This window comes from Herpailurus yagouaroundi, unplaced genomic scaffold (assembly GCF_014898765.1).
Source record: "Herpailurus yagouaroundi ecotype Mexico unplaced genomic scaffold, PumYag 205, whole genome shotgun sequence".
In the NCBI taxonomy this organism is placed as follows: domain Eukaryota; kingdom Metazoa; phylum Chordata; class Mammalia; order Carnivora; family Felidae; genus Herpailurus; species Herpailurus yagouaroundi.
In genome coordinates, this window is record NW_024412436.1 from 4,351,976 (window position 1) to 4,423,834 (window position 71,859).

The window sequence follows — 71,859 nt, forward strand, 5'->3', positions numbered from 1 at the left end:
TTAAGACTGGAGAGCAGAGCACAGCTTGTAGATGGGGGGGGGGGTGGTCCAATTTCAGCAGCTCAGGGGGTTGCTCAAGTGCAGAGATGGTGCCTACCTTTGCTTCCCGGGGCCCACAGCACTTCCATGAGCGACTTACTAATTCACAGAGCAGCCTTGCAAACTGGCACGACATGCACACACTCAAGGTCAAAAGACACTGGGCTGGGAACTTCAAAGAAACCAGGCATCTGGCCTTGCAGAAATCTAAATGACTCCGTCCCTTCATCCCTACTATTTTGGTGTTTTGAAATCACTCCGGGTACCCGTGGGGTCCTGGAAGGCTAGTTGGGGGAACGAATCAGGGGGTTTGCTGGGGGAGGGGAGCAGAGGGAGGTGAGGTCCTGAGAGACACCCTGCGGTCTCAGGTGACCGCCTCTAAGGGGCGTGAAGCCATTTGCCTTTATAATCTCCCCGCAGGGTGGGTCTTTCTCTGGGGAGTTCCTTTCATTTGTATGTTCCTTACATTTTCCTAGCATTCCACCTTAAAACGAGCTGGACGGACTCATGGCCCCGGGCTCTCCACGCTGAGGTTTTGCTTCAGCAATGACACAGTGCACTTGGAACCTGCTCTCCCACATCTGGAAGCCACATGTCGGCGGCAGCTGTATAAAACGGTCAGCCCCGCAGACCTAGGGTGACGTTTTTTGTCAGAACCCTGGGCGGCATGGACCTCGCTCGGCTGTGGGTGCTGCTGGCCCTGGTCACCGTGGCCTGGGGCCAGTATGGTGACTACGGGTACCCCTACCAACAGTACCATGACTACAGCGATGACGGGTGGGTCAACCTGAACCGGCAAGGCTTCAGCTACCAGTGTCCCCACGGGCAGGTGGTGGTGGCCGTGAGGAGCATCTTCAACAAGAAAGAAGGCTCGGACAGACAGTGGAACTATGCCTGCATGCCCACACCCCAGAACCTCGGGGAGCCCACGGAGTGCTGGTGGGAGGAAATCAACAGAGCTGGAATGGAGTGGTAAGGGCGGCCTGGGCTCTCGGGCGGGGGCTTGGTGGCACATCTGTCCCCCGGCATCGGCTTGACCACAGCCTCCAAGGACTAGGCCAGGAGTGCACTGTAGCTTTCTCTGGGGAGGGGGGGGCGGGGCGGGCCGCTGCCCAGCGGCGACATCAGACGACAGAGACCCAGGATGGGGAGTGCAGACGGGCTCCCCCCACGCCTCTGCTCCTTCCAGAGGCCGCCCTCCTCGTAATCTGGTCCAGGGACTGCTTTGGGTCTGCGAGAAGGTTCCCAGCCTGCAGACCAGAGGAGTACGGAAATTGGCAGTCTTTAAGACACTTTAGAGCCCACAACCAACGTCGCTGTGGTGTCCGGACGGCGTTTTCGTTTCGCAGCAATTTATTTTTAGTGTTTCACCAAAGGACTGGTGCACGGTTGTCGGGGGACAAGAAATGACTGGCCTCTCCCCACAGACCGTTTGAGAAACATGAACTGAGAGCAAGCGAATGGGGGGGGGGGGCAGAGAAATGTAGGCAAAGAGAAGCAAAATGAAAAACCTCTCCGTCACCCTGAGAAGATGTGCTCTCTCAACTATAAATACTGAGCCCCTTCTCTCTGCCCGAGCCGAAAGTGGGTTTCACCGCCGTAAAATAGTTTACGGAAAACTGTTGGGGGAGAAGGGCTGTTCTTTGCCTGACGGGGCTCCGCCACCGTCAATGGCATGGACACGGTCCAAGTCTGTGATTCGCTGTGGGGTGTGACCGTCCCAGCCCCAGTACTTGGTCAGGAGCCCATCCCAGTACTACTGACGGCTAGGCTGGTTATTCATTCAGCCTGGATTGGGGGCAGGAACCCTGTGGGGGTGGGGGGGTGGGAAGGGGGAGGGGAGCCCCGGGAGGTTGGGAGGGGAGGGCAGCCCTAGGGGAGGCAGGTCCAGGGAGGAGGATGCCCAGCTGGGAGGCTGCTATAAGGCAGGGCTCTATGAAGGTTCCAGCAGGCATGTGGCATAGAGGGGGTTGGGGTGGTCAAACTCCAGGGGATCGCTCGGTCAACAGACAGAACCATGATGAGAGGCCAAGAGGCAAAGACAGTGACCCGCGGAGGAGCCAGGCAAGAGAAGGGACCTCTGAGTGGTAAAAACAGCCACCGTTTACTGAGTGCTTCCGCTGGGCTGGCACCATGCTGAGTGCTTTGTATGGATTATCTCATCAGTGCTCAAAACAAATCTCTAAGTCATTTTATAGGCAGACAAACTGTGGTCTAGAGACCCAGGTGTTTCCTCAGCCGGAAAGTGCTAGAGCCAGGATTTGGATCTTAACTCCAAAGTGGATGTGCGTGGTCCCGGTGATGAGCTATTTGAGAGCCCGCTGCCCCCGCCCAGTGGGGACCATTGGCTCAGCTGGGGGGCCAGGGCTGGACTCAAGGCAGTTCTTCATCCTGGGAGGATGGAATCTGCAAAGGTCAGAGCACAAGCCCAGCCCTGGAGGACGGGGGACCAGCTCGGTACCCATGACTGACGAGGGGTTCCGCCAGCCTGTGGAAGGGATGGGGAGAGGGTCCCACAAGCAGCTGCAAGTGGGGCCCTTCATCCGGCCTTCCCCGTCTACCCCACTGCCTCCGGTGAGCAGACTTAATCAGCCCAAACTCCTTCTGGTAGGCGGCCAACTCAGAATGTAGCCTCACCTCAAAGACCGGAAGCAGGTGCCAGTGCCTGGCCTGGAGCTCAGGACCAACCCAGTTATACTTCCACCTGGTCCTTCCATCTGGGGGGCCGTGATATGGATGGGTCCCCTTTCTAATCCCCCCTTTTAGAGACAGAGTAAAACGGCACTCGGAGATGATTTCTTCACCCCAAAGGAAAAGCCCTGGGCTCTGAGTCAGAAGGCTTGGGTTTGGATCCGGGTTCTAAAGACCATGTGACCTTGGACCAGTGGTTCAACTCTCTAGGTTCCCACCTCATCTGGAAAATGAGTGGCCCCACTACATGATCCCAGAAGAATCCACATCTCCAGCACCCCACGCTCCGTTTGGCCCTGAAAACGCACTTGGATTTTTCTGGCATTCTGTTGATCCTTGTGTTTATCCCTGCTAGGCAGAGGAAGCAAATGATGTTTAGTTTTAAACTTGCCAGCTTGCTACTCTGCTAATCACAGAGTTAAAAATGCACAACCATGAAAAACAGCCCCTTTACGGTAAACCTCGGCTGCCCCAGGACCAACACCAATTACCCCAGAGGCATGTTTTTAGATGATTATTGCCTCGAGTTGAGACTTCATTGTCAGTGAAAACTCTGAAAGGAAGGGATTTGTTTGTAGGCTGAGGGGCAGTTACGTCTTCCCACGGGCTGCAAGCGTGTAATCTGCTCTGGGGAAAGAGTCGTTGATGGTTTTGCGCAATTTGGCCGCCTTTTTTTTATATATATATGTATATTAAATATAACTTATTGTCAGAATGGTTTCCATACAACACCCATTACTCATCCCGACAGATGCCCTCAATGCCCATCACCCACTTCCCCCCCTCCCCTGTCCCCCATCCACCCTCAGTGTGTTCTCAGCATTTAAGAGTCTCTTGTGGTTTGCCTCCCTCCCTCTCTGTAACTTTTTCCCCCCTTCTTCCCCTCCCCCATGGTCTTCCGTTAAGTTTCTCAGGATCCACCTATGAGTGAAAACATATGGTATCTGTCTTTCTCTGCCTGACTTACTTCACTTAGCGTAATACTTTCCAGTTCCATCCACGTTGCTACAAATGGCCAGATTTCATTCTTTCTCGTTGCCAAGTAGTATTCCATTGTATATAGAAACCACAGCAATTTCTTAACTCGACACGTCTCCAAAGGCAAGGGAATGAAAACCAAAAATGAACTGTTGGGACCTCACCAAGATAAAAAGCTTCCGCACTGCAAAGGAAACAGTCAATGAAACTAAAAGGCAACCGACGGAACGGGAGAAGATATTTGCAAATGACATATCGGATAAAGGGCTAGTATCCAAAAGCAATTTGGCCGCCTTGTATAACTGACTCAGCTTGCCGGTTTATTTTAAGAGGCAGGAGGAATCTCGAACTCAGGTATGACAACAATACATAAGATCTACTAAAGACGCTTGCTAAAAAATAATAATAATAATAAATAAGTAAAAAAAAATAAAGACGCTTGCTAATAAGAGCACAGATTTGAAAGGTGCTCCAACCATGGCTGAGCGGCTCGTAACACTGCTGTTTGCTGTGGTTTCTCTGTAGAAACCATAGTGCCAGATTCTGGTGTGTGGATCCTGGCTCCCCAACTAATGACCACCAGGAGGCTCTACGTAGGTCCCAAGCGTGGCATTTTGCTGTTTCAGGGCATGGCTGTGTTGTTCCCAGGGAATCTTCTCTAAATTGACACAGCACAAATTGTAGGACATGTCGGTCCTGGGCGGGACAAGATGAAGTTGGAATTTTCTAGTCAGGCTGAGCTGTTATGCGGTGGAAAGAGCTTTGGTCTTAGAGTCAGGAAACCCCTGATTCACAGCTCCTGTTTCTATCATCTGCCGGCCCTGTGGTCCTGCGCATTCATTCTAGAAAGAAAGAAAGGTGTAACACCCGCTTCGCAATAGGGGTGCAAGGAAAAAATCTGTAGAGGAACCCTACGTGTATACGGGAACTCCAAATCTAAATGTAAACAGATGCCCGGCACATCCTGGGTGGTCAGTAAAGGTTCAGAGATTCTGGAATCTGCTGAGGCTGGGTTTGAACAAGCCACCTTTGCGTGGAGCCTGCATTCAGAGGAACAGCATTGTGTTTATTGGCACCTGCTTTCTTCCTCCACTCCCCTCCCCTGGACTTCAAAGGACCTCAGGAAGACCTTTTGCAATGGCTGCTTCCATCAGAGCTGACAATTTCAACGTATTCAAGTTCAATTTCTTACTCAACGCGCCTCCAAAGGCAAGGAAATTCAAAGCAAAACGAACCGTTCGTGAACGACAAGCCACGTGATGGGGAAGAGGAGAAAGGATAACTCTCCCACAGAGCTGTGGGAGCACCCACGTCAGTCTGAACCTGGGACTGGTGGGCAGAAACTCAGTTTTTTCCATAATCTCAGTGTTCCAATTCTAATGGAGACCGGGGCTCTGGGTAGTGCGGGGCAAGCCCTCCTGATCTGTGGTTCTGAGCACTCAGGACACACAGCGCCCGCCTCCTCAGAGATCCTTCCTCAGCCCACCGTCTCTAAACTCACGTTTCTCACCCTCCACTCCCCATGTTTGCGGTGGTGCACCTGTCATTAGCCAATGTGTATTTGTATATTGCTCGTCTCCTTGAAAACAGGCTTTGCAAATGTAGGGACTTCATCTTATTCAATGCTGCGTAGAATATTCTCCAGCGCCGTGGATAAGGCTTGTGCAAAGCAGGCCCACAAAATACGTATGCAAGACTAAATCTGACTCATTAGTGGCTTGGGCAGTCCCTATTCCAGCCGGTGTTCCCACTGCCCTCACCAAAGAAGCCTGTGGATTTTCCCGCAGGGGACGCTGTTTGGTTTCCATTTTTGAGTCTCGGTACTCCACTGTCCGTAATATAGGGCCCAACTTTATTGTTCACGTCTCACTGTGACGAGGTGCCTTTGCAGCCCTGCAGGATGGTCTTTTGAGATTTCCCAAAGTTCTCTAAAACATACAAAAGGATGGCTGACACACTTACCTTAAGATAAATTCTTTTCTAGCTTCCACTCTCCCACCCCCCCAAATGTTAACATCCCCATAAGCTTCAAAAAAAAAAAAAAAAAAGGAAAATATAGTAGTGAGCTCTTTATCTCAAAAGCCACAGAGCCCCAGTGCCATATGGATTCCGGGCTGGATCTCAAAACAGCAGAAGGGCATTAGTGTGAAAACCGGCGAAATTCCAAGGGAAGTCCGGACGTTAGGGCTGTACTGATGTCACTTCCTTGGTGTTCATCAAGGCACCGGAGTTCTGAGAGATAAGGCCAAGGGAACGACTCCTCGGTAAATCTGCATCTATTTCAAACTAAAAAGATATTTGAAAACCACGATGCAGGCTAGTAGGGTATGTACCGGGAGTTTATGAGGAACCGGCAACAGAGTCAAAGAAGCTCGGAGCTGGGAGGGATCTGGAGAATAATCCACAGCAGTCTCCTTGCTTTGTAGAAGAGGAATAAAGGCCAAGAGAGCCAGAAATACATTCGGCATAGGAGCTATTACCCTTGGCCTAATTTATGTGACGCTTTGGAGTTTCTAAACATTCCCCATTTATTCGTTCCTTTGCTCATTCATTCACTACCAAATGCTCATCATCACAAACTTTGCCAGACTCCGGGAACCTGAAGACAAATGATATATAGTCTACGTACGCCCTTGGCTTCCTCATGGTCTATCTAATCTTACTTGTTCCTCACGGTAATACTGGGAGGCAGGCCTTACTATTTCCCGGTTTCGCAGATGAGAGACTGTAGCTCAGAGCGTTGGGAGACTTGCCGGCTCCGAGCTGATGAGTAGCAGAGGGGGGGGTGGCCCAAACCAGACAGTCTGATGCCACAGCGCTGACGGTGGATGTGAAAGGTCGGCATTGTTTTTGTGCTTGGATGGAGCCGTGGTGAGTGCTGGGCTGGCGATGATATCCCATCCACCGAAGAATGACTTCTGGAGGCAAGGAGGCAAGTGTGGGAGGAGGGTTATGGCAGATCCAGGATTCTTGCCAACTTTCCATCTAGGTCGCGCCTCTAAGTACGAGGAATCAATCGTCTGGGGGAAACCTTGAATTCTGCGAACTTGGCTCTTGGTTGGGCTGATCAGGATGGCAAAGCTTCCCTCCTCCGGTAGGGGGTTTGCTCCTGCCGGGGTACTTGTCAGACATAATTTTCCCAGTAAATAAGTCTGACCCACAGACTTAGGATAGCTTCTTCTGGGCGTCCGCGTGTGTGTTTCTTTGAAGCAGTGGAGAGGTAATTTTTGGAGTCAAACAGGACCATTCTTAAAACGCTGCCCCCCCCCAGCTGACGCAAATCATGTCCACGTTCCAAGACCCAGTTTCTACCTCTACAAAGACAACCCCCTAGAATTGTTGCGATAAGCACCTTCGATAATATTGTAGGCATTCCTGGCTGTGTGTCCTTGGGGGAATCACTTAACCTCTCCCAACCTGAGTATCCTTGTGTACCAAATGCGAGTGGTGGGGGGGGGGAGGGGGGAAGGGGGGGGCTGGTTATTCAAGCCATTTCACAGGATTGTTTGGATGATTGAAATAACGAACACAGAGACAGTGCTGAGCACAACGGCTGGCACACGGAAAGTCCCCGGCAAAGGTCGCTTCTTTTTACTCTTACGACTACTCTGTAGAAACCGAAACTCAGTTTCACACAGTGAATTGGACAGCTGGCGCTGAAATATAAATCGGGCTTACAGGGCTTACAAAGACCCCTGATGGGTACTTACCATTTTGTTTTAGGAACATGCAATTCGGTTCTGATCTATGAATATTTAAATGTACATTACGAGCGTCTTGAATATTTGTCACATTTTCAGTTAGACCTGGAGGTAGCGTTAGATCTCCTAGTCAACAAACATTGCGATAATTGATGTTCAAGGTCTCCCGGGGCTGAGCCTGCAGTCCCCACGTGACCTGAAATTATTCCCAGGCCATAGCTGATCTCAGGCCATAAATCCATCATAGAAGCTCATCTGCATCTTCTCAGAGGCCTTCGGGGTAGACTTGACTTCTTGTGTTTTTCCAAAACGGGGCAGGAGTTTGTATTGCGGGGAGAATCTGTCTTTCTCCCTCGGTCCTGGCCTGTGTCTTTTTATCCAGAAAAGCTGTTCAGCAGGCCATTCGTGCTTCCCCATCTGGAAACCTGGCAGACAGGCCGGCAGACATGAAACCGGGACAGAGAAGACGGCAGAACTCTTCCCCAGACGCGGACAGGCAGAGAACAGCCTGCAGACAGCTCGACATTATTTAAATAGGTAGTTCGCGTTCTCCACCATTGTGGCAGGAGGCCCAGTACTCAGCGGTGCAGCACTGACCTCCAAAAACTCTGCACTGTCACACTTTGCCCCTAAACTGAGTTCGCCTCTGCCCCTGGCCGCTTCCCTGTCCCAAGGTCCCCACCTGGTCTCTCATTTTTCTTCTCTGCCTTTAGTGTCAACCCCCTTCTTCTCCCCACTGTCTGAATTTCCACAGTGAGTGCTTCCCAGCACAGCCCTCTGGAAAGACCGAGGGTAGCACCCGGCACAGAGGAAGTTCTGATGAGGGTCTGTTGAAAGACTTAAGAAACATTCTAAAGCCCTGTGAACTCTGGTATAAATGCCTTAGAGGAACCCAAAGGATTATTCTGGGGAAAAGAGAATTAGTGGGAATCGAGGCTTCACTCCAAAACACCGAGTCTCTCTTGGGGGGACTTGAGCCCTCCTCAAGCCGGGTTGGGGGAGAAGTTTGGCGGAGTGAAGGAGGCCGGGTCACCGTGTCTCACACAGTCTCCCCAACACCGGCTTTTCCGGTTTCTGTCTTGGCCAAGACTTTGGCAGGCGTTCTCTCATTCGGTCCTCACGGTGACTTGGGTGAGGCTCCGCACGGCCTGGTAAGGACAGGACAGATGCAGACCTCAACAAAAGCTCTTTCCCTGCATGCTTCTTTGTTGGACGGCGGCAGATACAGGAGAACGTTTTCTGTCTCTGCTTTCGGGGCAACAGGCCCGAGACAAGCCATTTTCCAAAGGCCACCTCCCAGAGAAGATTCCTCCCTGAGGATCGTAAGGGGGGGGAACTAAGTAACTGCCTCCTAGTCTACCTTCTGGAAAGTTTCTCCCGTCAGGGGGAGCCGGGCCAACGATGATCCAGGTTGTGAGACAAAACCGAGCCTCCGGCCTTCACGGGGTTGGTGAGAAGGAAAGGCTGCCTTCCGACGTGGGGAGTAGACAGCCTCTGAAGCAGGGCACCCCGAGGTTCTCAGGGAATCCGGGCCCAGGGTTTCCATGGGGTCCCGTCATAAGCCACCCAGAAGCCTACGGGCTTGGGTCCTTATCCTCCCGTAGGCCCCTTCAGGAGCATCGCACAGGTGCCGGAAAGGGGAGCAGAGCCTCTGTTGTGTCTTTTCATCACCAACCACTTCTTTTTCTTAATGTTTATTTATTTTGCAAGAGAGAGAGCACACGAGCAGGTGAGGGGCAGAGAGAAGGAAGAGAGAATCCCAACAAGGCTCCCCGCTGTCCGCACACAGCCTGATGCAGGGCTCAACGCCATGACCCTGGGATCGTGGCTGGAGCCAAAGTCAAGAGCAGGACACTCAACTGACTGAGCCACCCAGGCGCCCCCATCACTAACCAATGTTAACGACTGGTTTGAATCACTCGAGCCATGCCAGCCCTCCCCTGCTCCCCCGCACCCCTCCCCTCTACAGCCACCCTCACCCTTCTTCTCCCCTGCCTGCTCCGTGTTTGTGATTCTGCAGCTTGTGGCCAAATGTTTAAGTGACTCTTGTCAAATAAGGTGCTTTCAGAAAAGATCGAAAGTTGCCAGGAGGGAGGGGAGGAATGCCCAAAGCTCTATTCAGTTGACACCCTCAGCCTGAGGAGGCTTGGTTCCTGAGGGCGATGGTGGATGTGGGGAGATGATCACTCACTTGGGTTCTGGAAATTTCACGGGGGGGGGGGGGAGTTTCAGGGTCCTTTCTGGGTCTAAGCGATGGGCTCTCCCAAGTCAACTCGGTCATCAGTCATCCTTCGTTCGTTCTTCTGTTAAACATCTGCTAGACCCCTTGTGTCAGGCACTGTGGGGACTTCAAACTAAAGATCAAGCTGTCCCTTAAGGATTTTACCTTCTACTGGGGGTGATAAGTGAGACCTAAGTATCTATACTACAAAGTGGTGTGTGTGTCAGGGCACCTGGGCGGCTCAGTCAGTTGAGAGACCAACTTCGGCTCGGGTCACAGTCTCACGGTCCGTGAGTTCGGGCCCCGCGTCAGGCTCTGTGCCGACAGCTCGGAGCCCGGAGCCTGCTTCGGATTCTGCGTCTCCCTCTCCCTCTGCCCCTCCCCGGCGCAGGCGCTGTCTCTCTCTGTCAAAAATCAAATAAATATTAAAAAAAAATTAAAAAAAAAAAAACCCAAAGTGGGTGTGTGTCTACAACCAAGGCATCCAACCCCCATGAGCTTTGTTTTAGGGAAACAAACCCTCAGAGAATGCACTGGAGTCCACCAGTTTTCCTCTGACCGGAGACTGGGGAGCCGAGGCTGCTTTGGTTGCGTATGCTCAACAGTCGTCAAGTGGACGAAATGAAAGTATGATGGCAATAATAAATGACCGAGCAAGCGTCGAAAGCGTCAATAATAAGTCATTTAGTAAGCGCCAGGATTTTATCTGCGTGGTGTTATTTCGTCTTCACGAAAACCTACATAGGTATGTGCGATTATTATGCCCGTTTTGCAAATGAGAAAACCGAGGCTGTTGGAGGCTATGAAACCCGCCCAAGGTGACACAGCTGGGGGTGGTTGGAGCACTTGGTCCGGCAGCATATCCCATGCTGTTAGCCTTTCTGCTCTGCCGATCGCCACGTGAGAGTGAAAATGGACCCCGACAAAAATCCACTTCAGGGAGGAATAATTTCATGGCTTGGCCACACGCACTACCAAAACCCCGGTGCAGGCTCGCTCTAGCAACACGTGTAGGTGACGGGACAGAAGGTAGGAGAGGCGAGCCCTGTGTGGTTCTCTAACTTTTACCACACGGTCTTACGCCCCGCGCCTGTCGTGTCCAAATGATCTTCACAGGGCAGCCTTCCTGAGGTGGCGAATGAGGGAGTGACAGGCACACTTGCCCTGCGGGACAGTGGGGCCAGCTGCCCGGCTGACCGCCGGCAGAGAATTCACAGGACGCGGAATGCCTTCAGCACCGGGACTCCACGGGCTCAGGTCAGCTTCTCTTGCCGCACTGATTTTTACTCGAGGGAAATGATCACCCTGGGAACCCTGTCCCTGTGGTGATCTGAGTGCCTCTGACAAACCAGAACAATGGAACAACAGCCACAGGGAAACCACAGCCTGGCTCAGTTCTGAGAAGGAACATTTTTTCTTTTTTTCTTTTTTTCTTTTTTTTTTTTTTAGAGGAAGCCAGAATTGTAGTGATGGTAAGAAAGAAGACACCAGAAGCTTCATGGACAACTTTTAGTGCTTTCTATTGAAAAGCTCTCACTCACACTGCCAGAATGAGGGAGGCTGTCATAGACCATCTTGGACACTCCACTGCCCCAGAGCCCGGCAGCCCATTCCAGTCACGTGGCTCCCAACACGTGCCAGGCGTCTTCCCAAGGGGGTACTGCTTCCGATAAGATGTGGGCAACGGTAGGGCGGAGAAGGCTAGCGCATCAAGGGCATTTTCATCTGCGTTCCTGAGCTCCTGGAGCTGAGGGCTCTAGGGTCCCGGCACCTGTCGCAAGTTCCAGGGACAGCAACCCAGGCTGATCTGCATGGCTGGCCAAGCACCGAGCCCAGGTCTCAGCTCTCTCCACACGGAAGCACGGAGATGGACGCAAGAGTAAGAGTACCGGGGTCCATGTGTGTCTGGTGGATGAATGACCACATACACGCATATTTGATGCATGAATGGATACGTGAATAGATGAGCCAAAAGGACAGAAGCTTTCCAATCAGAGCCACGAAATATATTTAACAGCTAGTGTTGTCAGGTCCACAAGATCGTTTCTAGCACTTCCAAAGAATCATGTGAAACCCGTCACCACCGATGGTTTTCTAGTTTGTGTGTCAGCACAGCCCCTCCCACCCGTCAGCACGGAGCACTTATTCTTTATCTGTGATCGTTTCTGGAAACGTACCGGTACTTGGGAAAATGGGGTTGTGTTCCAGCAGCTGTCAGGCCAGGACGCGGAGATAACCGCCTGCTCCGCTCACTTGAGAGACGGATCGGGCTCCGTGGCCGGGCGGGTGGGGAATGCAGAGAATCCGAAGGAGCTCAAGACTTATTTTGGAAGGACTTGTGAGTGACCCCCACCCCTCTTGCGGGGGGAGCTCTCTGTGGCCAGGTGGAGAACAGCGTCCTCAATATCAGCTGGAGGTGGCAACCTTCAGGCCCCAGTGTGATTGGGGGGGGGGGGTGGGAGAGAGGAAGTGGGGCAAAGGAGGTGGGACAAAGGAAGAAATGATCACATACTGTCCAAAACCAACAGTTAGTGAGGAAGGCGCTGTGAAGGGAAAAGGGGCCGATCCCCAGAGTGAGGGCCCAGCGACAAGGAAAGGGTGACCACGCCCGCTGTCGAGGGGAGGGTCTGTGGACCAGAAAGGAGGGGTTGCCTTCTGTGAAGAATTAGAACGCGGTGTCTCAGGCAGGAAAAATGCTCGTCCAGGGAGTTTGAGGCCCAGTTTGAGGCCCAGTTGGCCTGTCACCACCCTGTGGTGGTGCCTCCATATACCAGGACCCACCGTGGGCACTGGGGATAAATCTGACCCAAATCTGCTCTGACCAGGTAGAGCTTATGGTTTAGCGGGAGGTAGGAAGACTCCTGGGTAAGTGCCTCCATCCATTCACGCTCTCTTCTATCCAACTCTACATTCGTAGAAGTCTGTCGGGAACAGTGTTCCCCCAAGTTTCCTTCAGCTGAAAGATTCTGAATCATGTGAATTTTAACGGTGAGCGTAATGTGATTTCTACAAATATAACGAAGTCTTGACTGTTTGCATACAAATGGAATACGGTGTTGGGAATCTAGGTCAGTCAAAGCATGGCCTGGCTTGGTAACGGTGGCAGCCGGGGTCTTGGGTGTCTCTGTCGTTAGTTCACTTTGGATTGTTCTCTTCTCTTCAGGTACCAGACGTGCTCCAACAATGGGCTGGTGGCGGGGTTCCAGAGCCGCTATTTTGAGTCCGTGCTGGATCGGGAATGGCAGTTTTACTGCTGTCGCTACAGCAAGAGATGTCCATATTCCTGCTGGTGAGCCTGGCGGAAGGAGCCTGGAGTCCAGAGGGGAGCTTGGGGGGTGCTCTGGTCCATGTTTCTGGCTTCAGATAAGCCTGGGCGGTCACAGACAAGCTTAGAATGCAACAGCCAGCAAATAGAAGGAAATGAACAAATAAAATTAAGGAAAAGGCTAGAATAATATCCAAGCAGGGAGGGACCTTACAGGTCGCCAACCCAATGCGCCCACACCCCTCTTTTGGCAGGAAAGAAAACAGACAGGACGATAGGACAAGGAAGTCACTTGTCCGAAGTCACCCAGCTGTTTCATGGGGATGTCACCTCTAGAACTTGTCCCAAGTTCCTGGGTGTGCAAACAAGCCAGGCATTTCCGCCTTGGACAAATGGATCCCAAAGTGGCAACATTTGAAGGGTGGCTCACTCAAGTGATTTCTCTCTCTGTGGTGTGATGCCAGAAAGGGCAGCCTTGCGGGTTATGCTGTCTTCTGCAGCCAAAGTTCCTCCACAGATGCCTGCGTGGCTCTGAGGATGGGCAGTTCCAAAGGCTTAACATTTTTCTGTCCAAAGTTATGGTGACTAGAAAATCCAGATTCCACATGATGGAGCAGGGGCCTCCTCCAACTCCCCACAGCTGCCTCCATAAAGCAGTTCTTACCCCACCGTGGCAGGTGCACAGGCATGACTAGGACATAGGCTAGAACTGTGACAGGTCCCAAAGGCAAGGACCTAAAGCCCGTGCGTGGTGGCACAGCGTGGAAACCCTGATGGGGCAACAAGAAGCTTCAGGTTGTGTCTCTGTGCTGACGTGTCCTCTCCCTCCCTCCCCTCCTCCCCCAGCCTTCCTCCTCGTGCACTGTGACATCTCTAGAAAGTCACTTTCCTTCTCTACGGGGTCTCAAGTCTAGCCATCTTTTCTGGATCTCTGAGGTTTTTAAGAATCTCATGAAAGCTATAGACCCTGTCTTCGGCGTGTTTAAACAAAAGTTTACAGAGAATTTCCAGGAGTCCTTAAACTCCCGAAAGCCACCAAAAGATCTTTGAGGTTGTTTTGAGCCCTAAAAATTCCTTGACTCCAAAGGTGCTTTTGCAAAGGGCAACCAGATGCCCAGAATTGTTTCCAAAGAGAGGATGAGGGTCCAAAAGATGACTGGGTCCCACTGAGAGAGAGAAGGAGGTAGGAGCCTGCCCACTGTGACCTGAGAAATGGGGCTTTCCCCAATCTTCCCGGCCCGAGTCGGCCGACAGAGGCCACCCCCACCATGAAATCCGCCTCCCTTGTGGCAAGGCATTCGGAGCCAGTTACATTGCAAATAATTATCTGAAAGAGCAAGCCACAAACTAATAGTCAGTTAATCCATCACCACATTAGCAAGATTTCCCCTTAGGCTCCAAAGGAGCCACCAGGGTTGCAGGATACCGGGTGGCCCAGAGGAGCATGTTCAGGAGAGAGGGGGTAAAGAGGAGTCAGCCCAGAGCGGGCCTCCCTGGGCAGGATGGACACCCGCCCTAATTTTGTGAGGACTGAGATAATATATACCCGGTATTGCCACCGGCTATGATCTGTCCCCTTCAACCCTCCCAGCTACCGTGTAGACCCAGCCTCCTGGCCAACTAATAAATGCTGAGACCCCAGAGGCATCCAGATCGTTATATCTCAAAATTCCATTAATTTTCTCATGATGCCCCGGACTTCCCTTGATCGCTGGAGCGCTGGTTCCAGCCTCCATCCTGCTCCTCACAAGGGCTGGATGTCCTTCCTCTCACGCACTTTAGAAACGACTCTTTGAGTTCCCTTAGATGCAACCCACGACTTGCTAGGATGTGAAGAATTTCATGAACGGGGACGTAGATACAAAGGAACAAACGCCTTGGGTTAAAGACGGGAAAAGGGAGAAGAGCAACTTTTCTTCAGTTGCCGGAGACGTTCAGGGCCCCATGGCAAAACTCACCCCGAGCCTTGCCTGCGGTGCCCCCCCTCCCGCCCCCCCACCTTAGAGGGTTGGCAGAACCAGTGGGGGGAAAGTGGAGAGAATGACTCAGAAAGACACGGCAAGTCAACTTGGAGGCAAGCCCCTCCGAGGAATGCTTTGCTTAGCTGCATCTATTCTGACTGCATGGTGTCAGAGCCGAGAGCCACCATGGCTGTCCCAAGGAAAACTTGGAGAAGCTGCAAAGTGAGATTGCCACAGGCACTCACTATCCCACTGGGCTGTCTAGACATCTTAGTGGCATCTTTGAATTGCCTGAGTCATGACGTTCCTTATATCATATGTCTTTAAATTGACTGAGTCATGACGTTCCTTCTATTATATGTCTTTCTAAACTGAATGAAGTCTCTAGGGCAAAAATTAGGTCTCGTTCGCCAAGGACTGCCTGGCACAAAACAGGCCCTTCATCAATTTCTAGGATGAACGTTGCAAGCCCATAGGAACAGGAACCGTGGTGAAACCTGACACTGTTAGGATGACGTTTTCTAGTTGAAAAGGATTTTTCCACGCGCATTGTTTTCTTTGATCCTTTTAACAGCCTGTCGGGGTGAGGAGTGTTTTCGCACACCTTCCCACAGTGAAAACCGCTGATAACCTTCCAATCTGTAGCCTCCCTTTCTGTCACTTAAACTGGCTTGAATTACCTCCCCGGGAACTAGACGCATGTGTGGGGGGACATTTTTTCTCTCCCACTTTGAAAGCTGATCTGCTTCACTGAGCCCGACACTGTTTGGAAGTCGCTAAATGAGCATCTATCCTCTTTGTGTGTGCAGGCCTTTAAGGATTCAGAAATAGCACCGCTCTTGCAGGGAGAGAAAAAAAAAAAAAACACAAATCACCCCACCACCTCCCAGATGAGCGAGAGATTCATTTGTTTAGTTCGGACCAAGGTGCTGCTCTCGCTTCAGACTGAAGTTTCTCATTAGAGAGTAGAGCAAAAGAGAGAATTTCTGATAGACTCAGACACGCTGTCACTAAACAGTCCCCACTGGATGGGTTCCATATGTACATCTTACACGTCTTTATTTACATGTGAGAATTCAAAATCTTTGTCCGGTTGTCTGCAAACCACAAACACATGTCACTGACGGAGCCACAACCCTTCAGAGCCTGTGTGTTAATAATCCCCAGGCTCCCAGCAGCTACAGCTGCTGCCTGCCATGTACCAGAACGTCCCCCATCGGCAGGTGACGCCGGCCACGTGTAGACGATGGGTCCCAGGAACCAACGGTTTTGAAATGAGCATCTGTTTCCTTTTTCTCATGGTTCTTCTCCAGACCTGTGGCCTTTCATTACGTTCATTGCATAGTATGTTTGGATGGACAAAGAATAATGTTCTTCCTCAGAATCAATATAGACGACATGTTCAGTTCTCCTCCAACCCAGACGTCCCATGACTCTCGCACGTTATAATCTCTGCTGCCCAGCTCCCCTCTCCCTGAAGCTCGAGTCTGATGCCAGAGAATATTTTCCTTAATGCCTAGATAGCTCGAGTCCACGACAACGAAATCAGCTTACCAGAAAACTCTTCTCCCCCCACTCTAGAGCACTCGATCAAACTAACCTTCAACTCTGGGTCTCATGGTTCAGATTTCAATACAAGATGGGTGGTGTTTGCCTGAAGTCATGGCAGGGACAAGAATGACGTCACAGGCACCTCCACTGCTGTGTCTGTCACCCCCGCCCCTGCTCAGCGCTGTGCCCAGAGTCTGGGAAGAAAGGCGGCTTCTACACTGGTTCCTCCAAGCCATTGGGAGCCAGTATCAGAAAGGTGGAGACACCCACGCTTTGAGACAATAGGACCGGATGTTGCATTTTTTTTAATACGAAATTTATTGTCAAATTGGTTTCCATACAACACCCAGTGCTCATCCCAACAGGTACCCTCCTCAATGCCCATCACCCACCCACCCCTCCCTCCCACCCCCCATAAACCCTCAGTTTGTTCTCAGTTTTTAAGAGTCTCTTATGTTTTGGCTCCCTCCCTCTCTAACCACTTTTTTCCCCTTCTGCTCCCATTTTAAAGCAACTCACATTGAGTTTAGTCACTTCCTCTATGAACAGTGGCTGCCTCGCATTGCCTGAGGCCCAAAGCGCTCCTTTAGGGGGACAACAGCCGCTCTGAGCCTGAGCAGAATCAGTCACACCTTTCATCAGCCCGAGCGGCTGTTCACAGTGTTTTGCACTTGAGAAATGTATGTGCTGCCTGCATGGCAGTGGTGCGTTTCCCCCCACCACCTCCACCCTAGGCTCAAAGTTCAAAAGCAGCAATTTCAGAGGTGTGGCTCATTGGCGAGTGAGCGTCGGCCACCCCAAGGCCAGGCCCCGTAGCTCCTCAGAACAAGGCAAGCCTCGCGGCAATAGACGTAATCTGTTGCGTTATTCTAGCTAGTCCGCTTGCCTTTACTGGAGTCTAGAGACCATCACTCCTTCCATTAATTTTGCCTCAGCAGCCAGTGAATGTGAATGGATATAAAATAGGTTACCATTTAGAGACTTGGATTCAGTTCCCAGGAAGGATGACGACGGTACCCTTTATGCCTTGAGCACCTAGCGTGCGCCCGCTGTTTACTTCAAGCAGGTCCAGCTGCCTCCCAGCCCTAGGCTCCGCACGCAGTGCTGAGCTCTCTCAATCCAGAGAAGAAACTAAGACCCACAGGGGCGAAGTACCAGGGAGTAAGGCGGCGGGGCCTCTAGAAGGGAAAACAGCAGAGAAGGGGGTGATGTGAGCTGGGGCAGAGATGTGGGACGCGGAGTTGTTCCCCTCAGTGTTGAAGACCGGGGCGACCGTGATGCAATGTGGCTGATGAGAGCCAGGAAGCGTGGAAATAAATGTGTTTGCTGAGCAGCCCTGGGCGTGGCCAGTGAGCTAGAAATTCAGTTCCAGGAGAGCAATTGGGAAAATATTTAGAGGTTCTCCTCTTCTGACTGAAGTCAGAGATATCTCTGGAACCGCATTTCCATGTGCTGTGATACGTATTTGAACCTTTTGCGATCTAAATCTCCAAAACACCAGGAGAAGGTCGACATGAGCATCCGAGGTTCTTTTTTTTCCTCCCTTCAGGGTCTAAGGTCTCTCCACAGAGGATGGCACTTGGGTGACAGCAGAGACCTGGGCCCTCAGCCCCACAGGGCCAGTTCCCCAGCTCTCTGGGGGAGAAGCCAGGTGGCTGTTCCTTCGCAGGTGCTTTCCTTCACGCATAACTGCATTTGGGTCTTTGCACATCTTTGCACAAATAATTCAGACAGGTTCTGATGAGACTCCTATTGGAGATGCCAGGCCATTAGCAAATTAGTCCAACCTGAAATATCCTCATGCCTGCTGGCTTGTCTGGAATAGCTTTGTGCAAGAGGATTGATCGTGAGCAGATTGTTTATTTAAAAAACAAAAACAGGGGCGCCTGGGTGGCGCAGTCGGTTGAGCGTCCGACTTCAGCCAGGTCGCGATCTCACGGTCCGTGAGTTCGAGCCCCGCGTCGGGCTCTGGGCTGATGGCTCGGGGCCTGGAGCCTGTTTCCGATTCTGTCTCCCTCTCTCTCTGCTCCTCCCCCGTTCATGCTCTGTCTCTCTCTGTCCCAAAAATAAATAAACGTTAAAAAAAAAAAACAAAACAAAAACAAAAACAAACTTCTCTGTGATTTGCCTGCCAGAGAGGGACAACCTCTTTGTAGCCGAATGTAGAACGTAGGCCAACCTCAACACATCAGTTCTACAAATGCTGAATTTCTCCTTCACGCCACTGTGGGGGCCACTGTCCCCTTAAGGAGTTCACTGCATTGGTCATCATCGTGAAAAAAAGACATATTTATGGGATCCTGTTTTTGTAATTAAATGCTAAGTATGTGGGGCCGACAAGTAATAGGACATTAGAAGAGGGTATTTAAAATCAGGTGCACAAGGCACCTGGGTGGCTCCGTTGGTTAAGCGTCCGACTCTTGATTTCAGCTCAGGTCATGATCCCACAGTTCGCGGGTTCGAACGCAGCATTAGGCTCTGAGCTAACAGCGTGGAGACTGCTTGGGATTCTCTGTCTCCCTCTCTTTCTGTCCCTCCCCTGCTCTCTCTCTCTCCCCTCCCTCTCAAACTATGAAATAAAAAAAAATAAAATAAAATAAAATAAAATAATAAGGTGCCGATTGGGAAGTGGAGGAAACAGGAGGAAAACAGGATTAGAGGTTGGACTGACCAGAAGCAGCTTCTCTAAAATGTCGATTGAACGTGGGCTACTCACCAAAGAACGGGTCAGAAAACATCCTCAGTTTATTCTTGTTTAGACAGAAGCTGAAGCTCCCATCCTGACGCGTTAATTTGTAAAAGCTGGGTTGTTCTTCCAGCTTTTACCTTCAGGAGGCTGTGGTGTGTGCTCCCCTGCTGTCCCATGTGGCGGGATAAGGTTGGGGACGTGGTCCTCGCTGACTTGGGGCCACGAGACAAGGCCCCGTTGTCCGTGTGCACATCGGTGGGGCACATGGCCCGACAGCAGCCTGCAGGAGGCCGTCGTATAATCCAGTTGTCCCCACCGCCAGCAGATCAGGCAGGTGGGAAACCGATCCTGGGGCTGCGACATTTGACTGCAGGTTCAACTGCCCCATAATCGATGATAGAGGTGGATTTTCTTACGGTTTTACACTGAGTCACTCTCCGCCGAGGAATAGATTTAAAACCCTTTCCTTTATTAAACCCAGTCCTCAGCCAAACCTCTAACAACCAGTAAGACCAGCCTCTTTATCCAACTAAATCGTAGCTCTACTCCCTCTTTTGAAATGGCTGTGATAACATATATCTGGGCCTGGCTCTGTGATACGCCCCATTCTCACAGCAAAAGGAGCAGGGACAATCTGTCGGCTGTGGCTCCATCAATGGTAACCAACACCGCAGCAGCCCTGTTTTGACTCTAGTTGGGTCTGTTGATAATTTCAGGGCTTTAATCTTAGATGAGAATCTTAGATGAGAATATCCTCTAGCAATCTTAAAAATCCCTTCAGTTTGAGTTTTCTTCAGCTCGTAAGTGAGATGTTATTTAATTTCTTTCCATCTCGCTCGAACCCATCTAACACAGGAAGTTGTAAAGGGGTTCTACGTTATCGAGTTCTCGCTTAGTTTCCCTCACTTTGCAAGTTCTCGGTCAAGTTCTTTGTCTTGCCTGCAGATGGCATAAATGGGGTATCATTTATGTATGTAGTTATGTATGTAGGTAGGTATCATGGGGTGAGAAAGTGTACCCCAATAGTCATTCATCCAAAGTGATAGGAGGAACGCTCACACACATACACACACGCGCGCACACACACACAGTTCTGTGTAAGGGAGTATGTGAGGATCCCAATAGAGACCTTCAATAATCTACCCATTTCAGTGTTTTTCTGCTTCCTTATAGGTTCTCTTGATGTCCTGACAAGTCCCCACGCCCCTGTTTCAGTGTCCAACTATGAAAGTTTACATTCTTTCTTTTCTCTCATAGAAGCTATTGCTGGGGCTTTCCTCTATTAAGACATGTTGTGTGTGCCCAACACCATCAAGAACTAAAATGGCGACACATCTATTTGGTTCTAAAACTCAGGATCCTGGATCGTACTGAAACAGTAGTTCCCTCTATGGATGGTCTTTGGGTTGTTCACTTCCCACTCATGACTTGGGCCATTTCTTTCTCTACATTTTTAGCGTCAGAGAGCAGGCATAATTTCCATCAATATGTAAATTCCTTCCCTGGCCCCGTTAATCCAGGGTCCGGTAAGAGAGTCCAAACTTGATCTCACAGTTTTGGAACAAAATAACAACAAGAACCAAACATCAAATAAAACAAAAACCCGGCGGGACCGAGACAGAAATGTACTAATGAGCATGCACGCCTTCTCTGGGGCAATCTAGAAATTTACTGGATCGCAGTCCCCCACAGAGACCAACTGTCCAGTTGATCAGGGGACCTGTATCTGATCACTACCAAAAATAAAGCAATAGAAAATGCTAGTTAAAGTATTGGATACATTTGTCCCCTTCGAAGCTTAGAACTTCGTGATTTTTTTTTTAATGCAAGCCTCTTTTTTCCATGTTAGTCCAAATTTGTTTAACTAACCAAGTAATCTGAGGTCAGATCAGTAAAAATTTAAAAACAAATAAATATCTAGCCTGGTCATTTCCAAATAATTTTAGTAATTGGATTTAGCTCAATAGAGTATTGCCATATGTAGATTCTGCCTTCACACATATAAAACTGTGTGGCACTTAGCTTTCATGCATTGTATCCAAAGAGTGTTTCAAAGTTCCGGAAAATATTTTACGTTCCCTGAAGTAAGGAAAACACCTCCTACCCCATTTCTTTTAATCCTAATTTGCATCATTAACATTCTCAACCAATGCCTTTTTTTTTTTTTTTTTTTTTTTTTTTGATAAACTTTAGTCTTGCACTTGTTAGAATCCTCGCGGATCAGAAACCAATGGGATCCAAGTGAGGCCCTATTAAGTCCATTTATGAGTCATTTAACATTTTCATTAGAAAGGGAAGTTCCTGTTCTGGGTCCCTTTAGAAGCACTGAATAGATTTCTGAATTAGCAGAGTCTAATTTTCCTTCATGAACACATTAGGCAAAAACACATATAACCCCCCCTGGGTTGGGCTTGGCATCCCAATGGAGCATAATTATGTCTTGAGAAAAGTCTCAGAAGGAGGGCAACTATATAATATGAAGACGAATTGTGAGCCTCAGGAACGGGCTTTTGGGGCTCTAGCTAACCCCACGTTATCCTGAGCTAACCATTGATCTTGCTGCAGCCAAGCTCTGAGATCCTCCTCTGAGCCCTTCCAGTTTATAAATCAGTCTTTTCAAGATTTCATGACAATCATTGCAATACTAAGTCCACATAATGGAAGGTCTTTGGATCATCAACAGATATACAATAACGCACAATGACCTGGTGAATCCAAATCGGATGGAATTATTGACACTCACTAACTGCCTTGGAGACGCAGATAAAGACTTTGGCACACCCATTTCACACTGAAAGGACCCTGTTTGGTCCTGAAGGTCCCCTTACGAGCCTCGGGAGGTTCTAGACTTATTCCAGGGTGGACCACAGCAAACCTACTTTTAGGGAGGCCTGGGATCAGCCTAATCTTGGAGGAGAAGGAAGAAAAAGGAGGAGGAAGAAGAAACAAATTGCTCTTTATGGCTCAACTTCTACCATTTGCACATCACACATACGAGTATTAGTTCCAATAACAAACTCATAAGGTAGTTTTCATTCTTCTCTACACCGGGAAATTGAGATTAAGTGACTCTCCCAAGGCCATTTATTTATTCAGCAAATACCTACTACATAGAAGGAACTGTTCCAGGTGCCACAAAACAATAGTGGACAAGGAAAAGACTACCTTTGTGGGGATTAAATATTATTTTAATATTTTTCAAACCCTTTAATCATGACTCACAGTAAAAAAATACATACTAAACTATCACACCAGGCGCACATCATAGTTACACACGCATATACAGTATATTTGAAACAAAGTTTTTACACACACGTACACAACCTTCAGCATGTGCTCTGATATTTCCTATTCTACTTTTTATCTCTTTATTTTTATTTTTTAATGTTTATTTATTTTTGAGAGAGAGGGAGAGTCAGGGCGCGAGCGGGGGAGGGGCAGAGAGAGAGAGGGAGACACAGAATCTGAAACAGGCTCCGGGCTCTGAGCCCTCTGTGCTGACTCAGCACAGAGCCCGACGCGGGGCTCGAACCCATGAACCGCGAGATCATGACCTGAGCTGAAGTGGGACGCTTAACCGACTGAGCCACCCAAGCGCCCCTATGTTTTAAAGCTCACTTGGAAATAACCAGGTAAGTTCATTTCATGATCCACTAAGAAGTCACAATCCACAGTTTGGAAACACGATTCCAGTGGACTTGTCTGGAACGGACTACTAGTGATATTAATTAATATTTCCTCAAGGCCCGAGGAGTTATCTACATCTTTTTCAGTGTGTAGTTTAATGGCAAGAAGAAGGAAGATGAGAAGTGGGAGGCAACTGCCCATCACCTTTCTGCAGCTGGAAAGGTTTACCGGAGGCCATCAAACTCTGGCTTGGATTTCCCGTGATGTTCAGACGCCCTCTCTTCTTTGTAATGACAGTGCTTTTTCCTCTAAACTTTTCTTCTTCCCGCATAGGCTGACCACAGAATATCCAGGCCACTATGGGGAAGAAATGGACATGATTTCCTACAATTACGACTACTATATGCGAGGAGCGACCACCACCTTCTCTGCGGTGGAAAGGTGAGCCTGCCCAGGGGCTAGGAGTCCAAGGAACTGGGGACCCCAGCAAGGACCATGTCAGCAGGAACTTCCATCCGGGGTTTCCTCTAGTTTATTTCCTCCTTGGTCTAGAATTAAGGGAGAGGTTGCCAGGGCGACGGACAGCTGTGGGAATGGAGATATTCTCATCAACCATTTCATGGAGCAGCTCACCCTTGGAAATAATGATGGGTTCCAGGCCGCTCCAGAGAAGGAAAACCCCAGCTAGGTCTCCCATGATGTTCTAAGCTCTGCCTTTCACTCGATTTCAGAGAGCGCTTTCCCTATAAATTCAGGGACTTTCTGTCAGGTGATAATCGCCTCACACAGCATATGAATTCCCAAAAAGTCACCCAAACGTGTTTTGCAAACAGAACAAAACTTACATTGACTCATTCAATAATGGACTATGATGAATGTGAGTGTGGCTTACCTTTTGGGGAAATTTATGCTTTTAAATGAAACGACATCTCACCTAACTGAAGTGATCGTATTTATTAAATTTTTTTTTCAACGTTTATTTATTTTTGGGACAGAGAGAGACAGAGCATGAACGGGGGAGGGACGGAGAGAGAGGGAGACACAGAATCGGAAACAGGCTCCAGGCTCCGAGCCATCAGCCCAGAGCCTGACGCGGGGCTCGAACTCACGGACCGCGAGATCGTGACCTGGCTGAAGTCGGCCGCTTAACCGACTGCGCCACCCAGGCGCCCCTGAAGTGATCGTATTTAACATGGCCCAGGATTTGACAAACAAAAAAGAAAAAACAAAAGAACAAACATTAAGCAGCTCTGAAAAGGCACCCTACATGGTTCAGGCTCCATCATCAAAGAACCTTTATGTTTATTCATAAGGGAACCCTTCACTTCTCACACATTAATTGTTCTTATTTTAGACGCATTTTAAACTAGCTTAGTTGTCTATTTTCTAGAAGCACAAAGTCTAAAAATGGTCAGGGAAAATAGTGCTTAGAATGAAACTCTTCACCAGGGAGAAGAAATCGCCAAATGGCATCACACACACACACACACACACACACACACACACACACTATTTTTAAGAAAAGAAAAGACCTGAGAACTCAAAAACCAGGGGAGCCTGGTGAAAATCAGTGGCTGTGCCGTCCCAGAGGGCAGACTGGGTAACAGTGTAGCAGGGCATTCAGTGTTCTTGTGACGTCTCCACATCAACAGGAAAATTAGCTCTGCATTGCCTGTTTAAGAAGGCAGGAAAGACTACAATATGGAAAGAATACCATCCAAAATCACTACAAAAGACATATATGTTGGTGGTTAAAATACCCAATTCCCATTGGCTTGAAATGTATCAGTTATGGGGATTAACCCAGGACCTTGGAAAACTGAGATACCGTGTCACGCGTTTGTTTACTATGAACGTGCCCGTGAGATTTTGCTGCTGTCGCTAACAGTCAGTGGCTTAAAGATCCACAATGTGGGTTCCTTCAGCTCTGTTGAAAGATGCTAAGGCCACCTCCTTGGAGAAATATTGTCAGGGCAGGACCGACCTACTGGGCAGGGGCTTTCCTTCCATATGCAAATCATAATGGGTTCTTCTTGGTATGGAGTTGCTCAGCCTGAGTGCTGTAGATATCTGGGGCCAGATGATTCTCTGTTGCAGGCGCCGGTCCAGGCATTCCAGATGTTTAGCGGCATCCCTGACCCCTATCACTAGATGGCACTAGCAACCTCCCCTCCCCCATAGCTGTGACAACTAAAAAACCCCTTGGGGAGCAACTGGGAGACCCTCCTGCCAATGATTTTAAGCAAATGACTTGGAACAACAGACTCAGAATTCCAAATCCAGACTCAGGCTGGAGCAGCATGCCCCAGAGCTGCTGGCCAGAGGTATCTCCCAGAACTACCTTCCAGATCGGAGGCTGGATGGAGACCTTCTCGGGATCGGTTATTGTTCACGATAACTGGGAAGTAGCCTGGCAGGTTGAAAGGGGAGAAGGATAATTCTAAGATTAAACGACAGGCTGCGCTTTGGAAGGATCTGCGTGACCACGGATGGAATGGGTTTTTATTTTTGCCCTTCGTTGGGACTTTGCAAAGGATGTGACAGCCATGTCCTCCGGTGGGGTTACGGGCACGTAGTTACAGTTGGTATTGTGGGACAGGAGAAAGAGCAAGATTTGAGTTCAACACTCTTGGAATCTGAAATCACTGCCTAGTTATCTTAAGGAAAGGCACGTATTTCTCGGAGTCTGCTTCTTCACTTAAACCCATGAATCACTGTCAAGGTTAAACGAGCAAACCCGTGCACCAGTGTGACGCTGGGTGTACCAAAGTTGCTCCGCAAATAGCGGGTATAATTGTCATATCGCTGTTAGGCGGTATTATTATGCCAGAAGAGCACCACGCAGGCGCTCAAAAATATACGCAGTATATACGTATATATACGCAGTTAAATGCGCAGTTAAATGGGTGAACAAAGAACGTAGGCTTGCCCTTAGCAAAGAACATCCATTGAAATGTACCCACCACACCTCATTTTCCCCAACTGAACAATGCTATGGCCTTTCATCCGCGTGCCTGACCTCTAGGACGAATACACGATTCAATTTCTGCCGTGCGTGGATGGGGGGCGTCTTCTTGTTCGCTTTATGGGGGTTTAGGGTTGTGGGCCCCCCACTTCATTTCCCCGTCATGGTGTTTTCTGAATGGAAACACACAGTGTATGGTGTGGAGCCTAGAACTCAGGAAGCACTCAGTAAAGTAATAAACGAGCAAATGGATGGCCCACGGAAGAGAAGATTCTTTACAGTGGAAAGGAGACGATGCTAAATAAATGCTTTTATTCCAAACTGTGCACCTATTTGTCCTAGAGGTACTCATGGGACAGAGCAGTGGCCAGCAGGCCCCGGGTGACAAACGGGACCTCCACGTGGCCAGGAACCTGTCAGTCACCTGCAAGGTGCGACCTGCCCTGACCAAGGAGGTGTCGAGAACTGACCTCACAGATGGATTACCTGTCGGTTTTCTAGAGACTTCGTAGAGATCGACATGAGATTAGGCGCCCCTTCGGTTCCTAAATCCTCCCAAAGCCGTTCACTGCTTCTCCCTCGGCAGCGACAGTCCTCACTGGCTTGCCTTTTGACTCTCTCCCCACAGGGATCGCCAGTGGAAGTTCATAATGTGCCGAATGACCGACTATGACTGTGAATTTGCGAATGTTTAGAGCTTCCACCTACCAAATCTGGGCGAGGGGAATGGGGCCAGGAGACCGGAGGATGTCCACACAGGTCCACGTCAGCTGGAGCTCCAAAGCGGTTTCTGCTGCCTTTTCCTTCTCCCTGAGCTGGTTAGTGGCCACAGCGCCAGCTTTCTGGGCCTTCCTGACTAGTATCACACTACTAATAAAATCCACAATTAAATCGTGTTCTCACTTTCCGCACGTTCCATAGCAACCGTTTCACGTGACTGACAATGGCTTTCTTGCACACTGCATATACAGTGGGCATGCTCACAGCCGCAAAAATGCCTGGTTCCAGGAGCACCTGTCACCGCCTCCCTACGGCTTTTACTACCAAATGAGCTGCAGGCAGGCCCGGGGCTGAGTGCTGTCTATGAAGGGGTTCAGTGGAGGGGAGTGAATGACAGAAACTGAAGAGGGGGGCAGGGAAGGTCTTGGCAGCTCAGTCTGTTTGGATGAAACCCAGGGTCCTCAGCAAGCCTTGAGGGGATATGCTTCCACTCTGCCCCTCCACATAAACCAGGCTTGTCTGGAAGTCCAAGTGCAGCGCTCTGCGCTCCAGGAGGGAGGAGACAGGGAGGTAAAATGGGGAGATGAGAGGGTCTGGGGCAGAGCTAAAAGACCTAGCATTGGAAGAATCTTCTGAGTGGGAGGAAGGTTGTTGGCATACCTCTGAGGTATGACAATGGTAATGACAGTGACGCAGAAACCAGAGGAACGCGTGCAAATCTGGCTCGAGTCAGACAAGTACAAGGAAGGAGACAGAGACCAGAGCATGGGACTCGAGTCAGGAACTTGAGAGGGAAAAAAAAAGAGTGGCCAGGTTGTTTGGGGAATAGAAGAGAGGGTTTGAGCCCCTGGCACCCGGACATATGGCCAGGACTCCTGGGAAGGCTGGCATATGCCCTGTAGCCATGGGAGTTACTGGAAAACTCACCTGGATTGGTCCCGATTTTCCAGCTGGGAAAGGCGGCCCTGGGACTCCATTTCTCTTCTGTGTACAGTTTAGGGGTGTTTTCTGCAGAGGTGACACTGTCTTTCCTCTTCCTCTGATGCCTCTGTCCCCAGCCCTCTGTACTCTCTTCATCATAAAAGAAATAAAAATGTTAACATTCACTGCGCTGCAAATGTTAAGGGTCCATTTTTGCTGTCTGCCCCTCTCCTTCCCAACTACTCACGCCAGCCGTTCAGCAAATGTCACTTAGCGTCGTGATTTGTGTCAAGCACCAAGCACCGTGCGAGGCACCGGGACGACAACGATGGCAAGGACAGAGTCTGGCTGGCGAATCTAATAATTAAGACATAAAGCACCAAGTGCCTTCACTTGGTGGACCGGACCGAGGGTAGAACCACGTTTTTGCCTTTGAACCTAACCTGATTTGCCATCAGCCTCCTTCAGCCCCCCTCCCACCAGCCTGCCACATGCACTTGTAACTCTGGGAGCCCCTATTCCTCTTATCCACACAGTTTACCTTTTGTTTTCAAATGTGTGCCGCCTTTCCCTCCTCCTCTCCCCCGTGGACCCAGGAGAGCAGGCAGCCGGGCAAAACCAAAGGTGGCCAAGATGGTGAATCCCAGCCAACGCACCTGCCATTTCCCGTGGCGACGCCTGGTGCCGTGAAAGGGAAGCAGAGCTAAGATACCCTCCTTTGCCTCCGTTGCCCTATAAGGCCGTTTTTCGTGTTCTGACTTTGCTTAACGTCTTCCATTGCTTCGTTTCCACCTCCCTGGCAATTTTAATTTACAGCAGGCTTCACTGTGTTATTTTTCACACAGGGAGCCATTACTATTTTAGCAACTGCTGCACTGGTTCAGGATGCAGCCAGGAAATGGCCTTAGAGGGGTGTGCGGAGCCCAGCTGGAAGGCAGCCATGAGGAAAACAAAGGGCTGGTGAGAGCGTGGGGGGTACAGGGGCTGGGGGGCTGGAGGGACGACTGTGGCGGGGAGGGGAGGTCCAGGGGACTGCAAGGGAGCAAAGTTGATTTAAAAAAAAACAACAACAACAAAACCTGATAAAGCAATCCCATAAGGGCCCGCACCAAGCAGAATAAATAGGTTTCACTAAGAATAAAACTAGTCTTTGCATGCGGGCCAAGGACAACGATAGTAAAGGCATTACCCACTTGGTTCAAATCTGAATAATTTATACTCGATAACGTATGTCAGTCAGTAAGAACACAGGCTAATTCCGTGTTCTCACTACTCCAATCTTTCTGCTAACATGCATCACAGCCTTGGCTATGCCACCTCCCCATTCTATGACGACATTTATTTCAGATAACCATTGCGGGTTCTTGCAATTCTAGAATTCTGTGAACTCCATCACCGGCCCCCAATTGCTTGTAAGGAGCCTTGCTAAGGCATTTTCTTCCAGATTAGAAGCCCAGCACGAGAGCTGAAAAGCCAAGCACGGCCCCTGGCTCTGACAGAGGGTGGCCTTGTTGTATTCCGCAAATCCCCAGGCCGCCATTTTCCTCAGCCGCCTGGTAGGGACAGAAACCGCTCTCCTGACAACCTCACAAGATGGTGGGCACACAAAATGGGAAAAAGGGAGAGTATTCATGCCTCCCAGGGCCTATAGTCCTAACGGGGAGGGACGAGAACATGGACAATGAAGACACAAGTGGAGGAAAGATTCCTGAGGAAGCCAAGTCTCTGCCCGGCCCCGAGGGACAACGAGAACCCCTGAGGTGAGTGGAAAAACATGGGAGACCTTGTTCAGACTATCCAGGCACAGATCTTGGCTCTGTCACTTACCAACTTCATGACCTCTCTGTACCCGGTCCTCCATCTAACCCCCAGCCTGCTAGGCTCTCTCCTTGCCCTCCCAATCGTTCTCCCCCTATTAACAAGGGAGAATGTTGCTTCACCCAGCCCACGCCCAAACAGGTACACCAACACAACCAAGGCCGTATAGTCGATAGCATCCACTCTCAAAAAAACCTCAATCGATTTCAATTAAACCACTTCTGTTTAGTTCTGTTAAATCAAAATGCGCTGCTAAGGAGCGATAGCGGAACCTGGTTAACGTTCTGGGTTCCGGAGTCAGTGAGGTAAGGGAAACCCTTTGCAAAATGGCGCGTAAGCCTACGTGGCTGTGTTACCCTCTAGGTATCGAACTGCTGAGTTTCTTTTATCAGTTCATTCTTTTGTAAAGCCAGGAGAAGAAACACAACTCCTTCAAACGTCATTTTAATGATTAATAATAGTACATTCACACACAACTCAGATTTTCATGGAGCTTACAACTTCTCAACAGAATGGAATGTCCATTGTCTCCTAAAAACTAAAAAACAACCACAACCCCTCACGTTCTGTAAACCTATTTATTAGGAAATGTTTGAAATTGGAAATTTTGGAAAATGCAAATTATTATATTGTCGTAGACTCTAAGTCTAAAGTTCTTTTTCTTCTTAGCAAAAAAGCGGATGGAGGATTAAAATGAGAGATGGCTAATGTCCAGGGAAAAAGACAAGAGCCCCGAATAAGGGCCCTTGCCTCGTATTTATTCAGATCAGAAGGCTTACAAACGTGATGGGCATGTACAAAGAGACAAAGAAACCGTGAACATTAACTTGAGGACGTGAGGGGGAAAAGGGGGGTCTTGAAGATATACAGTGTTTGGGGTTTGGGTCAATATAAAACAAAATCCAGGTGCCGGGCAGATGGGTAGATGGTTGTTAACAGCAGAGAGGAGGCTCCTTGCCTGTTTATCTTTGCCAGCCTAGGGGATGAGACAGATAGGAGGAGTAACCTCAGGGTTAACAAGACACCTTTTCTTTCGTTAACCATCTCTGCTCCGGGCTGTTTTGCCTGCAGGGCAGTGGTCCAAAGTCCAATACACCAATTTACCTGCCCTGGCCCTATTCTCCTATGAAAGCAGCTTTCTGCTGTGGTACTAAACTTGGGGTGCTTTCACCCTGAATATCTAATCTTGTTATTCCCATGTATTGGGCACCTTTGCGTTGGTTCAATTTCGGGCCTTTGCCTTTCCCTCTCTATCTTGGGCGGTATAGTAACCCCTCCCTATTTTGGGGTGCCTTTGCACCCCCCTATTCTTGGCAACTTTGTGCCTCCCTCTGCTTGGCATGCCAATCTGTTTTTCCCGAACTCGGGTGTAAGCATTTTATGACTTTGTGTTTCTTTACGCCTTGTTAACCCATTGGTGCAGGCCCAAGGGATTCCTAATCTTAGCCCCCACATTATATCATTTGTGCCGTGACATCACTCTTTATTTCTTTGTTCTTCTTTCCTTTTCTATCTTCCTCGGCTTTAAAAAATGATTATCATTGACTGTTGATAATAAAAAAAAAAAAAAGAAGAAGAAGAAAAGTAATTCTAATCTTCTGGAACAAAAATAGTCACCAGCTGCCAAGCAGTTCGGCCCTAGAACCGCGTCCCAGTCTAAAGGTAAAAGCATATGGCGGCTTCATGGAAGGAGATTATAAAACCAAACCCTTTCATCCAACCATTTGACTGGTGGCTCATGATCTCATATGCAGAAATTCCTGCTCCTTCCCGTGCTGTTCACCATTCCCAGAGACAGTGGAACAGGTGTTCACTCTGTCAGGTGGCCAATGGGAAACTGACACTTCAAACTCCTTCACTCCCCGAAGTCCTCCGTGAGGGTTAATGCCCTCCAGCATCATTGGGTGACCCTTAATTTTAGCCTTTAAAGAGCTACTTACTCACTAACGTCGGGTGTGTTGGAAAAACACACCAATCAGTCACAATTGTCACTTACACGTTCAGAAAGCGTATGTCACCACACTAGGTACCCGAATGCCAATTTTGTTGTGGTGGTGACCTCTGAACTGTAGTGAAATCAACATCTGAGCAGCCAGCACAGGACTCTGCACGTGCTGAGTGTGACCCTAGCGCTTTGCTAACGAGCCCTGGGGCAGAGACTGGGGGACTAAGGAACAAAGGGGTTCAGGCTGGGATTTTAGGGGCAATCCTGTATGAATCGAGATGCATCTGAGTCCAGGGGAGGTAGAGCCGTGAGTTTTGTTTGATTGTACCCCCTGCACAGCAAATATTTAATGAATAAATAAAAGTAGAGCCCGAAGACAAATCCTAACCTGGATTATGACTTCGTGAATGGAGATTTGCTTCATGCCTGACCCTTTCTCTTTGTTCTTACTCCCACTGAGGGTTCACTTGTGGAACTAGCTGCTGGTTAGCTGGACCCAAGCAGTAAAACTGGTTTCTCAGAGTTAGGTGGTTTCCTGTTTATAGGCTTGCCTGGCAGGCATTCAGAGACCACTCTGGTGTCCCGCGTTTTCCCCCTCCACGGCTGGATTTCCACTGATCTGAGTGTTTCCATGGGTCTCATTTGTTGGCGGACTCAAAGGTGAGTTCATTCGCCATCCCCCCCAGGAAAGATGTTCCTGGAAATCAAACTCGCTCTGAGTCACATCTGCCTGTCCCCTACCGAGATGGTGCAATGTCATGCAGATTGGCTCTGCCCACAGGCTTCCAGGAGACAGGAATGGCAAACCTCTCACAGCACAAAACAGCGCAGCCCCAGTTGGAGATCCGAAGCGAAGGCAGGCTTTTAGTTCACTGCATGCGTAGGTAAGCCTTGATAAAATTAGCAAGTTTCTGCCAAGGGGTTAAAAAAAACAAAAACGAGAAGAGCTGCACAAGTGGATTGTTTGGAGCAGAGGGACCAGGCTTGGCTCTTCTCAGAATGACACCATTTCTGGTTCTCAAATCCAAAACCTCGCACATCTGTGCTTTTCTCCACATCGGGTTGACTGTCACTTCAACAAGGTGCCATTAACCACCTGCTTTGCTCCTGGCACATACCGACCGAGGCCAAGCGTATAAAACACACTCCTTTACCCAGGGAGACGTTCGCTCGAGATAGGGAGACAAGAGCTAAAATCTGGAGAGGTTAATACAGAAAATAAGGCTGTTCACAATCAAGTCATGATGAGTGACGCAGGAAATCTAATGCTACTGCAGACATAGGAGGATCGCCATGGGCTTGATGAGACCGAAGCCCGTAGCACAGGTACAAGAACACTAAGGTTCATGCCAGTGGTGGAAACGTCTGAGCAAACGTGAGCCAGAGAGGTTGTTCCTCCAGGAACCCAGGGGAACCTTGGGGATTAGGAGTCCCCTTCTTACATCTTACCCATAGGAGGCTGGAGCCCACTGAGGTCAATGACTTACCCAAGGACACCTCACGTGTTAGTGGCAGAGTCGGATCTACTCTACTAGAGTAGAGTGCTGCTACTCTACTTTTTCATAGTATGGCAGGCTTCACCCATCATGGTAAAATCTGGAGCAGACTCAACATCTCCTGCAATTAGAGTAACGTCTCTTGTCTACCCTTGAAGAAAATGACTCATACACCACAAACCCTCAATTCCACAAACTCAGTCTAACCCAAGGAAGACTTGAGACATTAATGTCTTTGCTCAGTCTTCCAGCCTCCACGACGGTTTTGGCTGTCCACGCAGGGTCACGGCCTTGTTCCTCCTCCCACGTGGGGTCCGAGAAGCTTTCAGCCTGGAGAATCAGCTAGCTCGACAAGCACCACATTCTCCCCAGTGGATTAAGCCCCAGGACTCCCTGTCTGTTAGCAGAAATGTGTTGGGCTGACTTCAAAACTCTAACCCGTCTCATTGCATGAGGCTTTCCCCCAGGGTAGTTTTGGAGCATGCAGTGACCTGCATCGTAAACCAAACCAGTCACTGGCATCTGGTAGTTACAACCAATTCGTTAGATACATACATGATGTTTCGTTAGCTGTAAATTTGGACGCCTAATCCAAAACAAGAGACTATTGTGTTGCCGTTTTGGGAGACATTGTAGAGATTTCACCTGCTGAAAGCAGAGAAGTAAGCAAGTTTACGGTAGTGGCCACGTTGAGGTCCTTCCACATGAAACCAATCTCTATGGCCATTAAGGACGCTGCTTCTGACATTAGGTGCAGCTTTGACCCACACTGGCCTCAGTGAATTCAGAGGAGGTCTCCATTTCCTGAGGTAGCCGGGTTTTTTATTTACCTGTGGCTATAGATATATGCACCAGATACTGATGATGACGAAAATTATTTTTGTGCGTACTCAGAGCAAGGTACCTTACTCGGTCCTTAAAGCGCCCCATTTGAATACTCATAACAGATGTACAAGGTGGCTGTCATTATCTTCATATTACAATGAAAAAATTGAGACTCATCAGTTGGATTGTTTTCTCAAGGCACACATCCTACACATCAGAGCAGACTCCGGCTTGGCCGAGTCCAGAACATCGATATTCCAATATAGACGTTGCTATGCTGCCTTCCATGGTCAATGCCGTGGATGCCAATGGCATCCTTTCCTTCACTATCTGGGGCCAGCACGGGCACCAGATCGACTTAAAGTCAAGCTTATCTGAAATCGCAGGGCCAGTCAATTCCTCCCTGGGACCCATGGAGCAGAAGGGAATGATTGTATTCCCTTCACCTAGAGGAATACCTTGTACATCATTGGAGATTAATACGTATTTGTGGAGTGAATGAATGACTTACTTGGTTGATCATTCTTGGCTAATGCTCTAAGTGGCAGCCACTTTATCCACCTTCTCTCCCACACTATTAATTCATATTCTTTTGATTATATCCCCTGTTCTCATCCTCACATCCCCAAACATTCACCTCATCTAAGCTCCGGGAACCTCTATCACACAGCTCAAAATAATCCTAATCCTAATCATCCAGCTTCCTTCTTTTCACAGACTCATGCCTCACCTTCTGGTTTTACATGAATCTTGTCCCCCCCCCCATCCCCCACAGCCTTCTTGGCCATGTGTTCACATATGCTCTGAGTACTATGGACTCATCGGTCATAATTTTTGCCCTGTAAGCAATTCTTGATCTTCACCTGTTTTATTTATTCCCCCACTACCACCTTTTTCCAGACCCTTATCACTGCTTCCCCACCTCCTTAGCCTGGGAAAAGAAGAAGTCTTCTAAAAAGAAGTCTTCTAAAAAGAAGAAGAAGAAGAAAAGAAGTCTTTTCTTCAGGAAATGCAGCCATCTTAGGAGACGATCTTTCTGAACATAAATGCAAGAAGCTGCAGCCCTACTTAAAATCTTTTCATAACCCACAACTAATATGGTCAATTAACCTTCAACAAAGCAGGAAAGAATATCCAATGGAAAAAAGACAGTCTCTTCAACAAGTGGTGTTGGGAAAGCTGGACAGCGACATGCAAAAGAAGGAAACTGGACCACTTTCTTTTGCCATACACAAAAATAAACTCAAAATGGATTAAAGACCTGAAACCATAAAAATCCTAGAAGGGAATACAGGCAGTAACTTCTTTGACATTGGCCATAACAACTTCCTTTTAGATATGTCGCCTGAGGCAAGGGAAACAAAAGCAAAAATAAAAAACCTTTGGGGCACCGGGATGGCTCTGTCAGTTAAGGGTCCAACTCTTGATTTCAGCTCAGGTTGTAATCTCACAGGTCACGGGATCAAGCCCCACATAGGGCTCTGCGCTGACAGCACAGGGTCTGCTTAGGATTCTCTCCCTCTCTGCCCTGCCCTGACTTGCACTCACGAGAGATCTGTCTCTCTCAAAATAAATAAATAAATAAGCTTAAAAGGAAAAAAAAGGCTTCTGCACGGCAAAGGAAACAATCCACAAAACTAAAAGTCAACCTACAGAATGGAAGAAGATACTTGCAAATGACAGATCGGATAAAGGGTTAGCACCCAAAAAATATAAGGCACTTACAAAACTCCACACCCAAACCCCAAATAATCCAACTTAAAAAAGAGCAGGAGACACGAGTAGACATTTCCCCAAAGAAGACAGCCAAGAGACACGTGAAAAGATGCCCGATGTCATTGATCATCAGGGCAATACAAATCAAAGCTACAAGGAGATGTCACCTCACAGTTGTCAGAATGGCTGACAACAACAACATTAAGAAACAACGCGTGTTGGCAAGGCTGTGGGGGCAGGCAACCCTCTTGCTCTGTTGGCGGGAATGCAGAGGGGAGCAGCCACTGTGGAAAATATGACGGAAGTTCCTCAAAACGTTAAAAGTAGAACCACCCTATGATGCAACAGTTGCAATTCTAGGCATTCACCCAAAGAATACAAACATCCTATTTCAAAGGGAGGTATGCATCCAACGTATAGAGCGTCACTATCTACAATAGCCAAATTACGGAAACAGCCCAAGTGTCCATCGACATATATGTATATATATATGGAATAAAAAGGAATGAGGGGCGCCTGGGTGGCTCAGTCGGTTAAGCGGCCGACTTCGGCTCAGGTCATGATCTCGCAGTCCGTGAGTTCGAGCCCCGCGTCGGGCTCTGTGCTGACAGCTCAGAGCCTGGAGCCTGTTTCGGATTCTGTGTCTCCCTCTCTCTGACCCTCCCCCGTTCATGCTCTGTCTCTCTCTGTCTCAAAAATAAATAAATGTTTAAAAAAAAAATTTTAAAAAAAAAAAAAAAGGAATGAAATGTTACCAGTTGCAAGGACATGGATGGAACTAGATAGAGGGTATAACGCTAAGTAAAACAAGCCAGTCAGAAAAAGACAAATACCATATGAGTTCACTCAGGTAGAATTTAAGAAACAAAGCAAATAACCACAGGGGAAGAAAAGAGAGAGAGGCAAACCAAGAAACAGACTCCTAATTATAGAGAACAAATCGAGGGTTCCCAGAGGGGAGGAGGGGTAGAGATGGGTGGAGTGGGTGATGGGGATTAAGGAGGTCGCTTGTGATGAGCCCCAGGTAGTGTATAGAAAGCGTGCCCCTGAAACTAATCTTACACCGTCCGTTAACAAACTGGAATTTAAATAAAAGCTGGAAAAAAAAATCCTTTTGTGATTCCTAAACGCGTTCCGAGCAGTACATACATGCCTTTCAATGACATGATATCCGTTACACACTGGCCCCCAAGTGCCTGTGCTCCGGCCATGCAGAATTTTCCCATTTCCCTGCAGCGATCATGTCTGTCTTGTATTATTTCCCATACCCAGAGGGCTCTGTACCTGAACCTTCTTTCCCAGGCTGACTTGAAGTGCTGTGTTTCCTGGTTCCCAGGGCGAGTTAGAGGTCCCTGGCCGGTGCTGCCGTAACACCTAATCATACACGTACCTCATAGCCCGTGTCATACTTGCGCCTCGGCCTGTTTTGACAGAGACTAAATGGTTTTTTTTTTTTCTTTTTGCACCCAGCATCAGTGCGTATTTATTACCTATTAACTATATAAGTATTCAAACGGTGAGAGAAGTGCCTTGTAACACCTGAGAGTCTACGGTTCCATGAAAAACACACATAGGGCGCCTGGGTGGCTCGGCCGGTTGAGCGTCCGACTTCGGCTCAGGTCATGATCTCACGGTTCGTGGGTTCGAGCCCCGCGTGGGGCTCTGTGCTGACCGCTCGGAGCCTGAAGCCTACTTCAGATTCTGTGTCTCCCTCTGTCTCGGCCCCTAACCCACTCGCCTTCTGTCTCTGCCTCTCTCAAAAACAAATAAACGTTAAAAAAAAATTTTTTTTTAAAGAAAAGAAAAATACACACAAAGCCCATCATCTTTCCCAAAAAGCAATAGCTTTTTACCCAGGCTTTTTGGGTCCATCCTTCCTCATCACCTTCAAATCCCACGCACCCTTGGCTGCCAGAGTGAGCAGGCAGTGATCTCTCCCTCTAATCTTACACTTTCCATGCGCCCCACAGGGCCTGGGTTTAAGTCCTACTTCCTCATAGAGCATCGACACTCTCCCTGCCCCATTCCCTGCCTGCCTTCATCCCTCGCGGGCTGGGTTAGAAAGCTTTCGTGGAGAGTCCCACAATACTGTGTGCAGAACACCATCACCTCTGCCACAATGCTTTATGGCAACTATTTAAATGATGTTCCTATCGCCAGACAGTAAATTCCTCGAGGACAGGGGCTGTGTCATATTCATCGCTGGGTCCCTAGTAGCTAGCACGGTTATTGACCTATAGCTGGTGCTCAATCATGGGTACTGAATTAATCGTATCTGGGTTGGCGAGAGAAGTGTTGCAAAGAGAAGCATCTTTTGGACAAAGAACAGGCCTCTTAACAGACTTGAAACTTCATGTATCCCAGAAGGGCTAGGGGACTTACATTTTTCATCAAACGTCTTCAACTGAGGACGGTATTTCGTAAATACCCTTTGGTACAAATCGAAATCTGATTAGATCATAAAAATAAGTAGAAAACAAAATCACAGATAATCTTCATAAAATGCAGTGAATTGCATAAAGCGAGTTTTTAACATGCATTGTCATAACTAATGATACATAACATTAACATCATTGCATTTATTCGTAGTATATACATGGCTGATTGCATTCTGTTATATGTTCCGTCTCACTGTTTGCCAATGCGTGATAATCCCCATCAACAGGCAAGGTTTCAGTCAACTGGCCAACAAGTATTTGTCAAAAACTTCTTGCGAGGGGGCACCTGGGTGGCTCAGTCGGTTAAGCATCTGACTTCAGCTCAGGTCATGAACTCGCGGCCCGTGGGTTCGAGCCCCGCGTCGAGCTCTGTGCTGACAGCTCAGAGCCTGTTTCGGATTCTGTGTCTCCCTCTCTCTCTTCCCCTCCCCCGTTCATGCTCTGTCTCTCTCTGTCTCAAAAATAAATAAACGTTAAAAAAAAAAAAAAGAAGAAGGTTCTTACAAGCTGTGAGGGGACACGCCCACTACCTTTGTCTGTCTCTTCATTCATTTACCAGACACGCATTAAAATTGAAGATGCCGAACCAATTGATCCCCATCTCGGAGAACAGCTTTGGTCACCGTCATACATGTTCGATTCATGATTATTACCACGAGCACTGTAGGAGATTGCACAACAAAGCCAGCAAGCTTAGCTAGGAAAGTCTCTTTGGAAGTAGCGTCGTGAGGCCATAAGGGAGGAGAAACCACGCAGGTTTTCATCAGAGGAACTATGAAACTTTTTGCCAGCTGCAGGCCGTCGGCCTGGCCTTACCTCCCTCCTCACCCCGACATGGGAATCATTTGCATTCTTCACTTAGAAAGGAGCCGATGGGATTTGACAAGTTTCAATCCTCATTTGTGTATTAACCCAGCCAATCCCGGTTAACCCAGTTTCATAGAGGACCTGTTTTACGTAGAGGAACTACATGAGAAGAACTCCGCCCTCTTTGCCTTCCTCGGGACACCGGTCAGGTTTCTACCTGATTCTGTGTCTCCTGAAATTGGAATTCTCATGGCCCAAATAAATGCCCATTAGCTTGAATTTTCAGGGACTTCTTTTTCAGTCGACAACACAAACGTAACAAATAACCATATAGCTCTTCTACAGACCTGTGTGGTGGGTTTCACTACCCCTGTTTTGCAAATGAGCAGGTGGCCACCCGGAAATTGGGACTTTTCCGGGTTTCCGTAGCTATAGGGGACCAGACGAAAATTCGAACTCACATCTTCTGACCCTGAAGCCCAATGTCTTCCTAGTATCGTGCAAGGGACAGATGTCAAATATTGCCAAACAGAATCATTCATCCTTCCAAATTCCTTCCAGCGTGAGATTTTATGGATGTGATCTGTTAGGGCAGATTTGCTTACACGTGTTGGGCTAGGAAATCTATAATGTGTCTTCTAATCTGAAAAGTACATAATTCTCACTGGACTATATTTATAGACACCATCAATGTTGTCATGATTCAGCCATTACATATGTTGGATTGTTCCATCAGGCAACCGATCAGGGCAATGAAGAAACAATGTATCTGATTTATCTAGCCAAGTGATTTAAGCACCATGATTAAGCCACTTAAGAGTGAAACACAGCCATGGTCATGTCCAAGATTAATATTATCTCATTCCTTCAGTATTGTAACATGTAATATGCTGGATCCCTGTTTGTCAACAGCACTATACCTTCATTAAACTGTATTTTGGGTATTGGAGAGTCTGTTAAAATTCACGTTAGCCATCCAGAAGTACTCAAATTAGTCTCTTCTGGCTTCCATCAGATCTCTATACTCTTCCGCAATACCCCTTGCTTATTTTTTCAATTTCTGTTAAATTGACAAATGTGTTATTGCTATGACTTGGGCATTATGTACTTACTAAATGTTCACAGAATTCTCCACTCTTCTAGGACACTCAAGGTATGCCTTAAACTACGACTCTGAATCACTAGCAAGAGAATCTTTTGGAGCTTCTAATTCTGCAACCCCCCCCCCCCCGCCGGCCCCTTGACTGGAAGACAGCATCCAATGTTTGAGGCAAATTTGCAGCTGTCAGGCAACTCCTATATGGTAAATTTTTGCCCTCAGGGTAAACTCTGAGAAGCCAGGGATGGTGGCTTGCTTCCTCCCAGTGCCACCATGAATGAGAATAGTCCTAAAATATCACAAGGAGAGAGCCTAAGTACAGCCCGGGGACATTAGCCTCTCTGCCTTCAGCAACTAGTAGGATTAGTCAGCTGACTTCCAAGCCTGGTCACCTACTGTAATTGCTAAATTCCAGGACAAACATCCTCCTTGAAGGACGACATTGTACCTTAAAATGCAAGCAATCTGCCCCCAACCGGGACCACAAGTCTTATGTACATTTAGTTCCAATGAGAAAAGCTGGAAAGGAATTTCTTTATCTATCGGGAGAGTTCTTGCTTCCAGGGCAAAGTATGGCACTTCCTGCCTTGGATCAGATGCATACAGATACAGAGGAGGTTTGGTAGGGAAATATGTCATCAACTGAGCAGGGAAGGCAGCAGCGCGGCACCATTGGGAGGGTATGGAATATACCGTCAGGATTCCTGGTCCTCATTCTGCCTCTAAAATGTGCCGTCTGCACAACTTTGGGCGAGTAAGTCAATTCTCATGAGTCAGAGTCTTTCTCTGTAAAATAAAGATAGCTGTCCAAATTCCTCCCTTCCTCACTGAGCTGTTGTGAAGATCAATTTAGTTATGGTGAAACATACTATACATAACCATATGCTGATACGTTATGAGCATCAATTCCACATTCTTTTATTATTATTATTTACTTAAATTCAAGTTACTTAATCTACAGTGTAGTGTTGGTTTCAGGAGTAGAATTTAGTGATTCATCACTTACATATGACATCCACGGCTCATCCCAACAAGTGCCCCCTTAATGCCCATCACCCATTTAGCCCATCCCTCCACCTCCCCTCCAGCAACCCTGAGTTTTGTTCTCTGTATTTAAGAGTCCCTTATGGTTTGCCCCCTTTCTGTTTTGCTCTTATTTTTCCTTTCCTTCCCTATGTAGTTCCACATTCTTACCTGCCCTTTGGGATGGCATGAGTAAATCCTTTTAGGATGCCCTAAATGTCCTTAAAGAGTTGGTAAAGCAAGCATTCATTGAGCACCAAGTGTGTGTCCCATACTCCATCAGGAGTTACAAGGGTTAACAATAAATAAAGGAAAAGTGTGCAAATCCCGACTTTAAGGACCTCGTAATCTAATTGTGCAGATGATATGGATGCAAAAGAAATAAATACTGAAGAAAATCAAGATGAAGTAGATTTAAGGCCAATTAAGTGAGACCTAACGGATGGATTCAAACATAACAGGGGTGAAGGGTAGACAAGGCTTTGTGGGAAAAGATTCACGAGCTAGGTGAAGATTGGGCATCTAGAGAGGTTAAACTAAGGAAATGCTCATCCCTTAATGAAGCAACTTGAACTGAGACCAATGCTAAAAGAAACAGAGGTATATTAAAATTTTTAAGAGTTTGAGCAAAAATCAAATGGGATTGGCCAGTATCTGTTCTAGCAAATGGAAAGGAGCTCCAAGGAACTGTACAAAAGGAAAGACTTCCATAGCCACAAAGAAGCGGGAACAAGGAAGTTATGCTAGGCCGAAAAGTGAGTTGGTATGAAAAGGTCACTTTCCTGTAGCGTGTGGGAGGGATCTATCAGGCAGATTACTTCACTCGCTCTGATCAGGTGATTCTTCATCGCCCAGTTTAAAATTCCAGTTCTGGGAGAGCCGAAACTGTACTCAAGTTAAGCCTCAGTTTGGTGACTCAGGGCTCAGCATATGCAACTCCATTTGGGCCTGTTATCTTGAGTTTATCCAGAAAAGAAGGACAAAGTAATTGAAGGGACACCAAATGATGGAATCCAAAATTTAGGTCTTAGCCCATTGATTCCTGTCTGCCTAGACAAAGGTGGAAGTGTTGGCAAATGTATAAGGAAACCTGTTCAGCGAAGTTTGCTGCAAGGCAGAATAGAAAATTCTAAGTGTTTTGATTGACAAGGTCCATCAAGAGGCCTTGGAGTGGAACCAAACACAATGAGATACTCATGCATGTGATTCCAGCCCACAAACTAGGAAAAATATCTTACTAGAGTCTGTAACGTGTCCAAGATAAGTATACTTATAAAGATAACTATCAAGATAAAGATTTCTAAATCTCCCCTAATTTCATACAACTCCCCAAATAAGCTAAGTTTTTAAATCTCCATGTTATAGATGATAAAATTAATGCATTAGAGCAGTGGATTAACTTGCCCACGTAAGTGGCTGAGTTAGGATTCCAAGAGTCATGCATTCAATCATTGTTTTCTTTTTTATTTTCATGAGCTACTTATTTGCTCAAGGGCTGACAGGCTGCAAAACTTTTATGGCAGAAATGGCTACAAGTGGCTATCTATTCTGTCATTTTGTTTTTCTCTGTGAATTGGGACATCATCCCCATTGTCCTATTTTAGTGACAGAACACGTTAGCACTAAACATTTTAATCGTGGAATGTGGAGTGTCTGCTGTAGGATCTTGGTTTGAAAACCACCGCTGAGCAAGTTAAAAACTTGGAGAAATGCAAGAGCAAGGATCCTTGTCTGGCACCAAGAACACTTCTGGCAGCAAATTAATTGGCTTTCTCTAGCAATTTTGCAATGCTTGGGGTTGGGATCCCAGGGGGCACCAAGAAAACAGCTGCTGGGCTCTTTGGGAGATTCAGTTACCATTAAAGACAGTTGGATAAAATATGGTTTTGACAACCCAGTGGTTTTTCAAACGGTGCCCTGAGTTCCAGCTGGTGGCTCTGGATATTTCTGCCTCTGTTTACACCACCCAACTGAAAATCTCCCAGTATTGAAGGTAAACCATTGGACCTTCCCACGGCAGCTCTTCCTCTCCCTAAAACGTGTGTGCAGCCTGCAGGGATCTGAGCAGCTCACAGAATGGGGCTGAGGGAGGTCACAACCTCTGAGGCTTGCTAGACATCTTCTCTTTCCAGTTGACCCAGAGTCTGCTTCTCCTCCCTGGAGGTACTTCTGTGTTCCAGAAATGTGCTCATAGGTCATGGTGCAATTCGGTGCAGCTGAAATATTACTCAGGAGATAGATGTACTTTTTTCTTCTTGTTTTGATTGCTTCGTTTTGTTTTTGTGGACATGTGAAGAGTTGCAGAAACTTGTTGATCTCGCTAGGGAACACGTTCTAAATGAACAACATTGAAAAATGGGGAAATTCAGACAACAGGCCATTAAGGCAAAGTCTACCCCCCTCCCAAGACGAGATCAGTAGAGATATTAAATTTCTTAAATCCTGAAAGAAAACTATCATTCCCAGAGTTCCCCCATTCAGGTTTTTTGTTTGTTTGTTTTCTGCAGTGTAAGCCTCTCAGGAAAATGGACCTCTTAGGCAAAATTTAGCCCCTCTCTCAACTGGATCAAAAGATTCTAGAGCTCCAAATACCTCCTTAGATTGTCCACCTGCAGAAAGGGAGGGGGCTGAGTGGTGAAGGAGGATGAGTAATCACCACAAGTAAAAATAAATGAAAAACAGAGGAGGAAAAAGATTAGAAGAGACAGTGAATGCATACAACAGTAGAGTAAGCCAACCACACCTCAAATTCAAATAGCCCACCAGGTGGTCACAGGCCACACTCCTTTCTGACTCTGGCCCCGGAGTGGAGGGGGAGGATTGGGGAATGGTCAGTGATGAAGTAAGGGGAAGTTCATTTCTGGAGATTAGTGGTGAGGACCATTTGTTGAAGACAGACCCTTCAGAAATAAAGAATTCCATAAAAGATGCAGAGAAGGGAAGATCAAAGATGAATCCTAGAGATCCAGCCAGTGGTTCTTCCATTCAATGACACTTCTCAGGGAGTTTCAGAAACTTCCTGTCTTCCTTATTGGCCTCAGTTGAAGCATCTGGCTCAGATGCACAGGCTCTTTCTTTGCACGTATCCAAATGTACAGAAGGGAGCAATGATCAGATTACCCACGCCCATGCCCACGTCTCCCTGGTTTCAGATTACCAACAATAATAAACCTCTTTGTCTCAATTGTGCAGACGACCACCTCAATTCTTTTTTTCCATGGTGAAGCTCCCTGTCACTTTACTTTCGCCTCTCAGATAAGTGGCCAGGCAAAAGGGTGCTGAGAAGGAAGAACAGAGTGGAGACAGAAAGGTAGCCCCAGGGAAAGCCATTGCAGGATCTTGGTGAGCAGAGACAGTTATGGCAAATTTAGAAGATGGGCCTCATAACCTGTATTTATCTACTGGCTAAATAGCGTCGACCCTTTTGGAGTATAGGGACCTCTGTAACATAGGATGACCAGCCATCCCAGTTTGCCCAGGATTATCACCGGAAGTGTTTTAGCACTGAAAGTCTCTTGTCTCCACCTGGTGCATAAAAGCCCAATGGCCGTCAACATGGAAGAGCACAGGGAAAGTACAGCCCAAAAAACAGGGCCGAAAGAACACTGTTTTTGGTACCAAATGCATGTAACGCAGATTACCCAGCTTCTAGGGTGGCTATTGCTGCTTTTTTTCCCCCCATGACTCCTTTAGTCTGGGCTGCTGTAACAGAACACCCCAGACTGAATAGCTTAGAAACAACAGAAAGTTCTTTCTCCCTCTTCCGGCCAGGAGTCCAAAATCAAGGCATTGGCGGAATCTGTGTTTGGTGAGAGCCCACTCCCAGTTCACGGAGGGCATCTTTCCACTGTCCCCGTGTGGCACCAGAGGCAAGGGAGCTCTCTTGGCCTCTTTTGTAAAGGCACAAAGCCCATTCAGGAGGGCGCCACTCTCACGTCCCAATCACCTCCGAATGGCACCACGTCCTAACTCCATTGCCTTGGGGGTTAGGTTTCAATACATGAATTCAAGACGGACACAAATATTCAGACGACAGCAACGGCTGATGTGGACAACCATTATTTATAGTTCACAGTAATGGATTCTTCACTGTTGCATTACTCTGAGTGCATGTATGTGTGTGTGTGTGTGTGTGTGTGTGTGTGTTTGCATTATTTAAATCCAAGTTTGTTGATATACATTGTAGCACTGGCTTCAGGAGTAGAATTTGGCGATGCATCAGATGCATCACTTACATATAACACCCAGTGCTCATCCCAACAAGTGCCCTCCTTCATGCCCATCACCCATTGTGCCCACCACCCCCCCCCACACACACACACACTTCCCCTCTAGAAACCTCCAGTTTGTTCTCTGTATTTAAGAGTCTTTTATGGGTTGCCTCCCTCTCTGGTTTTATCTTATGTTTCCCTCCCTCCCTCTATGTTCATCTGTTGTGTTTCTTAAATTCCACACATGAGTGAAATCATATGATATTTGTCTTTCTCTGCCTGAGTTGTTTTGTTTAGCGTGATACACTCTAGTTCCACCCACACTGTTGCAAATGACAAGAGTCCATTCTTTTTGATCACCAAGTAGTATTCCATTATATTTATAATCCACATCTCCTTTATCCATTCATCAGTTGATGGACATTTGGGTTCTTTGCACAAGTTGCCTATTGTTGACAGCACTGTTAATTGTATGAACATTGGGGTGCCCCTTTGGGTCAGCATTTTTGTATCCTTTGAATAAATACCTAGTAGTGCAATTGCTAGGTTGTAGGCTATTTCCATTTTTAACTTTTTTGAGGAGCCTCCATACTGTTTCCCAGAGGGCTGCACCAGTTTGCATTCCCACCAGCAGTGCAAAAGGATTCCCTCTCTCTGCATCTTCACCAACATCTGTTGTTGCCTGAGTTGTTGATGTTAGCCATTCTGACAGGTGTGAGGTGGTATCTCATTGTGGTTTGGATTTGTATTTCCCTGATGATGAGTGATGTTGACCATCTTTTCATGTGTCTGTCAGCCATCTGGATGTCCTCTTTGGAAAAGTGTCTGCCCATTTCTTCACTGGATCACTTGTATTTTGGGTGTTGCTGTGGCCAAGGTCAAAGAGGTTGCTGTCTTTTTTCTCCTCTAGGATTTTGATGGTTTCCTGTCTCACATTCACATCTTTAATCCATTTTGAATTTGCTTTTTTGTATGGTGTAAGAAAGTGGTCCAGCAAAAATAAATAAATAAATATATAAATATATAAACATATATTTATATATTTTAAAGAAAGTGGCCCAGATTCATTCTTCTCCATGTTGCTGTCCAGTTGCCCTACACCATTTTCTGAGAGACGTTTTTCCATTGGATAATATTTCCTGCTTTGACAAAGATAGGTTGGCCATACATTTGTGGGTTTATTTCTGGGTCTCTATGCTGTGCCATTGATTTATGTGTGCATTTTTGTGCCAGTGCCATACCGGGAATGTTTCTCCATTTCTTTGCGTCTTCTTCAATTTCTTTCTATAGTTTTCAGGGGACAGATATTTTACCTCTTCGGTTAAGTTTATTCCTAAGTATTTTATGGTTTTCTGGTTCGATTGTAAATGATATCAATTCCTTGATTTCTCTTTCTGCTGCTTCATTATTAATGTAGACTTCCACACACTGATTTTATATCCTGCGACACTGCTAAATTCACATATCAGTTCTAGCAGGTTTTTGGTGGAGTCTTTCCGGGTTTTCCATCCATGAAGAGTGAAAGTTTGACTTCTTCTTTGCCAACCTATATGCCTTTTATTTCTTTTTGTTGTCTGATTGCTGAGGCTAGGACCTCCAGTGCTATGTTGAACAACAGTGGTGAGAGTGGACGTCCTTGTCATGTTCCTGACCTTAGGGAAAGCTCTCAGTTTTTCCCCATTGAGGATTATATTAGCTATGGGCCTTTCACACATGGCTTTTATGATGTTGAGGTATATTCCTTCTATCCCTCCTTTCTCGAGGGTTTTTATCAAGAAAGGTGCTATATTTTGTCAAATGCTTTTTCTGCATCTATTGAAAGAATCATATGGTTCTTATCCTTTCTTTTACTAATGTGGTGTGTTACATTGATAGATTTGTGGATATTGAACCAGGCTGGAAGCCCAGGAATAATCCCACCTGATCATGGTGAATAAATCTTTTAATGTATTGTTAAATTTGATTTGCTGGTATATTCTTGAAAATTCTCACATACAGATGCATCAGGGATATGGGCCTGTGATTCTCCATTTTAGTTGGGTCGTGGTCTGGTTTTGGAATCAAGGTAATGCTGGCTTCATAGAATGAGTTTGGAAGGTTTATTTCCATTTTGGGGGAACAATTGAGTAGAATAAGTATTAACTCTTCTTACAATGTCTGGTAGAATTCCCCTGGGAAGCCATCTGAATCAGAACTCTTATTTGCTAGGAGATTTTTGATAACTGATTCCATTTCTTTTTGGTTATGGACCTGTTCAAATTTTCTATTTCTTCCTGTTTGAGTTTTGGCAGTGTGTAAGTGTCTAGAATTTGTTCACCTTTTCCAGATGGTCCGGTTTGTTGGCATATAATCTTCATAGTATTCTCTTATAATTGTTTGTGTTTCTGTGGTGTTGTGATCTCTCTTCTTTCATTTGTGATTTTAACTACTTGGGTTCTCTCTCTCTCTCTCTCTTGAGAAGTCTGGCTAAGGGTTTATAAATTGTGTTTATTCTTTCAAAAAAAGCAGCTTTTAGTTTAATCTCTTCTACTGTTTTTTTTTTTATTCTATATCATTTATTTCTGCTCCAATTTTATTATTTCTCTTCTTCTGCTCACTTTGGGCTTTATTGCCTGCTCCTTTTTTAGCTCCTTTAGGTGTAAGGTGAGGTTGTATATTTTGGACCTTTCTTGCTTCTTGAAATAGACCTGAATTGCAATGTACTTTCCTCTTAGGACTGTCTTTCCTGCATTCCAAAGTGTTTTGACTGTTGTGTTTTCATTTTCATTTGCTTCCATGTATTTTTTTTTACTTCTTCCTTAATTTCCCGATTAATCCATTCATCTTTTAGTAGAATGTTTCTTAACCTCCATGTATTGGGAGCCCTCCAATTTTTTTCTTGTGGTTGATTTCACGTTTCATAGCATTGTGACCTGAAACCATGCATGGTATGGTCCCAATAATTTTGTACCTGTTGAGGGCTGATTTGTGACCCAGTATCTATTCTGGAGAATGTTCCATGTACACTCAAGAACGATGTGTATTCTGCTGCTTTAGGATGCTTTTTAAGTCCACGGCTTAAAGTCTCCTAGTATTATGTTATTATTATCAATAAGTTTCTTTATGTTTGTGATTAATTTCTTTATATATTTGGGTGTTCCAAGTTGGGGACATAAGTATTTACAACTGTTTGATCTCCTGGATAGTTATGATATAATACCCTGCTTCAGTATGGCTGAAGTATGGCTACTCCGTCTTTCTTTCAACCTCCATCAGCATATTAAATGGTTCTACATCCCCTCACTTTCTGTCTGCAGGTATCCTGACATCTAAAATGAGTCTCTTGTAGGCAGCATATAGATGGATCTTATTTTTTAGTCCATTCTGATACCAGATGTCTTTTGATTAGAGCATTTAGTCCATTTACATTCAGAGTGATTATTGAAAGATAAGAATTTAGTGCCATTGTGTTATCTGTAGATTTGATGTTTCTGGTGGTGTTATCTGGTCCTTTGTAGTCTTTGCTGCTTTGTTGTTATTGTTGTTGTTGTCGTTGTTGTTGTTGTTGTTGTTGTTTTCCTCCCCTCAGAGAGTCCCCCTTAAAATTTCTTGCAGGGCTGGTGTAGTAATCACGAACCCCTTCAATTTTTGTTTTTCTGGCAAAGCTTTTCTCTCTCCTTCTATTCTGAATGACAGCCTTGCTGGATAAAGGATTCTTAGCTGCATATTTTTCTTATCCAACACATTGAACATTTCCTGCCACTCTCTTCTGGCCTGCCAACTTTCAGTGGGCAGGTCTGCTGCTAACTTTATGTGTCTACCCTTGTAGGTTAAGGACATTTTGTGCCTATCTGCTTTCAGAATTCTCTCTGTATCCTTGTATTTTGCCAGTTTCACTATGATACATCATGCAGAAGATCGATTCATGTTACGTCTGAAGGGAGGTCTCTGTGCCTCTTGGACTTGGATGCCTGTGTCCTTCTCCAGATCAGGGAAGTTCTCAGCTATGATTTGTTCAAGTACACCTTCAGCCCCTTTCTCTCGCTCTTCCCCTTCTGGAATTCCTATGATACGGATATTGTTCCATTTCATTCCATCACTTAGTTCTCCAAGTCTCTCCTCATCATGTAGTAACTTCCTTTCCCTCTTGTTTTCAGCTTCATTATTTTCCATTTTATCTTCTATTTCACTTATTCTCTCCTCTGCTTCTTCAGTCCTTGGCGTGACTATATCCAGTCGGTTTTGCATCTCGGTTATAGCATTCTTTTATTTCAGCCTGACCAGTTTTTAGGTCTTTGAGCTCTGCAGCAAGGGTTTCTCTGGTGTCCTTGACGCTGTTTTTCAAGCCCGGCTAGTAGTCTTATGCTTGTGATTCTAAATTTTGCCCAGATATATTGCTTATATCTGTTTTGAGCAAGTCTCTGGCTGTGATTTCTTCTTCTTGACCTTTCTTTTGGGGAGAATTCCTCTGTCTTGTCATTTTGGCTAAGTTTCTATCTTTTGCATGTTTTAAAAGCTTGTTATGTTTCCTGCACCTGAGAGTACTGCTCTATTAAAAAGGGCCCATACGTTGTGCAGGGCCTAGCACTTCGGGAAGCATTTCTGGTGTATGTTGCATGCAGTCTGCTGTTGCATTTTGGTCACTCTTTCCCACTGGCCAGTCCTCCACAGAGTTCCTCCTGGCTTGGACCCTTAACTACATGTGCTTTTGTTTGTTGAAGTAACCCTGGAAAAAGAAGGGGGGAGGGAAGCCTGATCCCATAAAAAGAGAAAAGGAAAGGGAACACACACGCAAAAACAGAGATTCAAAAAACTATAAAGCGGATTCCAAGGAGACAGAAAAAAAAGCAGAAGAAAAAAGAAGGAAAAAGAAAAGAAAAAGTAGGAAAAACAAAAGCCTTCTGATCCAAGAAAAAAGATACAATGCCGAGAGAGAGAGAGAGAGAGAGAGAGAGAGAGAGAGAGAAACTGAGCCTGATTCCAAAAGGAAAGGGGAGGAGGAAAAAAATTAAAAATGAGTTGTCTGTAGGTCCCTGAGGGTGGCAGCTATACTGGTGTAAAGGGGAGGCCAGCTGTGTTGGCTCAGAATCAGTCTTGCCCCAGGAAATAAGCAGTTGTCAGGCCCAGAGGGGCAGGGTTTGGTGGAAGCGGGTCCCACCTCCACTGGGGGCTGCCATGTTGTTCTCTGAAGTCCCACCACGTTGGTGCTGGGGGTGGGGGGAAATGGCGCCACCCCAGCTTCTCACTCCCAGACCGAAGATCTCAACTCCCACCAGCCCTCACAGAATAGCGAGGGCAGCCAGATCGCCCTGTGCCACAAGTATTCCGTGCCTTCTCTTTGGCGCATGGCTGGGATTCAAAACCCAATGTCTTAAAGGAGCTGGCACGGTGTGGATCTGCTCCCCTCCTCTGGAGTAGACCCTCTCCACCCTGCTGATGGAAAGCCTTTGGTGGGCCACTGCAGCATCTTTTAATCCCTGGGGACGCAATAAACCCTCTTCCAAAAGTACTCCAGGAAGGGGACTTCTCTCCCGGTGTGCACCAGAGATGTCTACACCATGCTACACACTCTGGGCCAGCTCCCCGAGAGCACGCACCGTGGCTCCACTCCAGAGAAAGCTGCACACTCCCCACACTTGAGAGTTTGAGCTCCAAAAGCTGTTTGCAAAAAAAGAACTGGGACACTCAGTACTTCTCGCTCCCCAGTCTGCGGTCCAGAGAGGTTTTCATCTCGTGTTAACTTGATGCTGCACTTTCTCAACCCCTCTCTCTTGCTCTCCCTTTTGTCTCTTCACAGAAGGGGTTTCCTCTCCTCCGTGGCTCTGCCATTTTTCTCTTCCCCAATTCACATCCACACACCTCGCGTCTGCCAAGCTGTCTCCCTCCAACTGTGGAGATCCTTCTGCCGCAGAAGATCTATTCCCTGGTTGTTCCAAGTAATCTGACCTTAATACAACTGTGTTTGAGGGACAAGGAAAGCCCAGGGTCCCCCTACTTCTCCGCCATCTTAACTCCCTTCCTCCAAGCATTAAGTGCGCAACTTACGTGCGTGGTATACCTAAGCGTTTACACTCCGTTTTTTACTTTGCCCCTGGATCCATTATTGTGCTCTGTATCGGATTAAACCTAATTTTAATTTTTCCACATGGTGATGGTTGTGACCATGTTTTCTAAGAGTTCAGGTAACAAAAATGAGAAGGCTTGCAATACCTACTGCAGCATGACAGGGAAATTGCTAGAAAAGAAGGGGCAAATGACTCTGCTATTTTCATGACAGTTGGAGGACAGGTACAACAGGATAGAGGGACTAAGTAATCAAAACAGCATGGTGCACTCACTGCCTGCAGTAAAGAATTTAGATCGGGGCACAGCAAAGGGGCACTTATGATGAAAGCACGGACTTGGAGACCTAATCTCGTCGGTTCAAAATGAGACAGGCACATATTTCTTTCAGTGTAGAGGGGTTGTTTTGTTTTTGCTTTTGTTTTTGTCTCCTAAAACACACCAACACTCAGCTGAGAAAAGCAACCAGTGAATTAGTTGAGGCATCCCTCACAATGAAGGAACGTTGTAATATCTTTCCCACGGCATCTCTATGAACCGGAGAAGTTATATGTTCTGACTCAAGTTACAACTGAAATGCCTGTTGTTCAATAAAAAAGAAAATTGGGGGGGGGGGGGTGCCTGGGTGGCTCAGTTGCTTGAGCATCTGGCTCTTGATTTTTGACTCAGGTCATTGTTCCCAGGTCATGAGATTGAGACCTGTGTTGGGCTGTGCATTGAGCATGGAGCCAAAATGAAAATTTTGATAATAGATGTGCTGGCCCCTTACAGTAGATGTTGATTCTTTCAGATATTACCAATGACCATGCTTTCCTCAGTTAATGCAGTGTTGAGTCAAGCTGAGGCAACAAAAAAATGTCCTTCCTCGATCTTCAGAACTCGGGTTTGAAAAACGGGCTTTCCAATCATTCCCTTGAATTCTGTGAAGATTTTAAAGAAACCACGGACAACATAAAACAAAAGATCCTTGATATCTTATCTAACCACAGGCTAGACTTAGCAAATGTATCTGCATAGTTGACAGACACTGCAGGTGAATATCTGGGTGAATTCCACTCAGTCTATACACTTCTGATGAAAGCAAATGAAAGATGTAGTTGCTAAATGCCCTACCCACCTGGTACCCAACGCTGCTAAAAGCAGATGTGATTTACTACTCTGAAATTGAGGCTCTCATAATGAAAGTTTCTGCTATGAGGAATGTTTTGCTTTCCTCAAAATGTGCAGAAGCCTTGAATGAGATATTTTACAGAAATGAAAGGAGGTAGCCTCCTGGAACATGTGTCTCAAAGATGGCCATCATTGTTACCAGCCATCAAAAAATATTTTATGGCTGCCCAATATTTTGACACCTTTCGCATGGCTTCCCTTCGGCAGATGATGTGGAGGGAGGAGCTTAAAACACATATCCAGAAAGTTTTGGGGACACTTCCATTTAAGAAGTGGAGGTTTATTGCCCTCCCGTGAAGAACCACTTTGCCAGGTAAAGTATTCTTGGTTGGCAATTTTTTTTTCCTTTCCGCACTTGAGTCTTAGAGAGGATCTCTTTAGGTTTACTTTCTTTGGTGACCTACGAGCTTTATGAACTTGGGTATTCAAATCTCTCCCCCGGTGTGAAACATGCCCAGCCACTTTTTCTTTATATATCCACAAGTGCGTGGTCCTTGGCAAGCACAGCAGTGAGTCTGCAGTGGCTAAAAGCGCTGGGGGGGGGTCCTCCATGGCACCCCCAGGTCCAGCGACCAGGTCCAGCAGGCCACAGTGATGGCCAGAGCTGGTGGAGTACCACCACAAACGTAGCTGCAAGAGCCAGCTACAGGTGCCTCTGCATTAGCAGAGGCCATTTGCAGACACGCATGGCGATGGGGTCAGGGCAGGCAGCAAGGGCCGGAGCCAATGGCAGGCACCCTGGGAGCTGCGGGAGCCCTGGATGTTCATGTGTACTGCCGTGGCTGCTGGGTTTTGTCATATGTGCACAGCAGTGGAGGCCAACGATGGGGGTCAGGCTGGGAGCGTGCAGGCACGTGGCTGGAAAGGCTGGTCACAGAGGAGTGAGGTCGTGCAGGCCAGGGACAGAAGACAGGCACGGCAAGCAGCTGTGGGGGTCCTGGCTTTCTGCAAGTGCCGGGGGCAAAATCTGCCATGGCTTTGTTAGTACTCGGTTTCTTTAGAAATGAAATCTGCTAGGTTTGCCTGCCAAGCAAATCACCGGGAACCACGGTAGCTGCTATTAGCAGACCCCACGTTTCTTCCTTTTTCCACTCTGTCTCCGTACGTCTCAGTTCTGCCAATTTGCAGAGGGTGGAATCCAAGCAGGACCTTTCCCCGGTGCCCCGAAAGGCAAGGGAAGCTTGCCCCCATCTTCCTTGTCTGGCAAGGGCAACCCTTCCTAGCTGGGAGGCCCCCTTTTGGTGTTGAGCAGTACTGGCTTGGGGATGGGATAATACAGGCCAAATGAAGCTGACATCACTCTCTTTTTGGGTGCTTATTCTCAGGTTTTGTGTTCTCCTGTGTTGTTGAAGTTCCTTAAGTGGACTCCAGAGCTCTCTTGGAGCTGCTTCTGTTTGTAGACGGCTCTCTAATTGTTGATCTTTGCTGGGGGCTGGAGGTTGGGATCTCCTATGTCACTGTTTTTCCAGACTTGAGCTTTGAGGTGACTGCGGGCCTGACTGAGAGCTTGATGGGAGTCCCGTGAAAGACCATCAACCAGAGACGTTCGGCCAGGCTGGGCTGACCCACAAAAACTATGAGGTGAAAATACCCATCATTTTCAGCTGCCACGTTTGGAGTCTGTTACATAGCAATAAAGAACCAATATGATGTGGTACTTGTCACAAGGGGAGATCTAATTCAAATCACCCACTCAGGGCACCTGGGTGGCTCAGTCGGTTGAGCCTCCGACTTCGGCTCAGGTCGTGATCTCGCGGTCCATGAGTTCGAGCCCCGCGTCGGGCTCTGTGCTGACAGCTCGGAGCCTGGAGCCTGTTTCAGATTCTGTGTCTCCCTCTCTCTCTGACCCTTCCCCGTTCATGCTTTGTCTCTCACTGTCTCAAAAATAAATAAACGTTAAAAAAAAATTTTTTTAAATCACCCACTCAAGCTAGAACCTATCTCCTTCTGCCTCCTGGGGAACCTCATGCTGCCCATTCATCCTCGCCTCTTTCCTGAATCTCCCTCTCTGCTTCTACTGTCACAACATTTCAGTGTTCAAAACTTTCTCATAATAAACCCGTCCTCAACTGACATTTCCCCCTAGTGACTTCTGTAGCCTGTGCCTCTTCCTTCAGAGCTGACCTTCTTCAAACAATTCTCATTTCTTCAGGTTCCATTTACAAACATTGCACCCCCTCTAACTGGGAGATGTTAGTTCAGATATCACTCGTATCTCACTCAATACACTTAACTCCAGTGACTTATTATGCGTCTTTCATTGGATTGTCCTACATGGACCCAGCATTTACTGTACCTGAAACCTTGCCATCATTCTCTCTCTCTCTCTCTCTCTCTCTCTCTCTCTCTCTCTCTCTCCCTCTCTCTCCCACCGTCTACCCATCCTAACCATCACCAAGCTAAGCTCCATCCACCTCTTTACTGTCTGGTGTCTCCATCACACCTGGGGATCCAGGCTTATATAACCATTCACAGTCTCTTGAATGAACTTTCTAGATTCTCTTGCCTCTGGGCTTTTGTACATGCTCCTTTTTTCACCCCTTTTCCTTCCCCAACTAACTCCTAACATCCTCAGGGGTCTTCCTTAAATACCCCATACTGGGTCGGGTACCCCTGCTCTGCATTTCTCTAATTCCTTGGGCTTATCCTTCTCATAGAACTTACCACATCACGTGATAATGACTTTATTTTGTTTGTCTGGTGTATTTTACAAACGTATTTTGCTCACTGTTATGTCCCCAGCACCTAGGGCAGGGCCTTTCACAAAGAGCAGTCACACAATAAATGCTTATTCATATCTATGAATAAGTGATATAAGGCTATGTATTCATTTTTTAGGGCTATCCTAACAAACTACCACAAATTTGGTGGCTTAAAACAGCAGAAATATATTCTCTCACAGTTTCGGAGACCAAAAGTTGGGAGCCAAGGTGTCAGCAGGGCCATGCTCACCATAAGGACCCTCGTGGAGAGTCCTTTCTTGCCCCTTCAGCGTCTGTTGGCTCCTGGCATTCCTTGGCTTGTGCCAACAACACTTCCTTCTCTGTTTCCATCTTCACGTAAACTTCTCCCCTATATCTCTGTGCCTCTTCTCCTTCTCTATCCCTTATAAGGACACTTATCATTGGATTTAGAGCTCAACCTAATCCAGGATAAGCTCCTCGCAAGATTCTTAACTTAATTACATCTTCAAATACCCTTATTCCAAATAAAGTCACATTCCGAGGTTCCGGGTGGACATAATTTGGGCGGGGGGAACAATCCCCTATTCAACCCACCACATTCTACCCTCTGGTCTCTCTTTTTTTTTTTAATATTTTTTAATGTTTATTTATTTTGAGAGAGAGGCAGAGCATGAGTGGGGGAGGAGCAAAGAGAGAGGGAGACACAGAATCCAAAGCAGGGTACAGGCTCTGAGCTGTCAGCACAGAGCCTTACGTGGGGCTTGAACTCACAAACCGTGAGATCGTGACCTGAGCCGAAGTCGGACGCTTAACCGACTGAGCCACCCAGGCGCCCCTGCCCTCTGGTCTCTTAATTCATGTCCACTCCCTGTGAAAAAATATATTCACTCCATCCCAACATCCCCAAAGTCTTAACCCATGACGACATCAACTCTATGTCCAAGGTCTTCGCTAAATACCATCAGCTCAAAAGGGCCTCCGTTTCATCACCTAAGTCATCTGAGTCAGGTATGAGTGAGAGACTCTAGGTATATACTGAACTACAAGGCAAATCTACTTCCAAAACACATCAGTGGGACAGGTGTCAGGTAAGTATTCTCACTCCCAAAGGGAGAAAATGGAAGGAATTAAGGGGTCACTGGCCTCAGTAGAGTTCAACACCCAACAAGAAAAATTCCTGTAGGTTACAAGGCCTGTGAAGAGTCTTCCGTGGCTTGAGGCTCCACCGTCTGGGTGCACGGCTCCATCACCTCCTACCCCTGCACAGCAGCCCCATGGCCCCCACCCTGTGCCCTCAGCAGCTGCTCCATCACCCTGAGCCCCCGGGCTGCATCTCTATCCTCCAGGTCATTCCTCCTCCTGGAAGAGGAGCACGTGTGTGCAGCCTCATAACTCTATGGGCTCATTTCCTGTCTGTAGAATCTGGGAAAGCTGACAACCTGGTTTTTGGGGGTGCTTGTGGGTAAATTATGCTCAGTCACTGCCCATTTAGGTCCAACCTAGAAGTGTTTCTGCTGGTTCTCCAAAATCTCATGGTCCCCTGTGTATGTCAAGAGGACCCACTCATTAGACAAGAGAATTCTCGACAGAGTCTCCCTGGAAAATCCCATGTCTATCCCAGTATTCTTCTGAGAGGTCTGACTGGATCCATGAGCCGTCTCTTCAACAAAAGGTTACACAGCCATATCCTTGGCCTTCTCCCCAGAGAAGACGACATAGAAAGAGATTGTGGCAAAGTTAGGGAACATCACTTGTTACACAGCGTAAGCCAGCTAACGTCCCTGACAAAACACCAGACAACAACAACAAAAAAAGCTAAACAAAATGAACCCCTTCTTTGATGAATTTTCTATAGCTGTGCGCCTGACTTTCAGCTGCGTGGGTTCAGAGACTCTACGTCCTGGAGTTGATTTAATGTAAGAAGCTGATTCAAGCTAATAAATCTCACCAGAAACCAATTTCTAGAGTCAGCATATCAAAGTATTAATTTAAAGTAAAACTATACTGAGTGAACTGGATGTGTGTATCCACCTGACTATCCCTTTCTTCACAGAAAAGCTTCCTGGGTCTCATAAAATGAGATAAATGGAAACTGAAAGAATCAAGTAGTGAACAGACTTAAGGCTTTGCTAAACGAATGCTTCCACGTGTACAGCAGGGATTGATTGACAGGTCACAAGAACCAAGTCCTTGTGTCTATCTAAACCCCTCTTTTCCAGAAAGAGCTTGAATAGCCCATTGCCAGTATCTAAATCCATGACTCTGCTTCTGTGTTACTAAGGCAGCTGACTTACATGTACAATCTAATTGTTGTATTCTTCAGCTACGTAAACCTTTTCAGTGTGTTTACAGTCCATAGTCATGTTGGCCTGTGGACCAATCATTTTCTTGAAGATGGGCTAGTAGTCATTATAGGGACCCACTCTGAGCACATGCCCTTGATAGCCTCTTTGAATTTGGGGAGATCATGTGACTAGCTCTGACCAGTAAGTTTCAAGTGAAATATCCATGTGTCACTTCTAGACTGGAACGTGTAAATAAATACCAGCATAAAACTCTCCAGAGTTCTCTTTATCTGCCAAGATACCCAACAACGGACAATGCTCTAGATGAGGTCTGCTGGAGGTCCCAAGAAGAAGATACTATGGAACATAGGCCTTCAGATAACTTGTGAAGAACACATATAATGAACAAGGAACAAACCTTGATGTTTGACCATGGCGACCGTTGAGCTGGTTTTCCCAATAGTGAAGTCTGGCCTATTCTCACCAGTAAACTGGCACTACATGTTTTATCTGTGAGATTAGGTTATCTCTGAGGACAATTTTGTTTCCCTTTTTCAAAGTTTTTGGCCAGTGCCTTGCTGTTGTTCGTCTCCATGAACCACCTATGACGTCATAAATAAGTGAATTCTATGTACCTAGTATTTATGAAGCAGAATACTTCCCTGTCTAGCCACAACTCTGTATATATACCCTGCCACATCGTTTCCACCCAATCAGATTATTGCAAAATACTGTGAAATTTTCGAATCAAGCTTCATTTACCACGTTCTTCTATCAGAAGAACCAAGAAGGGGCTGGGACGATGCCCAAATACACCTGGGAAGAGACTCTAGTTTTGCTAGAGTTGAATTGGGATATTGCTCTGACGCTGTTTTTCAAGAAAATTTCATCTCTATGACAGACAAAAGAAGGATATACAAGCATTTTGGATAAAGCACTTATGACCTGTGAGTATTATAGAAATTTTTAGGGACTGCCAAGAAATCAAGGCTGTAAATAACGATCACCGCAGAAGACAGGACCGCTGGCCGTAAGGCCTTGGGAACATCGCCACCAAGTCACCAAGTCCTTCACGCCAGTGTCTCTGGTCGGTGTCCAGCTGACGTCGGCAGTGTGCAGACGGCTCATCCCTTGTCTCATTACCATGCTGTGGCCTTTAAGAGATGAGTCAAGGGTTATTCTAACCAGTTCCCAGGGATTTTTATACTAAACACTATTCTCTCACGACTGTAATACAAATTTAAGGGTAGAGTGGGCCAAAGATCCAGAAAACCTTGAATTACAAGGGATATTCAAAATCGTCCAGACTAGTCTCAGCCAGTGAGAAATCTCCTCCATAGCATCCTTGATAAAGTAACGTATTAAAGAAATTGTGCCTTATAATCCACAGATAACAGCTACAATGGCTACCATTTATCGAGTTATTATAAACTCGGGAATGTGTCCTCACCAAAATCCTGTGAGAAAAATAATTTTAGGGCCTCCTTTTTACAAATTAAGCCCTTGAGGATTAGAAGCGCTGAAGAATTTATTTGAGATCTCAGATTACTCAAAGCCAACTCTGGTGGTTTCTAAATTTCAAAATTATAACCCCTAATTTACAGTGTTCCTAACAGGTAACTATTAAAGGCTTTGAAGTTGAAAGTGATATAATGAGGCTTTTGTTTTAAGAAATTACTTGAAGAGCACAGAAAGAAGAGAGTTTGTAAAAAGGCAGCGAAAGCCTGAACATCAAAAAAGGGAGAGAAAACCAAGCTACTGCATCATATCAAAGTCTAGGTGAGAAATCAGATGGAAAATGAAACTTGCATAGAATCTTCAGAATAGAGTTTAACAAGGGGTGAAAGGAGCTCTAACTGAAACATATGTAATTCATTTTTGTCATTCCCATGCCCGTGTATTTTCTGTTGACCTCCTTCCCTAACCTAATACCATTCTTGTTCATCATCGTAAACCCAACGTTTGGCATGAACTCAAGTGAGACAGACACAAAAAGCTGTTAGTTGGCAAAATGAGTGGCCTTTGGTTCTCTACTGTTCTTTGGTTGGTTGATTGGTTTTTTTTAACCTGTTTGCTTCAAGGAACCTGATGCTGAACACTTTACTCTGAGTAAATATTAACCTCACTTATATTTTTAAGTGATCATTATTATATTTTCATCTCATAACTGCCAAGATTGTTATGTTGAAGATAGGTATTTTTTAAAAAATTCAGCTTTGGGCCCTTCTTGTTGATGACAACAAGCAAATTAGGAACATTGATAGAGATGAAGAGATGCTCAAAATTCTCCATCCAAACCGCTGGGCTGTCTCAGATCGCTCCGAGGGCCCAAGCCTTCCAAGGACTTTATTTACTTTGCTCTCTTTCTCTAGAACAGTTGTTATCCCTCAAACTCTCAACAGGTGAATAAGTCAAACTCTGAAGGGTTGTCATACATCTCTCAAATGCATACATCAAAGGAAACTAAGCAATAGCCAATAGCTCTGAGCAGAGAAACCATTCAGAAACAAATTTAAAAAATCAGTATATCCTTTTGATATGAGGTCAGTGACCTCCATTTTAGGAAAGGAAATGCTCAAGATGTACAATGCATGCCCTCCGAACAGGGGGTCAGCATGGTTAACTTTGTTAACGAAGGATGGCAATGATTTTCCGTGGTGTCAGCATCTACTAATGGATGCCCACTCTTTAGAAAGAAGCCAGCCAAAGCTTCTGGAATCACCATTAAGTTGTGAGTCACTCCACTTATGTCTAAGTAATAATTTTGATGTTGCACGCTGCTACGATAAACCCAGAAAAATGAGCGGAAAATTATTTCTGGGCTGGGACATAAACTATTTAGAGGTACCAGGGTTCAGTATGGCCAACGGAAGCCTTTTGAGACCCACAGTGCCCTAAAAAAATAAATCAAGCCCTCTCCAACTCTCTTTCCACTGGCAGCTCAAGTGTATAAAAGGCTTTCTGAAACTATGTTAGTTCAGCTAGGAAACATTTGGCCTTGCTCTCATGAATGGCTTGTCCTGTTGTCCCCATGTGTTAAAGGAAATGTTTGCTCTTCTTAAACGAGTCCAAAAACAACTGGTTGATTTGACCTATTTAACTAGCAAACTTGAACAAGCAGTGAGGGCACCCATGCAGGAATTGCCCCCTTCAAAGCCCTCGCATTATGCACACGAGCACAGGGTGGTCATGTTCCTCACTTGCAACAACAGCTGATCGGTTCAAGGGTAGATAACTGGCTCACCCTGACGAGTCTAGTTTTTGGATTTCCTTGTGGACTTTGGCCAAAATTAGCCCAGTCCCTTTCAAGCGATCAACACTGTAATCCAGAAAACTAAAACACTGCCCACAGCCATATTTTCTCATCTGGGGAAGGACTGACCTGTGGTGAAAGAGGGTGGAAGAAAGCGGAGGTGTGGCAAACGCAGAATTGAAAGAAAGAGCCCTGAGCACATTTCGGTCTTCAAATGCACTGGCTCCTAAGGGTCCAACGCGTCCAAGGCCTTTAAAGCGTTTTGCTGCGGTTCAACTTTCCCCTGTGACCTATTAGATAGCCCAGCATGTGTGCAATGCACTCTCCTTCTAACTTGTCACGTTTGCAAGTTGGTTCTTCCAGCCCCCCATGACCGGTTCCAATTCCTGTACCAGGAGGTATAGACTGTGTCGAAGGAACAGAGAAACTTCAAACGGCTTTTAAACACAAAGTTCAAGTTTTGTTCTCATCTCTTTCCTGTCGAACCCAGGCCGACTAGACGGCCATCACCTCAAATATTGCTGGTCACGGTGGCAAAGGGAGAGAAAATATTTGAAGGTCTCACTGTGTTTACCACTTAGGGGTCAGAAATAGCCACAGACCTATCCAACCACCCAGGGGTCTGGCAGTGCAGGGGGAAGGACTGGATATATTTCTCATCAGCACCACACCCACGTCTCAATGTGACCGGCATGGAAACTGATATTATTTCCATCGAATCTTCTATGTGTCGAGGCAAGGAGAAATCACTGTGGTATTCATTTTGCTGTGGGCCACAAACGTTCAACGCCTCAGCCGTCAGGTTGGTTTTGCTCAATAACTCAGAACTAGAGTCTGCTCATTTAAAGACGTAAGATGGCTTCAGTTTCTTCTCCAAGAAAAACTAGGGGATCTGAGATCATTGGCTTTTTCCTGGGGGTATCCCTTAAGGATGAGGTTTTAAAGATCATGCCTGCGTAAAAGCAGACCCGTGCTGGCCAGCGGACCAGGTTCAAGGCAGTTGTTGCCGCCAGAGATTACAATGGACAGGTCGGTCTGGGGGGGGGGGGGGGTCAGTGCTCCAAGGAGGTAGCCACTGCCGTCCATGGGGACATCATCCTGGCCACGCTCTCCATCATCCCCATGATGTGAAGCCACCCCCCGAGGCATCGTCCCAGCCTGTGCCCCAGAAGCTACTGATGATGGCCAGTATTGATGACTGCTATATGCCATGGCCAGGGGCTGCACTGCTGTCCTGGAAACTTGGCCACAGACACTTTTGGTGCCATTTCCAAAACCTAAAGCCAGGGGTGACCCTGACCCCTGGAAAGAGACTGCGTTCACGAAGTCTCCCTATCAGGAATGCACTCCCATCTCGGAAAGACCTACGCCAGGCCCCAGCTGTGGCCACCATTTGGTGTCATCTGCGAAAAAGAAAGCGACTCAAAGCCTGTTCAAAGAAAGAAAGAAAGAAATTAGTAGCTTCAGCTGTGAGTTTTCTATTTGAACGCAGCTAGTGATCGTGTTACAAGTGAAAATAAATTGTGTAGCTAGTTTTTGTTTTTTGATGCCAAGAGTGCTTAACGTGCAGACAACACGACGGAGGCTAGGATTAAAAATTATGTGATGCACAACAACCATTATCTAATGCGTGAAGGTATGTGGGGCTGCAGAAGATGAGACACAAACCTTCACCCACCCAGCCAATCACACCAGAGGAACAGCGTGAGCAAAAAATAAAACTTTGTATTTAAAAGCCTTTGGAAGCCTTTTGTTACTTCAACAACACCTATATTTCCAAGCCGATTCAGAAATTGAAACTATTATTGGAGGCTGGAAGAATACTAACAGTGACAAGATATTTAATAAAAATGCTGCCAATAATAACTTAGAAGGCAAATGAGGTCCCTAATGAACTTCCGCGTTTGGGAGAAAATGCTATAAAAAGAACGGTAGCAGCATGTGTTTATTTCGCTGGCTGAATTTGACAAGGCACAAGAAAAAATAGAGAATATCCAGGAATTTGGCTATGTGTAGGGGTGGAAAAGGCGACATTTTATTATGCTAAGCCGTAAAAGGTAAAACTATTAAATTCAGCTTTGAGTAAAGCTTGGAATCAAGGGCGCAACCGTAAATAACACCCATTTGTGAGACCTCCAAATGTAATAAGACGTTTCAGAGCAGAGATCCATTTAATTTCAGGTTACCCAGGATATAGCTGCACTTGAGCAAAACAGTCGAGAGAGAAGAGATTAGACATGCGGTTTTCGTACCAAAGCCTGAGAAACTCACAAATAATTTGAAAGAAAGGCAGGAGACAAAGAAAGCATAAAAGTCGCAAATGTCTGGGAAAGAACTATATAGGTGTGGCCATTGGCACAGAGAACTGAGAAGGAACAAACAGATAAGGGTCTCAGTGAGTTTTTAAAGAGTTATATTGCCAAAGAAACTGTGAGCCTGGACCAAAAACATTTGTGGCTATTCAAAATTCGACATGACGCTTGGATCCCGCCAGTCGAGGGCTGAGAAAGCTGTTCAGGTCTCAAGGAGGGCATGTTCTAAAATGGCATTTTAGGATTATGGGCAAAAGAAGACTTTCCCCCAAAGGTAGACTTGGGGAAGATCCATGGAGAACATCGGGCTGGGGAACTCTTCCAAGGGTCTGGGTTACTCAAGAAGCATTTCCCGCATCCAACACATCTGCCGGGTGAGAGTTCAAGGTTGCAACAGACCAGTGACTGGAGAGTCTCACATTCTTCTCGCTTTGGAATCGAAGTGTTTATTTCAGGCATCCTGTCTGTATTCCACGACTGTATATTAGACATGCGGGTCAGAGCATCCAGTGGGTTGTTGAATGGTGGCCGCCTGGAAGATCTGTCCACATTCCACTCAGCAGAACCTGGGAACACGACCCTTGCAGTTATAATTAAGAATCACTGCCAGTTTGTACTGAAGAGACAGGAAAAAATGAAAGGCGGCCGTGGGATTTCTAAAATTCCACAGTCAGGAAATTAGTTGATAGAGTTACTCAGCTGCAGACACGTGCTACCCACAAAAAAGGAAAGATGGCTGAGAGGGCAGAAAGAGCAGGGTCATAACAGGTGGCACAGAGACCAGCTGAGCCGTAATGGACCCCAAGAGTGGCGTCTTGCCACAAAGGATTACTCTCGGACTTTGGAACCTACCAGAATTTTCCCTGCTAGGCTTAGAATTTGCTCGGGGCCAGTGACCTCTTAATTTTCTCCGATTTTTCCCTTTGAGAATGGGAATTTCTATCCTATGCCTATCACACCATGGTGTCTGGGGAGCAGACAACTTGTGTTCTAGTTTCACGAGTCCTTAAGTAGAGAGGAATTTTCCCCCAGGGTCAAGTATATTCAGAGTCTCATCCATATCAGATTTAAATGGTTCAGGTGATGGCAGTGGGGATTTTTTGAACTGATGACATTTGGATAAGATCGGGACTTAGAGCTGACGTTGTTAGGGGCTAAAAATCTGGAGGGTGTTGGGATGAGGGGCTACATTTATTTTGTTTGTGGATGAAAGTGAATTTGGGCCGGAGGAAAGACTATAGTGAGTTGCGATGTCCATATCCCAATCCCTCAGCCTATGCATGTGACCTTATTCCAGAAAAAGAGTCTCTGCAGATGTAATTAAATTAAGGCTCTTGAAATGAGATCATCCTGGATCATCCAGGTGGGCCCTAAATCCAAGGACACACGCAGAGAGATGCACACACAGACAGCAGGGGGGAAGCCGTGTGAAGACAGCGGGAGAGAGACAAGCGGTGAAGCCATAAGCCACGGGACACTGCAGCTGCTAGAAACTGGACGAAGGAAGGAGGGAGTCTCCCCCTGAGCCTTTGGAGACACCACAGCCCCCCTGCCACCTCGATTCCAAACCCCTGGTCTCCAGAATTGCGAGCGAATACAACTTCCGTTGTTTTAAGCCACCAATTGTTGGTAATTTGTTACGGCAGCCACAGGACGTCATACGGGCCATCAACTTGCCTTTTAATTGAGTTCATAGAGCTGTGCATGGCAATGAGTCACGTCCAGGTCTGACGTGGACCCCACTGAGCTTTACCCCCCCAACAGAGGGGCTGCTTTGCATCGTCCAGAGCCCCTAGGCTTTCAGCCGGTGACTAAGTGGTTTCCAAATGGTTCGGTCCCATGATACAAATAGACGGTAGTATTTCATGTCTCAGCCCCGTGAGTGTTGCACGAGGCCGTAGAAAGGGTCCCGGCCACACGAGCTGGGAGCAGAAGCGACATCTGTCCTTTCAAATGTGGGACCCTCCTTCCCCGAATAATCGTGGTGGCTGCTTCCTCGGCCTGGATCCCAGATGAGGAGATAAGGAAGCGAGCTGCCAGCTCTGTCCCCGTGATGGAATGTGAGTCTCACCACAGGGTTTGTTTCGCTGTGGCTGCCGCGGCAACCTAACCATCCCTCCCGAGTGTCTTAAAGATCCAGAAATTCCCAGGAGCACCTTTGAATCAAGACAAGCCAGAAAGTGTTTACTCTTTCCAAGGAACCTACCAACGGGTGCGAAAGAGAGCCGTGTCGAGCAGTGGCATTGATACCTGACGGGGCATGAGGATGACCCGCGGAGCTTGTGCACCGCCCCCCCCCCCCAGCCTCACAGACCTACTGAACCAGAGTCTTTGGGCAAAAGAGGAATGGGCTCCAGCTGGGCATTGGCGTAGTTGAATGGGAGGCACAGGTGCTGTCGCGATGGCTTCGGTCAATACACAACGATGGAGACCAACTACTACCAAACGCTTTTGGTCACGGAAGTCCTTCAGATGGCATCCTACGAGAAGCTCAGGAGGTAAACAGTCAAGGTCGAGTGGAGGGGGAGCCCGGACCCCCAGCCGTGTGCTTCTCTTGCCACCAGCTGGAGCCCTGAGGGGAGGGACCCTCAAGAGACCGTAGAGAGGATAGTTCTCAGACGTGACTAACAGAATATGATAAACACAGTTGGGGTAAAGGGCGGTGTCTGGTGAATTCAGAAGAAAGTCGACGCGAGCAGGGCTGGATCAAGGGAGGCTTTATGGAGGAAGAGGCATTTAAGACAAACTTTGAAAGACTGGAAGGGAGTCAGCAGGTAACAACAGTAGGGTGGTGAGTGGGTGACGGGCAGAAATAAGTCTCCTCTTCATGACCCTTCAGTTAAGGAATCCTGTAACTATTCATAAGTTAGCTAGCCTCGAGCTAGCCTCAAGCTCCACAAGAGCAGAGATTTATCTGTTTTGTTCACTATTGTATTCCCAGCATCTGTAAGAGCAGAAGGGGTGTTCAGTAAATATTCATTAAATAAAATAAAATGCCATAAAATACCACTTTTAGTGGCATGCCTCCCCAACCCCCCAGAAGCTGGAAGAGGCTAGGAAAGATGCCCTCTAGAGCCCCTTAAGGGAGCACGGACCTGCCAGCGTCTTTTCTTTCGGCATACCATTACTGAGTCGGACTTCAAACTGGCCTCAAGAACTGTGGCCATAAACTTCCATGTATGTTTCAAGCCACTAGGTATGTGGTCACGTGTTACAGCAGCACCAAGAAACGAATTCAAAGCCCAAAGAGGTTAAGCAACTTGGCTCGGGACTCCCAGCTAAACAGGAGTATAGACAGAGATCAAGTGCCTATATCTTTGTGGTGCTCTTTCTACTACAACATGTAGACTGGGGCCGGGGCGGGGTGGGGGGGTGGCTTTTTATTAGAAACTCAAGGGCTAGAGGTGGAAGCTGGGGTGAGAGGGGATAGGGGTGAACACATTAGAAATGATCTTTCCAGCACTTCTCAGCAATCTGGCATAAACCTTTGGCGGCTGTTAGGACCCCAGTTTCACAGTAGAAAAGCAAGTTTCTAGGGCACTGAACTGGCATCCGTTTCTCCAGCCAAGAACATGAGTCAGCCCACGATGGTGAGCATCGCTGGCCAAGATCTGATGAGCCAGCTGTTTGTCTTGTCCTTTTCTCTGCTCCAAGCTTGCGAGTGGATCAGCATATTTTTCAACAGAAGAGATTCTGGAGTTTGGCACGCAAAAGTCTACAGAGATTAATGGCCCTCTTAGGCTGGGATCTAATTAATTGACTAAAATGATGAATGTGGCGAAGAGCTGTGGTTTGCTGTTGCAGGGCTCGCTAGGCAACCCCCCCCCCCCCCGGCATCAAGGTAATCTTTGTGAACTCGTTGACTCCCCGGCCAGTGGAAAGCATGTTTGCCCTTGGTCTTTCCAATTCACAAGGATAGTAGGACACATTCCATTAAAAAGCTCAGAGTCGAAGAGCCTCTGATTAGAATTCCGAGCTTCTTATCCCCAGAGGAGTCTGAGGAAATGGGAAATCATCAGCCTGGCTCAGGAGTTAACATGGTGCATACCAATGAAGGAACAGCTAGAATTGCCAAGCTCCCAGACCGCCATGTGTCCCTACACGCAGGGCTCGGTCACCTCAAGTGACTCTCGGAGGGTGAAACAGTAGTGCGCTGAGGGTCAGGGAACCTGGGGTCAGTCCCGACTCTCCCAAAAGTGGCTCGGCGAGTCACTTGACATGTCTGGACTTCAACGTTTTGTACTTATAAAATGGTAAAATCAGGGTCTTTAAAGGTCTTCCCAGGGAGCCCTCATGCACTGTTGGGAATGTAAATGGGTTCAGCCTCTGTGGAAAACGGCATGGAGGTTCCTCAAAACATTAAAAATAGAAATGCCACATGATCCAGTAATCCCACTCCTAGGTATATACCCAAAGGAAATGAATGCAGGATATTGAAAAGATTTCTGTACTCCCACGTTTATTGTCGCATTACTCACGATAACCAAGATATGGAAACAACCTAAGTGCCCATCAACGGAAAAATGGATAAAGATTTGGTACACACACACACACACACACACACACACACAGGAATATTATTCAACCATGAGAAAGAAGGAAATCCTGCCATTTGGGTTGATATGCATGGACCTTGAGGGCATTGTGCTAAGTGAAATAAGTCACAGAGAGACAAATACTGCAGAGTATCAGTCACACATGGAATCTAAAAAATAAAAAGCCAGACTCACAGAAACAGGGTTAGGAAAGTGGTTGCCAGGGGCCAGAGGGAGGGGAAATAGGAGGTGGTATAAACTTTCAGCCATAAGACGAATAAGGTCTGTACACCTGAAGCTAATAGAACATCGCATGTCAACAACACTTCAATAATAAATTTTTTTTGAGGATGAATAACGACCGAGGATCTCAGGTAAAACATGAAACTAGAGTTGATAATGCTGAGACTTGACATCTGTTAAGGGACTAGAACGTAAACGTTTTCACCAAAAGGGAAACGCATAGGTGAGGTGATAGATGGATTAATTAACTACATGGCGGGGCGGGGGGGGGGATCCCCTTCACAGTGGAACACGTGTATCAAATCACCACAATGTAGAGTGTAAATATCTTGCCATTTCATTTGTCAATGGTGCCTCAATAAAGCTGAATTAAAAACAAAAAAAACAAATGGAAAACAAAAAGTTCTTCCTGGCTCCACCAACTGGCGTTCTACATTCCAGGTAACTGACATGATCGGGACTGAGACATTTGAACAGATCCCACAACCATGCCCCTTGACTACCTCCTTCCGGTGCAACGGGCACAAGGGAGACAAGGGACTGGGGACTCTACTGCGTGTGACTGGAGTGCGTTGACACAGCGCTCTCTCCTTTGAAGGTATTTCTGAATCTCATGAGCATGTACTCATTTGTTACTTCCCAGCAGAGCGTGGCTGCCGTCTCCATCACCAATTGGTGGATGTTAGAAGTACCCATCTGCTCTGCAGGAGGACAGGAGCCACACCAGGATCAAGTGACAGCCTGAGGATCTACACAGATACCAAGAATTACCATCAAGAAGGCCTTGTTCTCCTCACACGATAAAATGTTCCCTCCCCAGGTAGTGTAAGGAAATTCTCAACAACATTCAGTTGGGAAGAGTGAAAACATATATAGAAGAAAGTATACAATCCCGTGCGACTGATAGGCAAAGGGAAACGTGTATTCAAATTCCAAATGTTCATTTTACTAAGTCAACAAATGAACCCTGGTTTGCAAGGGGAGGTGGTCTAGATACTTAGGGGCAGTGGAGGATATTCTTGATTGGAACCCCAGCTCTTCTGTGTGCTAGGAATGACAGTGGGCGAGTTAATTTTCTCAGACTCAGGGTCTTTATAAGATGGAGATAAAAGCCGAAGCGGTAGTCAAAGAAAGGATTGCAAAGGTGATGGTGCCCTTGCCTGATGGCCGCAGCACACCCCGCGAGGTGACGATCAAGGTCCTCTGGGAGAAGGGGTGGCTGGGTGCTTGAGGAGACACCCGAGCGTTCAAAATGTTGTTTGGGAGAACAACTCATATCAACCCCCCGAAATGAGTTCGCTCGTTTGCCCCAAGAAAGCTCCCCTGGGACACACAAAAGACTCACTAGGCAGGACTCAGCAGAAGTTGAAAACTGAATTTGTAGGGCACAGTTCTAGAAAATTAACATTCTCCCCCCGCAGAGAAAGAGACAGAGCAGGTTTTGGCAACCAAATGTACAGGTACAGAATACGGGTCTTCTAGGTGCTTCAGGAATGGGGCTTTGCTGAGCGATCGGAGTAAAACGACAATAATACTACAGATCAATCACATTATCGTGCGCGTACTCTTCGCCAGAGAGCATAGTGTGGACAGGGTCCAGAACATGCAAGTTTTAGGCATCCAGAAAATGGGACTAAGAGTGTCAATGACGGGACAGTTTGGGTTCATCATTATTACTGTCCTAATGCGCAAAAGTCATTCAAACCTTAAAAATGGGGTTTGGTTAGCTGTTCGCATGGGTTTAAAATGTGCCTTAAATCTCCCTGCCTCAAAACCACTCTACCCTGGGTCTCGTCCATCTCTGTGAATGGGGTCGCTGTTTCCCTCTCTGCCACTCTGCCCTCCTGCCTCCACATCCAACCCAGGCCTATCACCCCCCACGTCTGAAATAGCTTCTCAAGGTACCACTTACCTTTGATCTCCTAGCATAGGGATTGGCAGACTCTTGCCACAAGGGCCGGCCAAGGTCCCCGGACTATAGTCGGCCTCGCCCAGTCCTGTCCTTCAGCCTGTCTCATCTTTATCATTTGTACGCCCTCCATAGTCATCTCCCTGATTTCAATTAGCTCCCCTGTGGCCCATTCTTACGGTAGGAAGAGTAACCTTTTTGAAACAAAAATCAGATCATCTTGCTTAGGACCCTGCAGTGGCTTCCTGTTATAACTAGAACCAAGCAGACTCCTGGCCTCAGAAGCACGTCATGACCCGGAGTGCCTCCCACCCCCCGCCCCCCGCCCCCCGCCCCCCCCCCCACCCTGCCTTTCACTTTCCCTGTCCATCCGTCTGTCCTTTGAACTCCCCCCAGCCTCTTCTGGACTCAAGCCTCAGCCCATGCAGTTCCCCCTGCTAGAAATGGACTTCTCCGGGCCGATTCTTCTTTCCCATTTATACCAGTTTCACCTCCCCAGGAAAGTCTTTTCTGGCCCACCTGGCAGAATACTCCCGTGCACACCCACCCATCCCAGCCACTCTGGGGCCCCTTAGCCTGCTTGGTTTCTCCCAGCCCAGCAATCTGAGCCATTTCTCCATTTATTTACAGACGAATGGCTCTAACATGCCTATAAACCCCACAAGACAGGACTTTGTCACAGTTGTTGATGTGTCTGCAAGGCTCTGTTAATGCAAAACTTCTGTCAAACCTCAGTTATTTTCTTTTGAAGTTTATTTATTTTGAGAGAGAGAGAGCATGCGCGAGTGAGCAAGGCAGGGACGGGGGGAAAGAAAGAGAATCCCAAGCAGCCTCTTGCATTGACCTGGGGCTCAAACTCATGAACCATGTCAAGAACCATGAGATCACGACCTGAGCCAAAATCCAGAGTCGGACGCTTAACCAACTGAGCCACCCAGGTGCTTTTTAAAAGTATGCAGCCTTTGCCTACTTTGCCTTATTTTGCCTTTCGAACACAACAAGATCTTTGTGGGTTTTTCATGTGGTACTGACCCGGGACACATCTGCCTTTTATTTTTTAAATTTTTTTTCAACGTTTTTTATTTATTGTTGGGACAGAGAGAGACAGAGCATGAACGGGGGAGGGGCAGAGAGAGAGGGAGACACAGAATCGGAAACAGGCTCCAGGCTCCGAGCCATCAGCCCAGAGCCTGACGTGGGGCTCGAACTCACGGACTGCAAGATCGTGACCTGGCTGAAGTCGGACGCTTAACCGACTGCGCCACCCAGGCGCCCCTACACATCTGCCTTTTAACCGGAGCTTTCACTTAACTGGGCTAAAGAAAAGTAAATAAACAAACCACATGCTGAGGGAATTTTAGGGACCACCAAAAGAGGGCAGAGGAGGGAGATTTTATAAAAAGCACGAGTACTGAAGTCAGGCCTGGCTCTAAATCCTGCCTCCGCCATTTGTTAGTTGAATGACCTTGGGGAAGTTACTTAACTCTGAGTTTGAGGTCACTAACCTGTACAGGGAAGACAGTAATTCCTGCTTCAGGGATTTGGAAAACGATGAAATGAAAAAATATGTGTTAAACTCCTGGCCCCACGCCCAGCGCCTAGGAGGAACAGCAAAATTCGGTTGTCTTTGCCATGATTCTTCTATTCAGGAGGGGAAAAAAGCCCAAAAAAGAGTGTCCTTCAAGGACCTTTGAGTTCAAGGGGGATGAGGGGGGACGTCAGCCCTGGACGGATGCCCAGGGTGGGAACACGCAGCTCGGTCAGGGGAAATCCCCAAGGAGGACCTGAGGTCTGAGGAACAGCAGGAAACACTCCCGGTTTCTCTGACGTCTACCCATTTGTGGTGTCACAAGCGACATTTCTACCTTCGCCAGGACAAGGCGGGAGAGCTCCTGCCCCACCTCCAAAGCCAACATCTACTGACCTACACCTCTCTCTGGAGCCAGAGACGTTTTCAAACTCCAGGTCTCATTCAGGCACAAACTACCTAAAAGTTGGGGACAGGGAACGGGTGCGTAAGAGGCTTGGTCTGAGTCCATAATAGGGCAAAGGAAGTAATGAAATCTGGACGGGCCTTACAGGTGCATAAAGTGTGTTCATGGCTGGTGTCGGGTCCGCCAGGTTCCGCGGGGCCCTCACCACACGGAGGGTGGCACACTTACTCAATCTTGCTCACCAGGGAACCTGGCACATGGCCAAATAACAGCTTCTCTTTAAGAACCAAGGACAGAGGACCGCTGGTCGTGCGCTGGAGACGAGGAGTATCTGGTCTGAGCCAAGTGAGCGGCCACCCTCGGGGACCTCAGCTCGGGTTTTCCATCTCGGAGACACGTCACAGGTTGTTTCAAGCCATGAGCAAAACCTCTCCTTGCAGGACATTTGGGTGTTTAGGGTCAGCAACCTCAAGTGAGGTTCTCGTAACAGGTTCCCCTCTTTGCACAGAGATAAGAAAACAAGCTTATGGAATGAATCGTCCAAGTTAGCGACTTGGGAAAAGGGACCCGAGTAATGGTTTCCAAAATGTCTGCTTTTAACTGCCTTAATGAGGAAATGAAAAAAGACTTTCCTAGGAGAAATTGCCTTTCCTTCATCATACAGGATCCCTGTTTTCATATTAAAATAAGACTCTACAATGGGGGGGGGCATAAACCTGCTTTTTAGGGATGTCTATGAAACAGATAAAACCAGTATCCTACCAAGACCTCTGGGCTCCCGCCAG

The 71,859-nt window shown here is 47.1% G+C and overlaps 1 protein-coding gene across 1 annotated transcript; it reads left to right on the forward strand.

Annotated features, from left to right (window-relative positions):
- The first annotated feature begins 671 nt into the window (after nt 1–671).
- On the forward strand, nt 672–27,519 carry DPT (dermatopontin). Its single transcript, XM_040451741.1, has 4 exons — nt 672–1,011; nt 12,794–12,919; nt 23,057–23,164; nt 26,317–27,519. The coding sequence occupies exons 1-4, from the start codon at nt 707–709 to the stop codon at nt 26,381–26,383; spliced, it is 606 nt and encodes a 201-aa protein (XP_040307675.1). The 5' UTR covers nt 672–706; the 3' UTR covers nt 26,384–27,519.
- The last annotated feature ends 44,340 nt before the right edge of the window (nt 27,520–71,859 follow it).

Coding starts and splice junctions, on each gene's coding strand:
- DPT (XM_040451741.1), top strand. CDS start 707: ATGGACCTCGCTCGGCTGTGGGTGCTGCTGGCCCTGGTCACCGTGGCC. Junction 12,920..23,056: donor AGATGTCCATATTCCTGCTG/GTGAGCCTGGCG, acceptor CTTCCCGCATAG/GCTGACCACAGAATATCCAG. Junction 23,165..26,316: donor ACCTTCTCTGCGGTGGAAAG/GTGAGCCTGCCC, acceptor CTCTCCCCACAG/GGATCGCCAGTGGAAGTTCA.